This window comes from Coturnix japonica, chromosome W (genome assembly GCF_054131305.1).
Source record: "Coturnix japonica strain WE chromosome W, WE-NBRP24, whole genome shotgun sequence".
Taxonomy (NCBI): Eukaryota; Metazoa; Chordata; class Aves; order Galliformes; family Phasianidae; genus Coturnix; species Coturnix japonica.
In genome coordinates, this window is record NC_140701.1 from 4010131 (window position 1) to 4082219 (window position 72089).

The following is a 72089-nucleotide window of genomic DNA, read 5'->3' on the forward strand; positions in this document are numbered from 1 at the left end:
TTGGTGACAATATGGAAGACGGTTCTGATTAGCTGCAGTTTGCAAATTACTTGCAAATATTTCATATCCAGAAGACTGCAATTTATCAGCCATGCGATATTGGAGGCAAAGTCATTGCAGGGGATGGGAGTGATCTACTTGTTCCAGAAGCTGTTAATAGAGCTCTCGTTGCTACTGGGTAAATCATGATATACACTTAATTACACTACTTTTCAAATGGTATTTTTATTATGAGAACAGCCTCATTGCTGCCTGCTGCTGCATGGGAAAAGCAGTTGCACACTTGGTATAATTATATGTGGTTCTCTGCTGCAAAACTGACCTGTTACAAAACGTCACATGTGGTGTTTGGTGAGTCTCAGGCTTGCCTAATTTCTGTGCATTTTCGTAAGGCACAGCAAGTGCAGAAAACAGGTTGCTTTGTTTAGGGAAAAGAAAAACCAACCACAAATGTTTAGCTGACTTGCGGAATCAAACTCTATAATGCAGAGATGGGTTGTAAAGCAGGTATGTTTATTCCAGCGTTGCGCAGCTCCGGGTGCAAGGGGGATAGCTCCTCCAAACCTGCACACCGACTTGTAAAGCCGTGATACAGAAAGCAGGCAGAAGAAACATCCTTCAAATCCAGAAGGTAAACTCCACCTATTCATTCCTTAACTGGGTTAATAAAGTGCATGGATTTGCCACTACTGAGTGTATGCATTCAACAATTCTATTACTTGCCTTCAAGTGTTGTACCAAACTACAGCACTTGCTATCAAAAATTTTTGCAAAATTGGAGTCCAAACTCCAGAAAGTCTTCTATCCTTCTACAGTTATGTATCCTTATAGGGTACCACTTTACCCTGACTGGGCAATCTCTTGCTTTTAACTTCTATTCAGGGCTTCATGTTTGGCCCTGATGCCCACACCCCTAAGTGCATCATGTTTGATATTGCTGTGACTCCTGGGGTACAACATTGTTTTTCCCCATTTGTGCTAATGTCAGACTTACAGTTTTTAAACAGTCAATATTGTTGGACCCTTAGCTCCAGTTTTATTAAATTTCTTGCCAGAGCAACCTGGCAGGTACAAGAATTTCTGTATTCCTACTTAGTTTATATTTAATTAATCCAAAAAAAACGTAAACCTTTTCTTGTTGGGCAGTAGCTTCTATTACTGTTACAAAACCATCTATGAGTAGTAAGAAGCACCCATATCCACCAGAAAATAAATCTCTTTATCCTGCTTCCCTAGATGCAATTTCCCGTTGCAGTTTGCACACTGCTTTCCTTTCAGTGGGGCGGAGCCCTCCCTGGGCACTTCAAGCCCCCACTCCCCCCACCTCTCCCTGAGGGGATCTCTGGGTCCTACGGCCCTATTCTGGCACCACAACAGTAACAGCTGTTATTATCACCAATTCCCTTACTATCTGTTTGTCAATCAGTTTTGTTTTGTTTTCATATCGTTCACCTCTTTTCAGTCCTGACATCCCTGTTATACCTTGCCAGTCCTTACTCCTCCAGCCTGTGTCTGTCCCAAACTCTCTCACTTTCCAAACTCTCATCATTACAAAAACTACTAACATCCTATTTCAGTTTCACCTCCTTCTCTCCAGGTGTCCAGTGCTAACACTGGGATTTCAGGTTTCCTACATCTCTGCACATGAAGGCTATTCTCACTTCCATTGCCCCCTCCTCCCCACCTCCCCCCTTTGCTGCTTACAGCAACAGTCTCCGTACCCGGCTCTCTCTCACTCCAAGAGTTCTTGCAAGGGGGGGGAAACAATACAGGGAGTTGCTCTCATACCAGCACACATAAACTCACTTTCTCTTTAACTCTTTTTCCTTTCTACACGATTTCACTATTTGTACCTTCAGTTACACTTCCACACACCCTCAATTATACTTCTGTATACCAATAGCAATTACACTTCCTTATACCATCAAAGCAGTTTGTCCCATTCCCTTCAAAACCCATGTATCAAACAGTACAATTTTTCAGTTTCCACAAACTAAAATTCCACAATCTTCCACAAACTAAACAATTACCCTTCAGGTACTGAAAGGCTGCAATGAGGTCACCCCGCAACCTTCTCTTCTCCAGGCTGAACAAACCCAACTCCCTCAGCCTGTCCTCATAGGGGAGGTGCTCCAGCCCCCTGATCATCTTTGTGGCCCTCCTCTGGACCCTTTCCAAAATCTCCATGTCTTTCTTGTACTGAGGGCTCCACACCTGGACACAGTACTCCAGATGGGGCCTCACAAGAGCAGAGTAGAGAGGGACGATCACCTCCCTATCCCTGCTGACCACCCCTCTCCTGATGGAGCCCAGGATCCCATTTGCTTTCCGAGCTGCCAGAGCGCACTGCTGGCTCATGTTAAGTTTCTCATCTATCAGGACCCCCAGGTCCTTCTCTGCCGAGCTGCTCTCAAGGACAACTCCTCCCAGCCTGTACAGGTGCCTGGGGTTCTTCCGGCCCAAGTGCAAAACCTTGCACTTTGCCGTGTTGAACCTCATTAGGTTCACCCGAGCCCAGCTTTCCAGCTTGTCAAGGTCCCTTTGAATGGCATCCCTTCCTTCCACCGTATCGACCGCACCACTCAGCTTGGTGTCATCAGCAAACTTGCTGAGGGTGCACTCCATTCCCTCATCGATGTCATTAATAAAGATGTTAAAGAGCACCAGTCCCAAGACAGACCCTTGAGGGACGCCGCTCGTTACCGGCCTCCACCTGGACATAGAGCCATTGACCACCACCCTCTGTCTGCGGCCTTTCAACCAATTGCTTATCCATCGAGTTGTCCAACCATCAAATCCACCTCCCTCCAATTTGGAGATGAGGATGTGGTGGGAGACCATGTCAAAGGCCTTGCTCAGGTCAGGTAACTGACATCAGTCACCTTCCCTTTGTCCACCAACATTGTCACTCTTTCATAGAAGGCCACAATATTAGGTAAGTATGACCTTCCCCCACTGAAGCCGTGCTGGCTGTCTCGGATCATATGCTCATTCTTTATGTGAATTTTATGTGAATCCATGCATGTTGTCCAGCAGGATCTGTTTCATGATCTTCCCAGGCACAGAGGTGAGACTCACCAGCCTGTAGTTCCTTGGGTCCTCCCTGCTCCCCTTCTTATATATGGGAGTGACGTGACCCATCCAGCTGCAGCTCAGCACAATGCTGCCATGCCATGTGCAGGGTGCCTTCCATCCAGCTGCAGCTCAGCCCAGTGCTGCCATGACTAGTGCAGGGTGCCTTCATTCTGCAGATCAACCCAATGCTGCCTTGCCATTTGCCACGTTCCCACCCTCTACAGCCCAGCCAATGCTGCCATGCCATGTGCAGGGTGCCCCCCATTCAGCTGCATCTAGACCGAATGCAGCCATAACTTGTGCAAGGTGACTTCGGTCTGCAGCTCAGACAAATGCTGCCATACCATATTCAATGTACCATCCAGATGCAGCTGAACCCAATGCTGCCATGACTTGTGCAGGATGCCCTCCATCCATCTGCATCTCAGTCCGATGCTGTCAAACCATGCGTAGGGCACACTCCAGATGCAGCTCAACTCAATGCTGCCATGCCATGTGCAAGGTGCATTGCAGCTGCAGCTCAACAAAAATGTGCCATGTCATGTGAAGGGTACCCTCCAGATACAGGTCAACCCAATGCTGCCATGCCATGTGTAGGGTGCACTCCAGCTGCAGCTCAAACCAATGCTGCCATGCCATTGGCATGGTGCCCTCCTTCCAGCTGCAGATCAACCCAATAGTGCCATGTCATGTGCAGGGTGATCTCCATCCAGATGCAGCAAAACCCAATGCTGCCATGCCATATGCCGGGTGCCCTCCAGATGCTGCTCAACCCAATATTGTCATGCCATGGACATTGTGAACTCCATCCAGATGCAGCTCAAACTAAGGCTGCCATGACATGTGCAAGGTGCCTTCCATCAAACTGCAGGTCAGTCCAATGCTGCCATGCCATTTGCAGGATGCTCTCCAGATGCAGATCGACCCAATGCTGTCTTGCCTTGTTCAGGGTGTCATCCAGATGCAGCTCAACCCAATGCTGCCATGCCATGTTCAGGGTGCCCTCCAGATTCAGGTCAACACAGTGCTGCCATAAATAGTGCAGGGTGCCATGCACATGCAGCTCAATCCAATGCTGCCATGCCATGCGCAGGGTGCCCTCCATCCAGCTGCAGCTCGGCGTAATGCTACCATGCTGTGTGCAGGGTACCCACCCTTTGCAGCTCAACCCAGTGCTGCCGTGCCATGTGTATGGTGCCATCAAGCTGCAGCTCAATCCAATGCTGCTATGCCATGTGCAGGGTGCCCTCCGGATGTTGCTCAACCTACTGTTGCCATGCCATGGACATTATGAACTCCACCCAGATGCAGCTCAAACCAGGGCTTTTATGCCATGTGCAGGGTGCCTTCCATCAAGCTGCAGGTCAGTCCAATGCTGCCATGCCAAGCGAAGGGTGCCCTCCAGATACAGGTCAACACAATGCTGCCGTGACTAGAGCAGGGTGCCTCCCTTTGAAGCTCAATCCAATGCTGCCATAGCATGTGCAGCGTGCCCTACCTCTGCAGATTAACCCAATACTGCCATGGCATGTACAGGGTGCCCTCCATCCAGCTGCAGCTCAACCAAACGCTCCCATGCCATGTGCAGGGAGCCCTCCAGTGGCAGAACAACCCAATGCTGCCATGCCATGTGCAGGGTGCCTTCCATCCAGCTGCAGCTCAATCCAATGCTTCCATGCCACGTTCAGGGTACCCTCCCTCCTTCTACAGCTCAACCCAATGCTACCAGGCCATGTGCAGGGTGTCCTCCAGATGCAGCTCAATCAAATGCTGCCATGCCATGGGCAGGGAGCCCTCAATTCAGCTGCAGCTCAACCCAATGCTGCAATGACTTGTGCCAGGTGGCCTCCATCCAGCTGCAGCTCTACCCAATGCTGCCATGCCATGTGAAGTGTGCCCTCAAACCAGCTGATGCTCAACCCAATGCTGCTACGCCATGTGAAGGGTGCCCTCCCATTGTAGCTCAAACCAATGCTGCCATGCCTTGTGCCGGGTGACCTCCATCCAGCTGCAGCTCAGCCCAATGCTGCCATGCCATGTGCAGGGTGCTCTCCATCTGCAGCTCAACCCAATGCTTCCATGCCATGTGCAGGGTGTCCTCCAGATGCAGCTCAATCAAATGCTGCCATGCCATGTGCAGGGTGCCCTCCCTTTCCAGCTCAGACAAATTCTGCCATGCCATGTGCAGGGCACCCTCCATCCAACTGCAGCTCAATCCAATGCTGCCATGCCATGGGCAGGGAGCCCTCAATCCAGATGCAGTTCTAACCAATGTTGCCATGCCATGTGCCGAGTGCCCTCCATCCAGCTACAGCTCAACCCAATGATGGAATGCCATGTCTAGGGTGCCCTCCATCGAGATGCAGCTCAAACCAATGCTTGCCATGCCATGTGTAGGGTGCACTCCAGCTGCAGCTCAACCCAATGCTGCCATGCAATGGGCAGGTAGCCCTCAATTCAGGTTCAGCCCAACCCAATGCTGCCATGCCATGTGCAGTGTGCCCTCCAGGTGCAGCTCTTACCAGTGATGCCATTCCATGTGCAGGATGCCCTCCATCCAGCAGTTCTTCATAAAGCTGCCATGCCATGTTCAGGGTGCCATAGATCCAGCTGATGCTCAACCCAATGCTGTCATGCCATGTGCAGGGTGCCCTCCAGCTGCAGCTCCACCCAATGCTGCTTTGCCATATGCAGGGTGCCACACCCAGGTGCATCTCATCCCAATGCTGCCATGCCATGTGCGGGGTGCCCTCCATCCAGCTTCAGCTCAGCCTAAGGCTGCCATGCCATGTGCACTGTGCCCTCCAGTTGCAGCTCAACCCAATGCTGCCATTTCTTGTGTAGGATTCCATCCATCAACATGCAGCTCAACCCAATGCTGCCATGCCATGTGCAGGGTGACCTCCAGATGCAGCTCAACCCAATGCTGCCATGCCATGTGCAGGGTGACCTCCCTTTGGAGCTCAGCCCAATGCTACTATGCCATGTGCAGGGTGAACTCCATGCAGCTGCTGCTCAGCCTAATACTGCTATGCCATTTGCAGGGTGCCTTCCAGTTGCAGCTCTGCCCAATGATGCCATGCCATGTGCAGGGTGCCCTACCTCTGCACCTCAACCCAATGCTGCCGTGCCATGTGCAGGGTGCTCTCCAGATGCTGCTCAACCTACTGTTTCGATTCCATGGTCATTGTGAACTGCATCCAGATGCAGCTCAAACCAAGGCTATTATGCCATGTGCAAGTTGCCCTCCATCCAGCAGTTCTTCCTAAAGCTGCCGTGCCATGTTCAGGGTGCCATCGATGCAGCTCAAGCTCAACCCAATGCTGCCATGTGATGGGCAGGGAGCCCTCCAGGTGCAGCTCAATCCAATGCTGCTATGCCATGTGCAGGGTGCCCTCCATCCAGATGCAGCTCAACCCAATGCTGCCATGCCATGTGCATGGTAACCTCCATCAACATGCAGCTCAACCCAATGCTGCCATGCCATTTTCAGGGTGCCCTCCAGATGCAGGTCAACCCAATGTTGCCATAACTAGTGCAGGATGTCATGCACATGCAGCTCAATCCAATGCTGCCATGCCATTGGTAGGGTGCCATCCTTCAAGTGGCAACTCAGCCTAATACTGCCATGCCATGGGCAGGGTGCCCTCCCATTGCAGCTCAACCCAATGCTGCCATGCCATGTGCAGGGTACCCTCCATCCAGCTGCAGCTCGTCATAATGCTGCCATGCCGTGTGCAGGGTGCCTGCCTTCTGCACCTCAACCCAGTGCTGTCATGCCATGTGCAGGTTGCCGTCCATCAACATGCAGCTCAACCCAAAGCTGCCATGCCATGTGCAGGGTGCCCTCCAGATGCTTCTCAACCTACTGTTGCCATGCCATGGACATCATGAACTTCATCCAGATGCAGCTCAAACCAAGGCTTTTATGCCATGTGCAGGGTGCCTTCCATCAAGCTGCAGGTCAGTCTAATGCTGCCATACCATGTGCAGTGTGCCCTCCCTTCTGCAGCTCAACTCAATGTTGCCATGCCATATTCAGGGTGCTTTCCAGCTGCAGCTCAACTCAAAACTGCCATGCTGTGGGTAGGCTGCCCTCCTGAAGCTCAACAAAATGCTGCCATGCCATGTGCAGGGTGCCCTCCATCCAGCTACATCTCAGCCCCATGATGCTGTTACAGTGTGCTTTAAATAGTAGTAGCTATCTAGTACAAAGACTACTTTGGTCTCTTGTGTGTGTGATAAAAGCAGAGATGAGACAAACGTCCCATTTCTTCTGCAAAGGCTCAAGATAGAAAGGGATAAAAAAAAATTTGTATAAAAATATAACTGCAGATTTCCCCTTCTTAGAAGGACCTCCCACTGACTATATCATTATCCGTCTCATGTAGGATATTGGATTCAGGATCTATAGCAGTGAGCTGTGTTAGTATTGAATCTCATTTGATGTAATAAACCTTCCTTCTCCCTTACCCGCTTGGTCTTTCCAGTCCTTTTCATATGGTTGTAGCCCCCCCATAGTTCTGACCATAGAAGGATGCATAATTCACTGCCCTCTCTGTGGCAACATGGGGACCTACATGTGCTATAGGAAATGCAGATGTTTGTTTTGCAAATACAGCTCCTTCTTCCCCCCCATTATGCATGTATGTCATATGGCCCATTTTATATGTTTGCTATTTGCTTGCTGTTGTTCTCCATAGGTGGACCCATTTACAGTGAACTTTTTCATCAATAAATATTTCTATTGAGCAGACTTAAGATCTGGAATTATTTCAGGGTTTTTTTTAGTGTACGAAATACAGGTTTGGAAATAAGCTCTCTCAAAATGGGAGGGAAGAAAACGGGGGAAAGGATTTAATCTGTAGTGGAAAAGTGCATCACGAATGGTTGTCAGTGGACATTTTCAAGGCTGTAGGAAAAGGAGGACGTTAAAGCAGAGAGTAGAGTTTCAAATCTTGCAGAATTAACTGTGTAGCAAAATCAGTGCTTCAGGAAGAGGGAGCTTTCAGAACCTGTCTTTAATTTTCACATGGGAGCTTTTCTTGCAGGATGCGATGAGGGCTGGCGTGTCTCTTGGAATGTATACGGATAGCAAACTCGGTGTCTATGGGCTCCAATTTCCCCAAAAGAATTTAAATAAACCTTTCTCAAGCCAATCCGAGCTAACAGTACAGTAAGAAAATGTGCTCTGTGTCTATATGGAGCTTGGAAAAAATGGAATTTTTCTCTGATGTGTCAGGCAAAGCTGGCTTCAGTGAGTGTGCAGATGTGAGATTTTGCTTCAAGAACTGGAAAAGACTGAGGCTTGACTGCAGGCAGTAGGCAAACCAGCAACCCTTTTCAGTTTGTTTTAAGCATATGATGTGTGTAGGTCTGAAGGATATTAAGTTGATAAGAATTTTATGGCAATGGGGTGCCTGGTGAGTTCTGGGTTCTAGCTGCAGAAAGAGCTGTATTGTGAATGCAATCCCAGTTTTACAGCAGAGGCTCCATGAGATCAAGCCAAAAGGAATGTCCTCACCAGAAGCCAATTAAAGCCTGTTGTAACGAGGAGATCCAAAGATATTATATTAATCTGTAAAGTATGGTAACTAATGGAGCAACTTGAAGATAATATGCCGTGGCCATGGGAATTAGGGTAGCCAAATCCTCTACATCAATGCCATCAATATACACCAAGAGAGGTTCTAAAATTCACCTGCCTCTGCTGTAGGTTACCGACTCAGAGGAAGCAATGAAAACTTGGATCCCAGTAATTTCCAGCACAGTTTTTCAGACCATTGAAGTACTATTATTCCTACTCGAGGAGGTTTGTGGACAAAAGCACCAAATCCCATCCCCAAACACAGTAATTGTATTTTGAGTGCCTCCTTCAGTCTCTTATCAATCCCTTTGCCTTCATAAGGGGTGTGCATTTCTTGATCCTGAAAGATGCAGTGTCTCCTAAAGCACTGCCCAGCTGTGCCAGGCAGTGGGAAAGGTGAGAACTGTTGTTTTGAAATGTAAAATCACCCTATTCATAATGCATGAAAGGACCTGTGCCACCGCACAGTGTTTCAGTCCTCCTGCAGCTCTGGAAAATTGGACAACTTCATAGTCTTTTATGAAAATATAATGTATCTTTGCTGCCTTTTGAGTAGTAAATTATGAATTTGAAAGTGACAAATATTAGAAAGTGCCTTTATTGCTAACAAAACCAAAAGAGAAAAGGAGTCTGCAGAGCCTTTGGCAGAATGTTTAATAACTTTTGTGATTACTGTTTCCCAGAGGTGATGTGTATAATATGTACTTTTCCTCTTTCATTTTATCAAAACACTTATGCTGGAGACCACTGCTGTGTCTCTGCATTCCTGAACTTCTTTGTCAATTAGGGGTTATAGAGGTTTGAGCAAGCACAGTAAAAGCAAAGCTGTGAAGGCTTCAGCATCCTTTAAAAGAGAATTGCACTACTTCAGCTTGGCCCAAAATTATGTAAATAAGCAGTAAGGTGCTGAAAGTAGTAGAGCAGCTGTGACAGAAACATTTTGCAGATGGATGGTGAATAATAGTAGATCATGCCAAAACAGACTCCGTCTTCGGGGTATTCAGGTAGAAGAAAATTCATTTTTGCTGATGGCTTTGGTATCTTGACATAGAGACATTCATAGGATTTTATATACAAATTGATTGTTGAATAAAATTTCAAGAGATAGCATTCTTAACTTCAAGTATAAAAGCAATATTTTTGGACTTAGCACACAGAGTGCAGTTGTAGTTGATGTGAAGGAAGAACAGAGGATGGGCAGCAGCATGTGTGCTCCTGGGACAAGCACTCAAGGAGCTCGCCAAGGCTGTGGTTCTCAAGTCAGTGATAACAGGATGAGGTTGCAAGATACATTTAGGATGATATCATGCAAACAAGGAACATTTCTTTTGAATGAAAACACCAGAGCTGGAGCGAAAGCTGAGTTCCCACTGAACTAAGGAATGGGTCCCACAGCTTCTAGACTGAATTACATCTATTTCTTTGCATCTGTTTTTGTAAATGCAGAAAGAACTGCTCAGAATGGTTTAACATCAAGGAACCAATGCTGCAGACTGTTATCCATGCTTGGATGAATGCTGGTCAAGGATGCGGATCAAATCACCAGCAACCATCTACTCTGCAAGGCCAAAGCCAACCATAAAGAACAGCTGCGCTATGGAGAAAAGGAGGAGTTTTCATCCTTTCATCAAGCTATCAGTTACAGAACACAAATGCAATTAAAGTAAGTATTAAAAGAGTGATCCTAACTTTTGGCATTGGTAAATAGCTCAGCTAAAGCAGTGCACATTTGCTGTTATTACGTAGGTTTGCCGCGAGGTGGGTTCTAGACAGCATCTGGATCCAAAACTGGTTGGTTCCTTGTAACAAAGCTCAAGCTACAGTCAGACAAACGTATTGAAACCTAGTATGAGCTTTGCTGCCTGCAGTTTGGGGTGGGCTGTCTCCAGTTTCACTTCTCTTTAATATATGGAAAAGTATTCAAACTCTGAGTGTTGCTTTGAGGGTAATCTTCACCATTCCTAAAGACATCTCAAGTGCATTGAAGCACCTACACTTCCTGGTCTCCAGCTTGCTCCCTCTTTACTCTCATCCTGGCTTCTCTCCAGTCATGGCTTTGTACTGCACTTCATAGCACCTCCGAGTGAGAAAATGTATTCTAGCTTCCATCCTAAATCTGACTTCATCACCCTTTTTTTCCCCCTAAACTTCAGTTTTTTTCTGTTTTGGTTCTTGGGTTCCCTTAAACATATAGGAAGATAAGTGGAACATGTTGTCAGTCTAAACGTTTTCTGCTCTTGGGTAGTAAGGTGATACAGTTTTGCCCACTGACAACTTTTCTTATTGGTAACCTCATAGTTTGTGTAATCAGAAAGCATAGTATTAGCTTCACAGACTCAAAGCAGAGAACAGATGCCTGAGAAAGGGAGGTGGAAAGTCACTTGAACTGTTTTTATTACCGGCTGTAGAAAGCCCAGGAAGGTTCCAAATTTGGAGATGGGAAGTAAGACATGATGCTATTTTTATTTGCCTGCTGTCCTGAGAATAGAACAACCAGTGGAATGATGCCCCAAAGTCATTTCTGGTACAGATGTACTTATGTTGTTAAGATCTACTAAAAGCCTGGATTTTCAGTGCTTAAGTTCAATTGAAAATATGCCTAGGGACTCAAACTGCACAGACTAACTCAAAACAGAAGTTTGTTTTGAGGGAACTTCTTCGTGGGATGCTCTCTCATGGAGCAACCCCCAAAATATCTCATAATTTTAGGGCAAGGAATTGCTCTAAGTCATCACAGAAGTTCTTCGGCAGCACAGTTTGGTGCTGGTGATAAAATACATGTAGCTTTTTCATCTTGAAATATTTGGTATTTTAAAAAAGAAGACAGTGTTATTTACTTCCCCCTTTGTCCCCCCCAATGGATGATGTTGCTTATGTGCTGTTGGCAGATGGGATGTGGATCATTTTAATTAGATTTTATTGGACTGTTATACGGCCCATAATTGTGATCATTACTCATTTTCACTGTGGTTCAGACAGATCCTCTATTTAGACATGATGATATTTTGATGAGACAAGCCCCATGTAACTTGTTATGTTCGGGGCCAGTAGCCAAAGCAGTGGAATTGGGTGTTTTCACACCATAAAAATTAGAGTAGATTAATAAAGGACGTAATGGTCAATTTGTGTTTCTAATTGTGCTCAGACTGCGTATGCTATGAGCAGAGTGTCTCTTTGGGCTGCTGGGTTCTGCTGCAGGCTTTTGCAGCCAAAGGAAGGGAGATGTGGCAAGGGGACAGGGGTTAGAAGCAAGGTCTGAGCTGCGAATGGATCCATGATCCAACAGATGCTTTTGGGAGGCTGTGTCCTTTTCTCTGATAGGACTGTCTGCTTACCTCCACCCCATGGTCTCCTTATTGCTTGGTGATCAGAATCAGCTTTCGTCTCCTGGCTATCCAGAAGCACAACTGGCATTTTGGATGTAATACTTCTGGAGTATGGAGCTGCCTCTCCTTTTGTGCCCTAAGGAACGCTGGTCATACATTGGCAGGGATCATGGTTCAAGGATGTTGGAAGAAAGATGTAGGTTTTGACATCTTCTGACCTCAACTACACTGTGTTTGCAGATGTTTGTGTTGGAGAGTTGAAAGTATTGGGGACTGTGGGCTTTGGGGTGCAATATTAGCAGCTGCTGATGCACAGATGTTAACTGAACTGCAAATATCTCCATCCCAGTAACAAAATGGTGAATATAGTTCAGTAAAGCAATCAGCCACCTCCCTCCAGCTGCCTGGTTTGTGTGTAGAGCCTTTCTCTACTTTTACTTTATCTGTCTCCTCCTCCTTTTAAACAGGGGATGAAACAAAGCAGAATATTCCAACAAATGGATACAGCTGACTTAAAGATCACTTTATTAGCCATTATGCTCTTGTTTATGGTCAATGATTGTCTTACGCTTGAAAAATAAGTAGTGCTCCAAATAAAATGCTTCCTGTGAAGAATCAGTTAGAAACTCAGTCGCTTCGTTCTGCCTAGTGGTAAATATTCTAATTTATTAATAAAATGCCTTTTTTTTCCTTCTTGGAATTGGATGAGCTCACCCTAGAACACTGTTTTTCTCTTTCGTTTAGTTCTAATAGACTCCAAATCAATGTTACTGCATAGGATGAGAGAACCTTTCCTAACAAGAGAATAATAGTCACTAAATTCTGGTGTGAATTTTCACAGAATGAAAGCGTACTAAAATGGATGAAACATCATGTTTCATTTTCTCATGCTGATTTTTCAAGTGAATAATTGCGAGCCATGATTAATGTCACCCCAGAAATCTGGCATGCTTATTTGTGAACATATTAATGAGTCTAGTTTTATTATTATTCAACCAACTCTAATGCCTCAGTGTGAGCCTTACATTTCCCAGTGTTTCTATCCTTATCCTTACAGAACTTTTTTTCTTCTCATTGGTTTTGCAATCCAGATTTTAAAGGCAGTAACTTTTGGCTTTTCAGGACGTTTAACAGTCCCCTTTGTGCTGATGGTGCTATGGCAGAAACTGCTTTCCTTGTGCCATTTAATCTTAATGTAGATATGTGGGATAGGCAAAATAATTACACTAAGAGCGCTGGATGAATCTTTTATTTGGTTCTTAAATGCTCGGATAAAGAACATTACTCATTAAAACTGAATCTGTTGGGTGGAAAATTCATGCACATTTTCGCTGCAAACCAACCAGGAAGCCTTTCCGAGTTGAATGTTTTAGGGAGTGAAACATGCATTGGTTTTGCCCTTTGGTGTGTATACAGTTTGAATAGACAGTGATGTTTTTGTCCTCTTATCTCAAATACATGTTGGGAATCGGAAGGGTAGAGCAAAGGGGAACAAAGGTGATGTAAAAATACAAAATAATTAGTCACACTCTATGGAGATGCGAACTTTGGATTCTTCAGCTTGGAAAAGGAATCTCTGCTGTGATAGAAGTGAATAAAAGCCTGAGCTGCCAGGAGGAAACACGTAGGGAGAACCTGATCATTGCATTTCTCACAAGAGAAAATGAAAGACATCATAATGATTTATCAGGTTGCAAATTTAATATAAACAAAAGATGATACTTTTTCATATGACATATGGTTACATTAAGGAGCTGTTTGCCATGCAGTAATGGGAGATGGAAGTTTGCCTGGGTTCCGGTATGCTGATACATGGGAATAATGTTATCACTAGATACTGAATATGTTGTTACGTATCTTGCTAAGGCTGCTTGACTTGCTCCTACTTTTTGTTTTTCCCAGGCTGGCTGCTGGTTGGAGGAAGGTCACAGAATCAGATGGGCTTTTAGCTGCCCCATTTCTGTCATTAATTGTAATGATTTCAGGAGGGATGTGAAAAGGATCCCCCAAGGCCTGACATCTCATTGATTTCCCCATCAGTGTACCAAAGGGTCCAAGAAGCAGTTATCTTGGAGGTTAACACCTTCAGGACTGCACTTGCTGCCACCTGGATGAGTTTGTTCCAGCAAAGCCCCGCTGAGGTCTTTGAGAAATACTTGCATGCAAGTCGCTGCAAAATCTGAGTTCATTTCTGCATTGCCAAGGATGAAAAGGGGAGCATGTCTCAGAATGGCAGAGAGGAAGGTAAGGAAGAGGGGACTGTCAGCAGCAAGAAAAGTCCTGCTTTACCTACCGAGAACAAATCGGACTAGGAAATATCTGGCAGAGTTCACAATAATTCAGACATTGTCCCAGACCTTAATTGCTGGCACAGGCAACCGTGTCCCTGGTAGGAGGGAGGTGGATCATGTCTGTGTGCTCCATCTGCTGCCTGCAGAGACGGGAACATTCCAGGCCAGGTGTTGCTGAGCATTGCTCTTGTCTAGCAGCAAGATAAGTTTAATTAAAGGGCTAATTATTCCCATTCTGGAACGGACCTATTCGTTGTACTTCGTTCAAGGCTTGCATTGATTAACCACGAAAGGCATCTTCCATTCCTTTTCCTTTCTTTCTTTTCCCTGGAAGCAGTTTTTATCTTAATCATGGAGCCAGGAGAACCATCACTAGGATGGATAAGGATATACACACAGTGTCGGTAACCTGAATATAATCTCTGAATATTCCATGACTCTGTAATGTCTGTCATGCTGGGATTGAGCCCTGGTGCTGATGAACTGCCTGGGGCACTATGTTGCAAATGCATTCTTTCACAAGCTAAAGCAAAGCAGAGAAAACCATATAATGAATTCCAGTCATGTAACATTATGGACTAAGCAGAAGTGCCACTCCTTTACTAGGATAGTTGTAAGAAGACATTTTTGAAACCACATAGCTCAAATGATAGCAGCCACCAGCCAAAACCCCAAAATATTTCTGCATATGAAACAGGCGCATGTGGAATACATGGAAAAGCTACAGACTGGTTTATAAACTATATTTGTAGAAAGACCATGAAATTGGAAAGTGATAGCATTGCAAAATATACTGCGAATATAGTTTTGTCAGAAAAACTAGAGGGAGGATTTGGATCTGAGTGTTGATCAGAAGAGCCACAGTGTGGGCAATTCTGCACAGCAATCTCTTCTCATATTTAATGCCATGGAAGGGAACAAGGGACATTCAGTGTCCTTTGTGAACAGACAGGATCTGCTCATTGACTCCGCTGTTTGTCCTTTTCCCCTTACACAAGAGGAAAACTTGCAAGTACCCAAATTTTTTGCTAACTACTGAGGACAAAAGGGGATAAAAATAATCTGCAATCTCTTGAAACCTATGCAAGCTATCTAGGATATACAGCACTGTGACAGGGCATAACTAAGCTCTGAGATCTCCTATCTAAGTTTTCAATGTAAATACGTCTAACATGCATCCCATAAGTACAATTGAAGGCTGGAGAGAGATAAAACCCCAAACCACAATTAAACATTTTTGCACCACGGGAAGACTGGAAGATGTAAAATGGTGGCAGTGGGGCTCAGACTTGGCAGTATTTATGTGAGGAGACATTGATTTGTTTCAGCTTGTGTTTTGAAAATACGGTGTTTCAGCAGAGGTTTATTGTTGATGCATTTGTTGTGAAACCAAAGAAAACGTACATGAAGTTCTTGTCAAAACCATCATGGGAAGGAAAAGGGCAGCCAAAAGTGGAGGAATGGGCGTTCAGGGGCTTGTCAGAGAAGTCAGATGTATTTGAATGTATGGGTCCGAGAGAATCCACCCAAAGGTGAATTTCAGACCCATGGGTTTGAAGGAACAAGGTGAGAATCTGAAAAATCAGCATGGGTTTATGAAGGGCAAATCATGCTTGAGCAGCACAGCTGCCTTTGGTTAAGAAATAACTGTATGGGTATAGCACAGGACAAAGCGGCCCATCTTATTTATGGAACTAAAACCATAGCCTAATGCTGGCAACAGTATGGAGCAGCAGGTGGGATCAGAGGGCCCTTCCAACCATCATTTCCTAGATTTTGTGGGTTGCTGAGCTGAAGCAAACGAGGAGCTGTGAAAACATTTGTATGACTTGGTATGGTACTCAGCTATTCAGTGCCATGAGGAGCTATTAGTTTTGGGAAGAGTTCTAGTATATACATTTCTGTAAGAAGAGAGGTTTGTTCCAAACATTCATAGGAAAAACCAACCTTCTTTAATAGAATGCGGTCAGAGAAAGAGTTTATAATCAGGAAAGAAACCTGGCCTGTCATGGGTCAGCAAGGACCAAAAGCTAGGAACCCAGATTATTTATATTACCAGTGTCTTAAAATAATTTAAACTTCAGTCAGTTTTCAAAGCTTCCAAAAACATTAATCCACAACAATGTAGAACTCAGAGATTTCCAGCTTTCATTTCCACAGCCTGTGCCACTCAGGCTGAGCTGGGTGCAGAGAGGCCAGGGTGTGAGCAGGATGGATAAATGCTGCCCTTATCCACGCATCAGATCCTGCATGTAGAAATCCTTTGTATTCGTTATTCATGAATGCAATATGGCATGAGGATCCATGATCTTTATGGACAATGAATTCTGAACTCCCTGGGAGAGGAGAATATTTGCCTGTAGAAACCCGAGTCCAAGAACTGAACGTGCCCAGCTGGGGAAAGCACACACAGAAATAGTCTCTTGTTTCTGGCTGCTGCTCATACAGGCAGATCGCTTATTTACCTCATCTAAATAGTTGACCTTTATGCTTTTTGGAAATTGTATTTTTTTTTCTTTTTCTTCTTAATTATGTGGAAGGAGCACCTCCTTTCAGTGCTCTGATGGACTTCTCTATAAATAGCCCCTCACATCCCAGAACTTCACAATGAAACCTACAGCAAAGTCAGCATCCTGAGGACTTTTTAAGCCTGAGATGGGAACCACGTGGAGTTTAATCATTAATCACCAGCCTTTAATTAACAGCTCTGGGCTTTGAACAAAAGGTGCTTGCTGCAAGGCTGCTGAGGGGCCCTGAGCTCTTCTGTGCGCTTTCATTTGAGGGACCCAGTGGCATTCCTAAAGGAGGCTGTTGGAGTAACCTTCTCCTTGTGGGAAGGGGTCACGCTTCCCAAGAAGAGCAGATGTTTGTGGCCCAATCTCCATTTTCACAACTGCCCTGCTGGCAGGCTGGAGGTCTGAGATGGCTCAGTGCAGGGATGCTACCAGTTCCCTAAGCCCTACTTTGCTCTGGAAAGGACTTGAGCATCTCCAGAGCCTTGTTGCCTCCATCAGGTGAGGTGGGCTTTAACCAAAGGAAAGAGGAAAGTTGCTCCAGGCTTGGAAAATTTTATAGGGGTGTGTTCAAAATTGAGCACTTGGGAGAGAAAGAAAACATTGCTATAAAAGTTGACTCAGCCAATATTTTCTACATTCTTCCTGCTGTGATTGAAGATATTTGTTTTTAATATAGGTTTCTCCCATTTGTAGTCTGGCTTTCCTGTAGTAAAAACTAAAGGGCAGATCCTCAGCTGATATAAATTGGCTCCACTGAAGTTAATGGAGCCATGCTGGTTTGTACCAGCTGAGGGATCTGGCTTGTGCTGCAGTGCTCCATACCCCCATTATCCTGCCATGATTACGATACTAATTCAGTAAAATGGCTTCGCAGTGTAATAAAACCAACCCAGAGCATGGAAGATGAAAGGACTCCCTTCTCCATTTGACCTGGTATTTTTCAACAGAATGTTTTCCCTTATTTTCTCTTTTGTTAGGAAATGCTCTAAACTTTTTTCTTGCTTTCTTGCTTTTTGGCTTCAGCACGAAGGCTGTGTGTGTGCAGAAAGCATGTGGCACATGCAGTGGTGTGGTGGGTCAGGGCACAGTGAGCCTCGTGCAAGGGAACGAATTGGTTCTTCAAAGGGCAGGGCTGATCCTGCAGAGCAGCTGAAGCCCTGAGCTAACCATGACTCCTGAAAAATGGGAGTTATCATACTCCAGGGCAGAGCATTGATCATTTTATTCATTCTCTGCCCTGTGTAGTTTTTCTTGATCTGCCTGTGGTGGAAGACGCAGCCCAAGAAGCTCAATAAAGCTGCATCCACTTCTGTCACAGGGGAAAAAGACATGTTGGTGGCTTTCCTTCTTGTGATCAGCTCTTCAGCCATAGCAGAAAGGTGAGCAGTGGGGAGCAGGACGAGCTGTGCTATCTGGTTGCTTGGAGCTGTTGAAAACCGAAGGGAATAAAGAGACACAGAGATCTGAATAAAGGCAGACAGATGCATGGCTGGATCCCTAGGATGAAATGTTTTGTTTGCCACAGCGCAGCTGAACTGCACAGAGGTTTTGTTCTGAACCAGGAGGGAGTTTCACAGGGATGTTGCTAAATGGAGGCAGTAAATTTAACTTTAAAGGGCCGTGAATGGAGGCTTTTGGCTAAAAGCTGAAGTGCTGTTACTTTTTACTGGGCCTGTTTAACTCCACTTGGAACAGGACAGTGTGTTTGACTTATAAGGCTCCTGGAAGGCTTGGCCTGTGGGTCCTGCTCCTGGCAGAGTAGCAACGAGCCATAAAGGTGAGTGTGTGCCAGCCTGGCCCTTCTGTGCTAAAGGAAATACAAACAGATCTCACCTGTGGCTTAGGGAGAGCTGTGGGTGTAAGTGCTGGGAGCAGGGCTGTGCCATGGCAGCACAGTTTTAACTGTCAGAATAGCTAAAGGGTTCAAAGGCAGTCAAAATGTCCAATGTCCAGAATTGGCAGGTTTGCTTGAATCCTGCTCCCAGACCTGTGCTAATCCTCTAATATCATTGTAATAATCCTGATTCAAAGAAGGGTTTTCTTACCAGCTCATCATTTCGAAACAGTCTGAGCCTTCTTGTAGTATTATCCAATTTAAAACTGTTTAAACCTTCTGCTTCTTTTAGGGAAAAACATGCGTTTTGCACCAAAGTCTGCTCAGAAGCAGCAAAACCTCTCATGCTCATATCTACTAGTGTCTCGTTGCAAGCAATTTTATAACATGCCCTGTGTTTGGATTGTGTTTGAGACTCGGTTATTTGTTGTGGGTTTAGCAGACTGCAATCACCCACTTAAGGTGGAACTTGGCCACCTTCATTCCTTTCCTCCCAATGCTAAGGAAGCATCCAAAATTCTTGTATTTGGCACAGGTTGGCAGTGGATGCTGTCCCAGACTGAGAGGACCATTCCTCATGTTGTGTGGTTGTGGTCTGAGTGTCTTGGCAGTGGGAAGCTCTGTTTACCAAGAAAGATGGACCCAAGCTGCCTGGCTGAGGGGACAGGAGCATGCACACAGGCCTTACCTGTGGGGTAAGTGCACCCTTTTCTTGCATTAATTGGAGAAAAGAATTAATGATCTGGAAAGCTCTGCAGAACACAGGTGTCTGTGTCCTTAACCAAGCATTGGTGGCCAAGTGATAGCTGTGCAGAGCCCAAGGAGCCTCTGTGCCCCCAGTGATTGAGCACTGTTCCTGAGAAGGGGAGGCAGAGCTGGAGCAGTGGGTGCGGGCAGCCATCACTAGACCTAATCAGGCAAGGAAAAGCTTTGGAGCATATGGACCCCAATGTGTGGTCCAAGTGCAACAGCTTGGTGAGTGTCCTGCAGGGAGACTTTTACTAGCGCTGCAACAATAATTCATCACTGCCTGAAGGCTTGATAGGTCTGGTACTCCTTGTCTTAATTGACCTCGGCTGGAGACCTGCGTTTCAGTCCAGCTTAGTCACAAAGGACTTGGTCTGTACCTGGGCCTTAAAGAGGATATTTATCAGAAAAATCATATGATTAATGGAACTGAGTGATGTTCGCTTGAGAGTGGATGGGAATTTAATTAACAGAGTAGGGATTTTGGCAGGTGTGAAGTGCTGAGACCGATGATGTCTGGGGGACAGAGCACCCCAAGCCCCACTGTTGTGCAGCCATAGGCTGGGAGCTCAGGGTGGGGGGCTGAGAGAAACACAGTGCCAGAGTCTGGGCTTGTATGTGGGTAACACATGGTGTGCAGCTTGTTAAGCCCTCACACCACAGTGCCCAAATTGCCATTGCTGCCAGCCCTCTCAGAAAGGGCAAGGATAAAAAGGAAGCTGATACCCCCAAGTAAATGGTGATGGAGGGGGAAGAACAAGTGAAGAAATAATCAGAAAACTCCCAAAGCTTACTTTCTTGCCTGCTTCTTTTTCCCCACTCTTCTTTCTTTTTCCCTCCATGTCAACACCAAACAAGACAGGACTAAAATTAATGGGGAAAGCAGCAATTAGCAAATTAGGTTAGCGGTGTGTTGCAGTGTGCCATGGCTGCCAGGTGTGAGGGGCTCTGGCAGTATATTTATTAATGGCTGTCAGAAAAGTGACACTTTGATGAATGAAGCTGGGTAATCGGCACCCTCCAACAGCGAGGAGGGCCTCAACATGCTAAACTGCAAAATCAAACCTTTTTAACCCCCATACAAAAATACAACAACAGAAATTGCTGCAAGAGGAGTGTGTTTTTCCATCAGGGGCTGGAATTCATGTTCTCCCCTAAATACCTCCTTTCTGTAACTTGCTGGGAGGAGTTGTCAGCATGGAAGGTTTTCCCTTTCCTTCAAATATGGGCCTCAAGAGTTTATAAATGCAGGCAGCTTAAAAGTATGTTTTGTTTTGGGTATATATGGCAACCCTATTAAAGGCAAGGGTCCTGTGCTCGTGCTTTTTGGCCTTTGCCCTTTAAACATGATGGTATCAGTAATCTACAGACTGAGATGGTGTGTTAGGTATCGTTTTCTCTTGACTGGTGGTCAGCACTTCTCCTCATTAGTGCCACTGATGTGTGATGTCCAGGAGCCCACGCTGCCTACAGGAAGAGAGAAAATGCAACAATATGTAAGGTTAAATGTGTCAGATGAAACTTCACCTGCAGCACTGTTGCATACTGAAGTTTCCACTCTTGATAACCTCAGCTGTGGGCATCTCCCTTCTGATGATGTGTGTGTGCTGTGGGACATCAGCTGCCATGCTCCCAAGTGAGCATGGCTATATGGTATAATGGCAGGGTGCATTGCCGGTCACTTGGTGAATGGGAATTCAGAATTACTGGCCAACAAGATGTGAGTTTAGAAGTTCTCTTCAGGAAAAAAAGACCACAACAGAACTGTACTGAAGTTGTTGAGGAGATCAGCCCAGCTGCTGGGATAGCGTCTGGATTAAAGATTGCTCTGCAAAATGCTGCACTATGTGAAATATTTCTTCCAAGTTTTCAGGCTTTGCATTGCATGCCGGAGGTAAGTTCTGTGCACTGCTTTGATAGCTCAGCACGGGGTTGCTCAAATCCCCCAATTCCATAGAGAAATTGAATACCTTTCTATAAAATCTTGGTTCTGGGTTTGGCCAGCTAAAAGGACTGTGTAAGTTTTGATTAAAAACATGAGAATCAATGTAAGTCATATCCCAGGCATTCATCTGGTCTTCTAGTTTGAAATGAAGCTGAGTGATCTGTGTGGAGTTACTTGCCAGGATCTGTGGGCTTGTTAAGTTTGAATTGGCATTTGTAGCAGATCTGAAATTATTCTCTTATGCTTTAATAATTGTATTTAGTTTCCTAATTTGGCCGCTGAGTTTATCAGAAGATAATTGAACTTTTAAAAACATAATCTGATCGGGCTGTAGGAAATACTTTAAAATAAACTTCTTCTGAGACTTTGATCTGTTTTCACGCCCTCTCTCACGAAAGCAGCCTGTCTGCAGGGCTCCAACCTGCTGAGGTGCGTGTTCCTAAACCAGGCAGTTCTTGAGCAGAACCGGGTTGCTCCCTGTATGCAAAGGAAGCCAGCAGCTCCCTGCCAAGACAAACTCTGGCTGCGTGGACTGCTCCTGGGTGCAGCCACCTGCCTGCATGCTCTGCCTGGGTGCAAAAATCCCCTTGTAAATGATTCCAGGGAGCAAGAGAAATGGCTCTCAAGTCACTTCAGTTTTTTGATACAACTAAAATTGTTACTTAAAGGTCAGAGTATTGTTCTCTTGTGCACTGAGAAGGGGATCAGTTGCCTTGCATGGAGCTGTGGGCTCAGTTCTCCTGGGCAGTTTGGGTTCCTTGCAAGCTGTGGTTTCAAGTGATGTGAGCTTTCCTGCCTTCTGCTGTTGGCTTCCGTCGAACAGGCATGTTTTCCCTTTTTGGTGAGATTTAACCCAATTCCTGAAGTTCTTATAAGCAGTTCCTGAGTTTTGGGGGTAATGGAGTGTGGTTCTCCAGTTTCAGTGATAGCATGTAGAAGTTTATGGGCCCACTGCAGGCCTGTAAACTCAGGTTTTCCAGGTCCTACATTAGCACATTAACTACTGGGCTGTTTTTCCTGCTCACCTACCTGACTTCCTTCCTGTTTTAAAAAGGATTTGCTGCTTTTCATGTTCTCCATTTTATGAATTTGCAAAGACTTCTGTCATTGTATAAGCATGCACCAAACAGTTTATTTTCACTTACTTCAGTGCTTATGGTTTATATTTACTTCCCATTGACTTGCTCAGGACTCAGCCCAGGGAAGACCTCTGACTTTCCTCTTGGTCTGTGACATGGCTGGGAGGCTCCCAGCCCAGCAAGCAATCACTGCACCAAAGCTCAAGGAGTAAGCAAATATGAATGATTGTCCAGGCTGAGCTTGTCTTGGTTTTTAAAGGGGAAACTCTGCTTGAAGTTCCCTCTGTGAGTGCCAGGAGGGTGAAATCACCCACTGCTCACTGTGGCTCTGCTGCACAAATGGTCTCTGGGCACCTGCAGTGCTGCCCCTCACAGCTCTGTGCATCCCCTCCATATAGACACGAAGGTTTGTCCATGACTTGTTCCACCTGCACAAGCTATTTTCTGATTCCTTGTCACTGTCAGCTCAGTAGCGCTGTCATTTTCCAGATACGTGGTGTGTAATTAATGAGAATGTCATTTCCAGATTGTTTCAAAAACTAGATTGAGCATCTGAGAAATTATTTCACTCAGTGCCTTAAGATAGCTCGTTCATTCAGAAAGCTATCTTGGCTGCTTGATTTGAGGGGAGTTGTGGAGGGAAGCAGCTGTGCTTATATTATTAAGGACTGCCAGCCTTGAACTCTTCATGCAGATGCAAAGCATGGGTTCACGTGCTGCCAACCAGGCAGCTGGGTGACAGGGCAGGGGAGGGATGTGCCCAAATTGCATCAGCCCTGGCCATGACAGCCTCACGTCTGTGTGTTGTGAGGATGGTCTCCTTGTGGTGGTCTCTGGGGGCAGCAGTTGCATGCTGCAGGGCTGGAGGGATAGGAGGACACATTGTAAGTTGGCTTTGTCCACTCGCTGCCCCTGGGGCCTCACCAGACTGGGCAGAGATGTTGGCCGGGATATAAGTATTTTATTAGATCTATTATTTCTTTCATGGGGGCAATAAGTCTGCTTTACGTGAGACCTCGAGTGACTCTGTATGGAGCACAGAGATTGGTTTTAGCCACCTTTGCTCCCCAGGACATTGCTGTCCAAAGCACTGGAAGACTGTGCCCAGGTGCAGGCTCCAGTGATGCATGGCATATAGCCATGGCAAGGGCATCTCCCTTGGGTTCTTACTAAGAGCTGTGTTTGGGGCTCATTTAGGGTTATTCTCTGCCATTTTTCTCCTGAGCAAACATCTCCAACTGTCTCCACTGAGGCTTATATTGCTCTATACTTTAATTGTATTTTGCTGTTTGTAAAATGAGGGGTGAAGGGAAGGACTTTGTCAGCAAATGCTTCTTTGCCTCCTTCCTGCCTCAGTGGGTTAAAGCAGCATTCCCCCAGCTGATAATGCCTTCAGGCATTCCAGCAATGCTTTGCTATGAGCTCTGCAATGCCCCTCATGTCCTACAGGCTGGCCAAGGCTTTGCCTCCGTGTGCTGGGGTGGGTTTGTGTTTCTACGTTTTATATGTTTAATTTTTATATATTTGAAAGTAATTATTGGAAAACAATGAAGTGGTTGCTTCCATCAATTTTCTGTGGTTATTTTATTCCCAATAATCTTCAGGTGCCTCTTGAATGGGTGAGATTTGCACAGAGCTAAGCGTGTGCATGTGTCCGTGTCTTCTGTGATATACGGAGCTCTGGTGCTGCAGCTGCCATTAGTGTTAATGGGCTAAAAACCCCCCACATCAAGCTGAGAATACACTCCTGCTAATTGTGTACCAGCAGTCCCCTGAGACCTCTGTGAGAATGATGCATCCGAGGATAGGCGCTTCCAATGGTAGGTTGCTTTGGGATAAATAAATAAGGGGCTAAAGTTAGATACTGGGTCAGTGCCAGCATTATAACACAGGGAAATCGGCTAACGGCCATGCCAACCTTTATCCTCTTGGTCCTGGCCTGGTCCACTGCTGTACGGTACCATCTTCTGAGCCATACATCACTACTCAGCCTCACCTTGATGTATGATGCCCATAGATCCTTATAGCGGGAGTGCACTCTGATGTATTGCGCCAATACATCATGGACAGGGATCGCCCAGGTGATGTATTAGTGCCCTGAGAATGTATTACTCAAACGCTGGTATTGTTCAGGGATAAAGCCAAGCCAAGGAGTGGATTCAATTTAATTACAGCACAGATGATAGTCCAGAGCCAGCAGCACTTTGATGCTGAGATGCTGGCACCCTGTGGAAATATGAGTTGCGACTCTGGTGCTGTTGAGTCACATCGCAGTGTGCCATGAGAGGAGGTGCCGTATTTTAAGGGAATGGTCATTTTTCAGAGAAATATAGGAGGACCATTTCAAGAACTCCATGGAGAGCAATGTGGCTGTGTGTAAGAACTCCTGAGCAGCAGAGGAGGGACGTGGTGGTGCAGGTGAGACACGGGGACCTTTCTGGAAGGCTCTGAATCCAACCTGCTTGCAAATATTTCTGTTGTTTTTGGCAGAATGACATGATGAGAAATTTGGAGAGATGATTCTGTAGTTTCCTTGGATTGTCTTATATAGATGCCATAAAAAAAACACCAGGAGAAAAAACACTCAGGCCATTAAAAGCAGCCCTGATTATTAAGGGTGGGAAAATCACCTAATGATGCAGTCAAAAAAAGATGGAGAGCCAGGAGGAGCAAGATGGCAGCAGTATTTGGCTCATGTTCATCGTTCTATATCTATAAATGAGTGCATTTTCTAACAAAGGTAAATACAGTTTTGCAGATGAGACGCTTTCAGCACAAACAGATGAAGTGACTTGTGCAAGGTCACATAGTGAGCTGGTGGCAGGGCCTGGAAGAGAATCCAACTGATCTGACTCAGTTCTCCTCCGACATCCCTAATTTTGGATGCAGAATGGAGAAGGCTTAGTCTGCTGCACAGGAACAGTGGATGCTCCCAAGAAAGTGAGTTCCTTGCAGAGCTCCTCAGTTGTCCTTCCCTGCCATAGCCATACCTGCAGGTAAAGCAGCACAAATAGTTTTCTGTTAGTTGGCTGCTTAAAATACAAGAGAGAGGCAGTATTATTCAGGAATTCATACTCCTTCTTGCAGCTCCTGAGCTTTCTGAATTTGGAGAAGAGCATGTGGTGATTCTGAGTGTGTTCACAGAATCACAGAATGGGCTGGGGTTGAAAAGGCCCAAAATGCTCATCTAGTTTTAACCCCCCTGCTATGTGCAGGGTCGCCAAGCACCAGACCAGGCTGCCCAGAGCCACATCCAGCCTGGCCTTGATTGCCACAACCTCCTTGGGTTCCTTCAGGGCTCATCCTTATCGTGCTCCAGGACACACACCAATGTCCCCATCTATGTGTGACCTAGGAAGCTGTTGATTCCTTCTCTGTTGTGTGGCCTCCTCCTGTGACTGGTTCATCACCACTTGTCAGCAGAGCCCGTGGTTCACAGTCATCCCTATCGCCCTGTGATAACCATAGTAAACATTTCTATAAACAGAATTTTCTCCTGTCCAAGTCATCTTGCTTACTCAGCTGTTTTATTTTTAATAGAAAGGCAAGTTGATGCTAAGCAGATTTTTTTTTCTTTTTCTTCAAATCTCTATTAAACATAAAAAGATGCTGTGTCTGAATAAAAAGAAAAGGTGCCCCTTAGATATTTTTAAAGCTTCCAAAAATAGTCTCAAGTCTGCGACAAAGATTATTGAGTGGGAATATTGCAGACAGTGGTTCTGCAATGGAGACAGTCATGGCTCCATGCGCTTTTGGCTGGGAGCTACAAGGAGGGAGACTCGTAGGACAAAGACCTCAAAAGGAATGAGTTTACTGAGGGGCTGCTCTTTAGATGGTGAAACCACAGCACTGCACAAGTAGTTCTGCTGGTGATCTCATGTCTCTTTTCCCTTCTGGGTTTGCAACTGCCCTTTGAGGCTGGCATCTCATTGCTGGAATTCAGTCTTTGCTGGAGACCTGCTGCCCCACTGCGAGAAGCACCGCTGTGCAGTACAGGGGTGACAAGGGAAGGCAGTGAGTTCTCTGTCTGGAATTTCTGAGTATAAAGGCAGAAGGAAAATGGACTGCTGATTTTTGCCTTGTAAGCACAATTGATGTTTGACTTGAAAAAAAGTATAACTTGGGTTATTGTTTCTGCCGCTGCACCCTCGGGTCAGAGCACTGCCATATAAGCAGTTGGTTCAGAGCAAGAGGGGAGGCAGAAACTTGGAGGGGAAAGAAGCACATGGGAGTGGAGCTGTCCCAGCAGGGTTCCCAATGCTTTCTTTCTCTCCCATCGTGAAGGCTTTTGTTTCCTTACTTGTGGCAAATGCCAAATCTACCGCTTGTGCTTTAATGCCTGGTGAGAGGGGAGAGGTCTCCAGAGAAACCATGAAAATGGGGAAAGATAAACTGGTGATTATTGAAATGACAAAATATTGCATTGGTGAATGCTGAATGGCTTATATGGAGAAGAGAGCGTTGCAGAATGGAGGGAGCTCTTCTATTGTTTGCTCTTAGGAAAAAAAAATAAAGGGATGGTTAATATTCGCCTGCATTGATCACACAGTGAGTAGTTTGCTGTGCCAAAGCAGCCTGCATCAGTGCTCAGGGTTAGTGCTTATTGCAGGTGAACTGCCCATGCAAATGGTGGGTAGTTTGGAGGAGCACAGGTAGTTTTCATCCTGTATGGGCAGACACGAAGGTTGGTTCTGGTGGGCTTTGTTGGCCCTCAAAGCAGAAAAGGAACAAAATGGGACTGAGCAGTGGATAAGGATTTGAGGCTCAGTTCTTATTTCTCCTGTAAATACCCTGTATCCCCTCAATAAAACTGATTTATGGCTTTTAGCCATGGTTCCTCACCTGTAAAATTGGGAAAAATACTTCCTTTGTGCCCCATTTATTTACATGGTCATCTCTTCCTATCTAACATCGCGCTTGGTGCAGCAGGGCCTCCTTCCTTTCTCAGCACTCCATGCAGAATTTATATTGCAGCAATCCTTGTAACTATCAGCAAAAGAAAATTACTGCAGACAGGCCTGAGGTCCCAGTGCTTCAGCTCTGCTCTGATAGTGCTGCTGGCTGTGGTTTGGTGGCTGTCCCCTGCCCGTGGCTCTCAGCGTGTACCCACAGCTGTCAGTGTGAATGACAGATTAACAAATGCACAGTGGCTTTGTTCCTCACTGTGCTGCCCCAGTGCCACGCTGGGTCTGCAGTGCAGAGGGATGCATGGCATTGTCTCACCCACTAACACTCTGTCTGGTAACTGGCAAAAGCAATGCTTTTCACCCGTTGCAATGGGTGTGCTGTAGAAAATGAAGACCGTAGGGATGTGAGGGTCTTGTTTAATTTGTTTTATTTCTTAATCCAAGAGTAAGAGAATGCAAAACTTCCAAGCTGAAAGGCTTTGTACTCTGCTTGCTCCAGGAGATATTAGTGAGAGATCAGCTGGGTTCACCAGTCTCCACAAGGTACCTTTGTTTATGGATGAGGCCGTGCAGTTGGGGATCAGAGGTTGTGCATAGCTGCTGTAGAGCACGCTGGGCTGCAAAAAGTCGGGCACCAGAGATTAATTTCTTGGTTTCTTAGAGCCAAGGTTTAATAGCAGACCTGGGGAGGACAGTGATTGAGCTCACAACCAGCAGAATCTATAGTTCAGGTCAAGTGAAAGGAAGGAGCTAAGGGACTCAGCATGCTGCTTGCAGGAGGAATTCTAATGGCTTCATGGTATGGGGTCTGCACAAGGCATACAGGAGCTAGTGCCCGGGCTGCACCATGAAGCCTGCACAGCCCCGACCCCCTGCTCACTGCCCTGCTCACAGCTGGGCATGGAAAGAATAAATCTGGAAGGGAACAAGAGAAAACAGAAAACGCTGGCAGTTTTTCAGTAGGGAGAATGGTGTGTTTGAGCTGCAGTGGAGAGGGACAGCTTTTGGTTCTAACTTTTTGAGTTGCATACTTCAACAAACAGTGTAAATTTGGCAGGATGAAGGCTGGGTGACCTATTCTGGCTGGATCGAGGACTGATTCTGAAGCTGGGATTTAACTCAGCTCTGACATTTCATGCTGCTATTCCATTCCACTTCAGTTTCAAAGTTTTCAGACTTTTTTTTTTTTAAAGATGTGCCCTTTATGTAACTCATTTAATTGTGTCTAACTACACGGTGATTTTTTTCCCCTCCCTATCTTCACAAATGCGATTGGATATACATGTAGATCTTAACTTATAGCATATATTACAGTAGGGGCAAGAGAATCTGCCTTGAGCTTTCATATTTATCCTGAATAAGGCTGTACCAACTGGTTCTGCCTTAAATTCTCTACCTCAAAGTCTCCTGGTGTTCTGTTTTCTCAGGAAGGAAACAGGTTGCACTGAACGCAAACTGCGCGGCATGGATTTACTGGTTAGACACAGATGGGATTCCTCTATCAAAGTACTCTTGTGTTGTCTGCATTCATTACACTCACTAGAAAAGCTATTGACATGACAGCATTCTCCTGTTAGGTTTTTTCCTGCTCTTTTAGAAGTGCCTGTTGGGTTGCAGTGGCCTGGAAATGCAGTGACCAAGATTAGAGGTTTGGACCTTGAGAGCCACAGGAGAGGAGCTTTCAATGTCTTCTGTATTTGTTATGATCAATTCATAGTGACTTGAGTCTGCAAATGAAGACGTTCTTATGAAATGTTTTTGATTTTATGCATTTTGATTCTGGTATTAAGTAGTGTGAGAAAAGCAAATCAGTCTTTTTGTTTGGCTGCTGGTTTAACGTCCAGTTCACATTAGCAGGATGCAAGGAATCTGGATGCTTGTTTGGAAGCCACTTATGAGATGTTCGATTTCCTTCTATGGAAGGAAATACTGGAGAAGACTTCTAATCTTATGATTCAAAGCATGAATCAGTCCCCAGATTGGATCTGTGCCTGCAGCAGTAAAAGGGGCAGATTGTCACAGGGTTGCTGCTTTGTTCTTCTCTGGAGCACCCTGTACAGCTGCTATCAAAGGCAGAAGAGCAGCATCAGTGGAACCTGCTCTGCTCAATGCAAGCTCTGAGTCTGGTGATTTTCAGCAGCATGTCATCTTAAATATATATGTTTTTTCTTTTCTCTTTCTTTATTAGTTTCATGTTCCAGCTGACGTCCTCCAAGAGAGGAACATGCTTTCCCATCAGAACTACGTGAAACACCTGAGTTCATTGGGACTGGAAGAAAACTGTCTCAGAGACAAAGATACACAGCTTCCCTGGATTGCTGGCTACATGCCTGATCTGAGGTCTGTGGTCATTTACTTTGCAATGGATTTTTCACTTTTCATTTGCCTTGTATAGGTATCACCAAATGGTTTATGCTTTCTGCTTTGCACTGTCTTTTTTGGGGGGAAAAACTACACAACAGCTCTGCACACTCCTTGTGTTGATAATCCCTGATGTGGCTGAACTGAAACAACACCCAGCCTGTGCCACTTAGCTGCTGCTGGACAGGACAATGCAGTGATGGTGGTATTTGAGGGAATGATATTCTATCACAAAGGGAATTTGTTACAACCATAATTTTACCAACACAAACGCAGAGAACAGCACTGATCTGAAAAGCCAGAGCCCTGCCTGTGAGTGAGCACAATCTGCAGATGGAGAGAAGCAACTTTCTGATTTCACTGCTAAACTTCCCCTCCTCAAACCAAAACAGTTTAATCAGTCAGATTCCTGTTTAATGAGTTGCACTGCTGCCTCTAACCAGGACAGTATCTTAGATGATGGAAATAATGGTTTCAGTAAGACTTACTGTGATCTCATTACCCCATAGATGGCCTGTGTACATTCTTCCCCTGCCTCTACCACTCACCTTCACAAGCAGGACCCCAAGTTTGAGACTGAACCCCTCTGGCTGTGTGAGCTGCCACATGAAGGTGCTTTCCTGCACACTGTCCTCTAGTTGCTGCCATCGAGCAGTTGGTAAAGTCTGCAGCTTGCGGACAACTTTTCTTGCCAACCATACATTACAGAGGGCTAATTGTAAAAGTGGTGCACCTGCTGGCTCCCTTGGTGGCTGGAGCCAACAGGAAAAAAAAAAAAAAAAAAAAAAAAAAAAAGTAATAGTAATTTATTAATGATCAAGTCACAAATAGTAATGAAAACAATAGGAGCATCTGAAGGAAGCGCTGCCGGGGGCAGAGGTGCAGGTGCTCTGTGCCCTGAGCAGGCTTGTCGGCATTTTTATAAAGCTACTTTACAACCCTTATCAATTTCCTACTGCTTTCTGTGTACCCCCTGCCCCTTTGCAAATGTTTTGCCTGCACGACAGGCTCAGCATTTCTTGTTGTAGGTGATAAAATAGCTGTCACCCTGTGGAGGGAGAAAGGAGGCAAATAAAATAAAATCAAATAACAATGTTAGGTCCAGGGAAACAAAGCAGAGGAAGCAAAGCATTTCGGAGCAAACAAATGAGTTCTAAGGGAGACGCTGAGTCGGCACAGGGAGAGCGATGATGGGAGCTGAGCTGAGGAATGGGGAAAGATTGGGGATAGCAAGAGCTGGAGGGCGAGGGTGGCTCTGCTGAAAGTGAGGCAGGGCTTTGTGCATGGCCCTGGGCTTCAAAGGAGACTGTATGTACAGCCAGCACCATCCATGAGGAGTTTGGGATCTGAAAATCCCAGCCGTAGTCTGAATAACTGCACTGCATTGGCAAGGTGAGAATTTGTTTAAGTAAGGAGAACAGAAGGCATATGAGCAACACCAGTTCAGGTGACATCCCCATACCAGGGTGTCTTAAGTAGACATGGTAGAGATTAAGTAGACATTAAGTAAAGATGGTCGTGCTGTATCTCAAAATACAGTTTCTATATCCATATCAGAAGCCATGCTAGAGCTGATAGAAGGCAGATAGAGCAGACACCAACCAGCCCAGTGTTGTTCTTTGAGCCGTAGGTAGGGTCTGCAGTGCTCCTTAGGGGTACATCTGCTAATGTAATATAGCAGTTTAATTCAGCTTGCAACAAAATAAAGCTGAACTAAGTGGAAAACTCTAGAGCTGCGATGGCTTAATTGCTCATACATGAGTCTTTACTATGCAATTTGGAAACTTTAGGCCGTGGGAACTTGCTTCTGTGTTCTTGAGCCCATGAACTGCCTTAGTCTGTGGGTCTAACAACAATCAGCTCATAAAATGCTGTGAGTGCAGATTTCAGAGGTCAGCCTGAGTCCGTACCCAATCCATGTGGCTCCTGTGCCCTGCATTCGGCGCTCCAACGAGGTCAGTGAGCTGTCGAGCACACAGTCAGTGCTCTTTAAGCTACTGTGAATCTACCCCTGCTTTCTCTTTTCCCTTTTCTCATTCTCTTCTTGCTCTCACACACCCCCAAATCACAAACCCTCACACCAATGCCAGAAGCCTCTGAGGCTGTCGTAAGCCTGCAGTTATCTGCATTAGGAACAAAGCTGCCATTTTTAAAGCTTTTATACTTTTTATTCTTAACTCCACAGGACCCAGGAATCTTTTCCTGAAGTTAATGTGAATTCAGGGGGTGCGTGTTTTAAGAACTGAGCTGGGTCCTGTAAAAGAGGTAAGAACCAGCAGTTGGCAATGCTAATTATTGCCCGGTGATTTGAGGGGACCTGCACAACGTGCTAACGTGCCTATGATGACACGCAGCATGATACATGGGGAAAGGTGAAGGCAAGGCTCGTATATCCCCATAACACTGAAGGCATATTTCCCTCTCTAATAACTTACAAACAGTCACCATTTGCTGTCTGCAAAATTAAACTCTCATCTCCTCCAGCCTGCTGATCTGGTGCATAGATATAGGATTTTAAGCTTCTCTATTGAAAAATGTCCCTGCAAAGCTGTCCATCAGAACTCCCGCTGCTTTCCAGAGAGTATTATTAATAAGTTCTTCCTATCAGAAATGGGACCCTTTTAGAGCTCAGATAAGGTTTTTTTCCCTGTTAACCAGCTGGGCTGCTTGGCTGTGGACAAATGCCATGATGAATGAGGGGTCAAGGATGGAGCAGGCTGATTTCTCTCCGAGCCTGACCTTGTCTCTGGTGTGACATCTGAAATGACAGGTGCATTAAAAAGTTATTTATGTAGGGGAGCTGCGATGCATTGTACCCTTTGCAAGGTAGCACCCAGTTTTGCAAGAGTATTAGAATAAAGGCTGCCTCTGTGTCTGCTGCCTCTTGTACTGCTGGCTTTCTGTAAGCAGCTGCAGTGAAAGCAAGAGGAGAAGCACGGAGCGTTTTTTAGTGCACAGAGGATGCTCTGGAAACTGAAAGGCAAAAAAGGGAGCAGGGTCTGAGAGCAGCAGCAGCAGACAGCTTCCCAGCAAATCACCTGCGTGTCTGCAGATTACTTGCCTGGAACAGCAGTAATCAGCTCTGGAAATGCACCTGAAGGGTTCTGGGCTGTTGAAGGGCCAATGTTGTGGATAAAATGCAGCACTGAAGATTAAATGATTTCTACTGTTCAGCTCTTTATGGCCTCAGTGCACTTGTAAGACTTTCTCTGTTGAATCTCAGACTCTTTGTGAGTAGTTGTGCTGTGGCTCCCTTCTGTCTTTACTGTTGCTGAAATTAAAGGGACACTTCTGGCTTTGTCCTTCTTCCTGTAGGACACATAAGTGGAACTGTAACCATCCTGTGAACAGTCACTTCATTCTGGGAGATGAATAGTTGCTGAATGGCAAGAGATCGCAGCCTAAATCTCCAGAAAAATGCATGCAAACCCTATCAGGTTTCTATTGTCATCTGCCTGACATTGTGCTCCAAGTAGGAAATAGGAAAGGCAATAGGAAAGCTGCCTGTGTTTTGAAATCCAGAACTTTCTCTGGACAAATAACACACTTGCTGTTGCATGGCCAAATGAGGACACAACATCCCATGGCACAGATTAAGTTGTAGAGCAGGGTTCATGGAAGAGCCCATGTGCAGTGATTTCTGCATCCTTCTGAGTGCTGATCAGATTAATGAGGACCACAGAAACATTGGAAAACTGTCGTAGTGACACATCAGTATCCTGTTAGCTTCAACAGAATTACAGCATTTGATATCAGCTCTTCCTTCCTTGCTGTTTCTCCACCCCTCCAAAACACCCCCTGAAACACTTGCAGGAGAAATTGTAAAACACTTGTAACAGCTTATTTTGTATGATGGGACTGTTAGAAGAGCTGCATGTTGGTATGCGTCCAACTCACATTAACTTCAGTTTTGGGCTGCAGCCATACTCGAGTGACTTTGCAAGTCTTTTCTGACTGTCCAATTAAAGTTGATGCGTGCAGTAAATCTGCAGTATCCAAACAGTATTTGATCTCTCCATTTTGGATCAGTGGTTGGGTCTGGGAAGTGGATGAAGCTTGCCTGAAGGCAGCATCTGCAAGTTGTTTTTTTTCATCAGAAAAATGAATGGTCTGGTATAATGAATGATTTTGTATAATATCAAAGAAAGAGAGTATCAGCTGTGCACATCATATGCAGTATTGATTGCAAGTACGCTCATTAATTTGTGTGGTACAGGAAATTCCAGCCAAGGTTAGGAGAGCTTTGCTCTGTAGTGGAGCTGTGACTCCTATTGCCTTCAAAGAGGTTCGAATCAGGTTGCAAACAACCAAAATTCATACTTCAGTTATTTCGCTATAGAAGTGTGTTGTCACAGACGACTTTGTAGACTTCTGGTAGAACAGCAAGGAAAAATGGAAATGTCCTGTCCCTGTTTGAGCCTGCTTAAGGGTTTGATCTGTACAGTTTGGGTGCTCTGGGCAAATGTAGGATGCACGGTGGAACTCTGTTCTCATTGTAGCACAACAAAAGAGAGGAGCTGGGGAGGGGAGGGAGAAGGTATGTTTTCCACCATGGCCTGTTTAAAACATTATGAGCTACCTCTCTTCCATCATGAGTCGTGGTTTAAAGCTACTGCCCAGGGGCATAAAAATCAACTCCTAACAACTTCCAGTGGGACCACTATTCCATCAGTGCTCCCATCAAATGTTGACTCCATGATCAATATTCACCCTCTTTCTTCGTTAATCATCAGTCTTCATTCATTTCTTTGTAACTTCCTGCTGACAGGGGCACTGTTCATACAGCAGCTGGTAGGGAAAACAGAACGAGCTGAACTGCTGCACGCAAGCTGTGAAGGGAAAAAGCCACAACAGTGCATTGTGTCAGCTCAAAATGATTCCTACGGATGCAGCTTTTTCTTTTCTCCTTGCCCTATATGCTCAATTTTCAATAGACGTTGTGAGGCAGGACCTTCAAACAATCCGTGGTTACTATCGCACTGCTTTACCTTGAGTGCCATTGGCACTTGGTAATTTAGAGCAGGAACTCTGCTGATGAAGAGTGAACTGTCAGAATTTGGCTTGTCAAATAAAATCTGTGTACAATCCTAAAATAGACAGTTTTGCAATTAACGCTTGCACTGTGATTTGCCAACAGGAAGCCCACTCCCAGCTTTGCCACAGCCCTCCTGAAGACCTTGTGTGTGAGACCAAACCTCTTCCCCATTGCCCAGCCTATGAGCTGAGAAGAGCTGCTGATTTCTCTATCATTCTGACTCTTTGGGCAGCTAATATTGCCCTTCTGCAGCACAGGGATCCTGTCCAAGATGCTCAAGGGGTACAAGCTCTGCACCAAGGCAATACTATTCTGCACAGCCAAGGAAGTTACTTCTTCCTCCCACTAATTTATTCCCCAAAAAGCTGCAGTAGATGCTGCCACGTTTACAAGTACACAGATATTTGCTCTCAGTGCCAGTCAATGAATGCTGCAGCTATGCAGTGTAACTGGAACACCATTGAAGATAATTCCATTTACTTGTGTGAGGGGCCCAATAATTAAATTTGGACATTATTCCTTTAATTACTACAATTTCGGATCACAGTTAGTATTCTTCTAAACTGATGTGATTTCATGCTAAATGTAGGATGCAAGTCTGTCCTTGCTCAGACCCCTCAGCATTCTGGAGTAAGATCCTGCACTGTTGGTTTTTGCAGACCTACAATATGACGTAGCTCCTGGTGCAGGAAAAAAGCATTGGATGGTTCAAGCCTTGTGATACTTCACTGACAAGCTGTGCTGTTTTTTTAAGCCCTGTGCTATGCTTGTTCTTCATGCTAAATGGGGTTTTGATCATTTGTATTATAATAATTCATACTAATTAATTTGTAATTCCTAAATTAAGTGCACATGGGTTTCAAGCAGAGAGGTTACACTCAGGTTAACTATTGATTTTGGTCTTTGCTGTGAAGAAATTTAGATCTCGTGTCTGTCAGATTTAAGACAGCCATCTTGACATCTATTAAGAGAGAGATACAGTTAAGAATCAGATTTTGTGCCTGAAAATATGCTTGCCTGGTGACTTTTGGGATCTGTTCTGCACACAGTACTGCATTCCTTAAGGCACCAACTGCTATACGTGCTGCAATGCCACTCAGCAGTGAATTGGTGCTCTTGCAGATGCTGATATTATTAATGTCTTCTCAAAGAAACTGTGATTTTAAGAAAATCCAAGTTGAGTAGAGTCTCTATGAAATAAACAGCTGTTTTAAATACATATGATGCTTTTGCACCCTGCGGAGTAATGCTTTAAACAACCACTTCCAAACTGCAAAGGAAAATAAGATGTTTGATTTGTTTTCGCTTCTTTCCAGCACATTTTCTTTCAATGAATAGATAGAGATTTTAACAACTTAATCATTCTGGTGGACTTGGAAGGAATTTGGCTGGATGCTACTGGCAAACTCCTCAAACCTGAGGCTGGAGGTGCCACAGTCCGTGTGTTCTGGATCGAAGGGACAGAAGGCAGCTGCTCATGGTTATGGATAGCTGGACGTATAGAGTGCTCTGAGCATCAGGAACAGTTTCCAACCATGTAGAAAGAAGAGTTTCCTTGAACATGGTCACAATCTCATGTTGCTCTTGTGCCTATAGGAGTATGAATTCTGGAGTGGGGGGAAAGATAAGACTTTGCCGGGGAAGTAAATGTTCCCATTTGCAATAAGCACGATAGATTTTGCTTATTTCCTTTTCCCTCTATTCGATGGAGAGGAGTTCGATTACTTTTGGATACATTTTCTTTTGCATAAGCTTTTCATGCGCTGTTTTGAGTGATGTGACCACTAGAGAGCAGACTTAGCCTAGTAACAGGAGTTAATTAGTTCTTGGCCTCTTCATTTCCTCCTGTCCCCTTTCCCCTCCCCCTGAATACACAGGCAGAGGGGGTTTGGGTGGCTCTGAGCTTGCCTCCAATGCTGTGCAATCTTAGGCCTAATTAAAATGCCGCAGACGGCCTGAACCCCGCATTAAAATTTGATGAGGAATTGATCAGCCAAGCAAACAGGAAATTTAGCTGTGTGAGTGAAGGTAATGTTTGCTCAAATGTGTAATGAGGTCCATGGGGAATATTTATGGGGACCTCAGTGACAGTTTCAGCAGTTCCTTCTCCTTGAAGTCATCTTCCCTACCTGCCCTCTCTGTTATGAGGCTGTAGGCAGAAGGGAATCCAACACCGCGTCAGCCGGGCGGTGGAAAATGGTCTGTGTGTGGCTGCGATGGTGCCATGGAAAGGTCTGCAAGAGGAGCTGTGAAACTGCAACCTGACTTCTTTAAAAGCATCAGTGGCTCCATAATGTGAGGAGTTGTGTAGCACAATTGCTGATGGAACTCCTTGCAGCGTGTTAGAAAGCAAACCGGCCTCCTAAAAGGGTCAGGTGTTGTGTTACAGCAGATGCTACCTTTATCTCCATGGACTGCAGGATAAGCTATACATGCTGTCAGCACAGGTATTTGGAGGCAAGGCGGTACGTTCACAGGGTAGGGAGCAATGCCCTCCTCAGCACATCTTATCTATTTCTAATAATCAGTAAAAGTGTAAATGCCTTCTACTTGCAGCAAACAGATAAATTTACATGCTTCTTATTTATCACTACTCTGTCAAACATAAATCAGCATGAGAGAGTCTTAACCTAAGCTGTTACTGACGGGTAAGATCACCCTCACACCTGTATCTGCAAGTCACTGCTGTTGCCCTCAGCTCCTGGCAGAGGCTTTGCAAAGATGTAGGGCTCTGCATTCAGGGCTCACACAGGCCCCGAGCTGCAGATGTGCTCATCCCAGCCGTAGGACTTCCTGTGGTTCCTTCTTGTACCACTCGTGGCTACTTTTGACTGGTTGCAATTAAAGTTGAAGCTGACACTGTAAGGACTTGGAGCGAAAAGCAGAAGGATGGGCAGCCAACAGTCTGTGCCCAGTGGAACAAAGTAGGAAGGAGATATGATGGGTGTCTTGGTGTGAGCCCTGCAGATGGGTGAACATGGTGGTTGCAAGCCAGTGCTTTGCTTTCTAATGCAGCTGAGCTGTTCAACCTTGTGGCTTATCTGGTCTGCACTGTGTGAAGATGAATTGTCATGGGCCACAATGAAGAGCCGAAAGGACCCCATAATAAATGAAAAGGGAACACTTTGCTACTGAAAGGGAAAGGGGGCCTCATAGAAACCAAAGCAAAGGGTACTTACAGATAGATTATTTTGAGGGGGCAGAGGGGGAACAAATCATCATATACAACATTATATATGGTTTATATAAGTAATACAATTTATTTAGTGTATTGTTTTAAATAAAAACTGGGAAAGATACAAGATCATAAAACTGTTGGGATACCAGACCTTGTATTTCTGAAAGAAATGCATTGGTCTGGTTTGGTGACAGTGGCTGCCATTCCCAGTAAGGCCATGTTTGGTTGTTGTGAGTGACGGGTGTGCACTGGGGCCAAACTGAGATTCACTGCCATGATGGCAGGGGATGGCTGCAGGATGGGGTGGGTTGTTTGCAGGTTGGGATAGGAAAGGGAAGCTGCTTACAGTGACGGTGGGAATTTCCGTCACTGAATGCAGCATGAGAAGTTGGCAGAGCTGTAGGATTTCTTCTGCCAATAAAATCCAGGTAGGTTTGCTTAGTCCAAAGCATGTGTGTGGTGGCTTTCGCTGTATACATCTTCTAGGTGTTGCAGCAACAGCAGGGATGGATTAGTGCAAGAGAGGGTGATTTTTCTTCCATTCTGGTGGCAAAAATCGAGGGGAGCTGTATGTCCCATTTCAGGTGCACTCTAATTTCTTGACAGTGCCCAGCACCCTGTGCACCCTGTGTGTGGCAGGAGGGCGATCCCAGCCCTGTGCTCGTGGTGGTGATGTTCAGCTCTTCGATCTCTCAGCCGCTGTTGGCTGTGCTCTGTGCAGTGTGCGGCTCTGTGGTACCGGCAGCCCTGTCCTGGGCACTGTGTGCTGAGCAAGGCTGATGAGCGGGGAGCGGAAGGATGAGCTGGAGCTGCCGGTATGTTGTCCAGCGCGGTGCAGGGCAGTGATGCTGAGCGAGAGCTGAGGCCAAGAGCTGTGCAGCGCCTCAGCCTCTGTCCCGGCCGCGCTTTCCGTCCCCGTTGCCGTTCCCGGCTGAGGTTGGGCCGCCCGCTCACACCTGGGGCCCGTCGTGGCGCCGCGCGTGGTCTCCGGCGGCCATCCGCCGCTCCTGGGCCACCCGCCTCAGCCATTCCCCGTCCTCTTCTTCGCGGGGTGGCTCCTCGAAGCGGCTGCGCTGGTTGGGGTCCCCGTGCCAGGAGTTGCTGCGCACCAGCGGGCGGGGGGGCCTGGAGGGGCTGCGCTGCGTGCGCCGTGCTGGGACGCTGCGGGAGCGATGGGCAGATCTTGATCTTGTCTGCCGCCGCTCCCTGGTGCGCTGCAGCCTTCCCCGGGGCCGGCGGGTCGGGGGGCGACCCGAGGGGCGCCAGCTGAGGCGCAGCATGCCGGTGATTAACCCCCGGCACAGGGGGCAGTTGGGCGTGTTGGCCGTCCAGTGCTGGATGCACTCCCTGCAGAAGATGTGCCTGCAGGGCAGAGCGCGGACGGCATCCTCCATGGGGCCCAGGCAGATGGGGCACGGCTCCTCGTGGGCCTCCGCCGGCCACGTCCATGTCTCCCTCCTCCTCCGGTTGGAAGCCGCCTCCCGGCTCATGGCTGCGGCTGCCCTGGCGCTGTGTGGCTCCAAGGATGGATTTGGGTGAAGCTGCCTCTTGTAGAGCAGTCAGCAGCCTCCGGGCCTCAGCGCCTGTCAGGCGTCCTACCTGTGGCAGACAGCTCGTGTGCCACCGGCAGGAGCTCTGAGCTCTGGGGATCCTCCAATGGGATCCTCAGTGACTCGCAGTCCTCTCGCAGGACTCTGATGTCTCTCGCACTGGCAAGGTCTCAGTGTCTCGTGCTCCCACAGGAGACGTTCACACCTCGAGAGTCGCCAGCAAGACTCAATGCGGGCTGGGCCCGCTGGCTATGGGTAGGCACCCGGCCCACTGTGAGGTCACGGGGCCACTGTGACCCTGCGCTGCCATCACAGACTGCACAGATAGGTGGAGGTTTGCTGTCCGGTGGTTGTGGTGTTGATATTTGTGGCGTTTTCCAGCCAGAGTCCACCCTAGGGCTTTCACTGGGACATTTTCACTAACAGTGAGAATAAATCATCTATTGAAGCTAGAAATGTAACAGATTTGTGGATGTTGTTGCTCAGTGCTGTAGCTGTGATCGTGCTGGTATTTGGTAGCAGTGCTAGCAAAGCAAATGCTATCATGGGTGTTTTTCAGCAGGAAGTGAAGGGGCAGTGCTTACCAAGAAGGGATCCCTGTCTTGGTGGGGAAAGAGCAGTCCAGCTTCTCTGTTTCTCTTGTCTCCTTAATCTCTCATCCCGCCCCTCCTCTGCACCTTCCAGGACTTTCACTCACATCCCAACCTTCTCTCTTCCCTTTTTGGATGGCTTTTAACATGACTTGGGTGGAGGGTTGTGAACATCAGACTCATGTTTATAGCTTGTTCTTATTGGAGTGTGTCGTACTACTTGGGAATATGAACTTTTATATTAAACTTCTGCCTCCTGCATATCAGTTGTTAACCATCAGTTCTCCTGTCTTGTTTGTTGGTGGGTTGTGGGGGGAATATTTTCTTTCCTCTCCCTTTTGTGTCCAGTGTACTTTGGAAGCATCTCTTAGTCTGCAAGGCCCTTGCCAACGTTGCTTCCATGGGGCTTTTCTGCAGGGCTGCTTTCCTGCTGGTCATTCTTCACGTGCCCTGGTGCCTCAGGTTGTTCCTCTCCAAGGGCAGGACTTTGCCCTTCCCCTTGGTACAATCTTGAGATTCCCCTCAAGCCATTTCTGCAGCCCGTCCGGCTCCCTCTGGATGGCTGCATGGCCTTCTGCTGCATCAGCTGCTCCTCCCAGTTTGGGATCCTGCGTTGCCCTGTGAGGGTACGCTGTGTTCCGTCACCCAGAGCATCCTTGGGGCTCTTCTATGGGACTGGACCAACTTTTGTCCCCTGTGAAGATGCCAACAGGGTGGCTGCAGTTCTCCCACATTCAGGCAGAGCAGCAGAGGTATAGAGATGTGAGGAGGAACTGATGAATCTGCTTTGCATTGGCTGCATGTTGCCTTGAGTCATTTTCCAGGTGCAGGTGAAGTTGCTTCATGGCACAGGTACTACTGTCCCCCAAACACCTACAGTTGTTGATGGCCCTGCTAGCGTGTAAACATCTCATGCTGCCGTCTGAGTGTGGTCACTCAGCTTGCAGCCCTGTCTCTGAGCTTCGTTTCCCTTCCTCAGGATCTGGCCTCATGTCAGGAACTCGTGTTTCACTCCTCTATCTTGTACATGTGAATTGCTACGTATTAACAGCCTGAGGCTTCAATATTCCAATCCCAACAGACTTCCCTGGTAACAATTCTAAGCAGAACTGCTTCTCTCTGTATTCTTGGGCTCATGTCATGGCTTAGGTTGGAAAGGACCTTAAAGCCCACTCACTTCCAGCCCTTTGCCATGGCCAGGGTTTCTGTGCAGCTGCTCAGGCATCACGGGCTCCATCCAACTTGGCCTTGGAAGCCTTTGGGGTTGGGGCACCCACACTTCTCTGGGCAGCAGTGCCAGGGCCTCACCGCCCTCTGAGTAAAGAAATTTCCCTTTGTGTGAAACCTGATTGTCCCTTGTTTTGCTTAAAAACCTTTCCACTTGTCCTGTCTCTGTCTGACAGTGGTAAATGTTGCTCTCCATCCTGTTAAGCTCCCTTTAAATACTGGTAGACTTAGAATCCAGAACCAAGAGGTGTGACATTTGCTTGTAAGCATATCTGTGTGCAGGCTGACTGCCTGCATGGGCAGGTGAGCCTTACAGGCAGTAATGAGCTGCTTGTTGGAGCAGAGTCACTGCCATGATGGCAGGGGATGGCTGCAGGATGGGCTGGGCTGTGTGGCTGTGGGTTGCAATGCAAAGGGGAAGCTGTTTACAGCAATGGTGCGAATTACTGTCACTGAATTGTCTGTGTGCTGCTGCACAAAGCCATGTGCACACCAAACCCGCTCTGTCTTCAGCATGGTGCTACACTGTGCCATTTCAGTGTGTGTATTTAATTCAAGAGCAGCTGTATTTACTTCCTGTCTGCAGCAGATTAGAAAAGTTGAGGCCTGGCAAACCAATCCCACTGCAGCCTGCCTCTGGTGGGAGCTCCAGCCACCCGGCCTCGTTTGTTTGCACAGGGGAAGTGTTGTAGAAACCAAAAAGTGTGCTTGAAGTTGAATCTGATCATTTGTGTTGTAGCTGGGGGTCACATGTTGTCATCCAGCTTAATGTCCGTTACCAAACGTGCTGCTTCCAGCCTCGCTGACACTTTGGCTTATGAGATGTGGCATTGAACAAAACACTGGAATTGCTGGGAGCTGCCGACTGACTTGGGTTGGAAGGGACCCTGGGATGCCTGTTGTCTGTGGTGCCCCGTAGACTCGTGCACGTTCAGTCTTATCAGGTACCTGTGGCAGCCTCTGCTATGGCCGTGCCAAGTCCACCTCCCTGGCAGCCCCACACTGCCCTGCTTGCAGCAGCAGCCCCAACAGGGCAACTGCAGGCAGAGAGCTGGCACCCAACACGGGGGCTCTGGGCATAGGGGAGAGATGGGCACCAGGGAAGGGTTCCTACTGGAGGAGTTGAGTCTGATGGTCTGATGGTGTTGAGATTAACCAACTCTAAGCAGGCCATTTTACATAGAGTGCTGGCACCCAGTTCGGTGTTATCCATCTGAGGGTTTGGAGTCTCAGTGTTCTGGGAGTAAAGTGCTGAAAAGCTGTGGCACCTGGGTGTCTAAATCGTTTTCTTTTTGACAGTCTTAGGCTGTTCTGTTCCTAGCCGTCAAAGTCACGGTGGTGGATCTGACTGGATGGAGTTGCATCACAAAGCAGGCGTCAGCCTAAGCGGCATTAGAGACCTGTTCAATATGTTCGTTTATCATTTGCAATGAAATGTCTTTGTACCTCACAGCAGTGGCAAGTCGTCAAAGTAGGGAGGAGAGATGATGGGTGTCTTGGTGTGAGCCCTGCAGATGGGTGAACATGGTGGTTGCAAGCCAGTGCTTTGCTTTCTAGTGCAACAGAGCTGTTCAACCTTATGGCATATCTGGTTTGCACTGTGTGAAGATGAATTGTCATGGGCCACAATGAAGAGCTGAAAGGACCCCATAATAAATGTAAAGGGAGCACTTTGCTACTGAAAGGGAAAGGGAGCCTCATAGAAACCAAAGCAAAGGGTAGTTACAGGTAGTTTATGTTGAGGGGGCAGAGGGGGAACAAATCATCATATACAACATTATATATGGTTTATATGAGTAATACAATTTATTTAGTTGTTTTTTTAAATAAAAACTGGGAAAGATATAAGATCATAAAACTGTTGGGATACCAGACCTTGTATTTCTGAAAGAAATGCATTGGTCTGGTTTGGTGACAGTGGTTGCCATTCTCAGTAAGGCTATTTTTGGTTGTTGTGAGTGACAGGTGTGCACTGGGGCCAAACTGAGATTCACTGCCATGATGGCAGGGGATGGCTGCAAATTTCACTTCTGCTCCATCATTGTTCTTAGTGACGTTCTTTATGATTAGGCTGTGAGTACTTTGGGTTCTCTTGATGATGCAGGTCTCGCTTTCCTGTAAGACTTTACTATTGGGTAGTATTGGGTTTAATACTGGGTGATAAGGAGGTTATCAGGAGTACCCAGCATGGGTTCACCAAGGGGAGGTCGTGCTCGACCAACCTGGTGGCCTTTTATGAAGATGTCACTAGCTGGGTGGACAGGGGGAGGGCGGTAGATGTAGTCTACCTTGATTTCAGTAAGGCTTTGGATACTGTCCCCCATGACATCCTTATACCAAAGTTGAGGAAGTATGGGATAGATGAGCGGACAGTGAAGTGGGTCGAGAACTGGCTGACTGGCAGAGTGCAGAGGGTTGTCGTTGGCGGTGCGGTGTCTGGACAGAGGGCTGTAACTAGCGGCGTCCCCCAGGGGTCTGTGCTGGGTCCGGTCTTGTTCAACATCTTCATCAACGACCACCCTCAGCAAGTTTGCTGATGACACGAAGTTGGGAGGATTGGCTGACACACCTGAAGGCTGTGCTGCCATTCAGCGAGACCTGGACAGGCTGGAGAGCTGGGCAGTAAGAAACCGGATGAGGTTTAACAAAAGCAAGTGTAGAGTCTTGCACCTGGGTAGAAATAATTGCATGCACCAGTACAGGCTGGGGGAAGAGCTGCTGGAGAGGAGCTCTGCTGAGAGGGAACTGGGCGTCCTGGTGGATGACAGATTGACCATGAGCCAGCAGTGTGCCCTTGTGGCCAAAAAAGCCAATGGCATACTGGGGTGTATTAAAAACAGCATGTCCAGCAGGTCGAGGGAGGTGATCCTCCCCCTCTACTCTGCCCTGGTGAGGCCTCATCTGGAATATTGTTTCCAGTTCTGGGCTCCCCAGTACAAAAAAGACAGGGATCTCTTAGAAAGAGTCCAGTGGAGGGCCACTAAGATGGTGAAGGGCCTGGAGCATCTCCCCTGTGAGGAGAGACTAAGCAAACTGGGTCTGTTTAGCCTTGAGAAAAGTAGGCTGAGAGGGGACCTGATCCAGGTCTATAAATATTTGAGGTGTGGGGGCCATAGTGGTGAGGCCAGACTCTTTTCAGCATTGTGTGGAGGAGGGACAAGGGGAAACAGACAGAAACTGGACCATAGGAAGTTCTGCACTAATGTGTGCAATAACTTCTTTATGGTGAGAGTGACAGAGCACTGGAACAGGCTGCCCAGGGTGGTTGTGGAATCTCCTTCCCTGGAGATATTCAAGACCTGCCTGGATGCCGAGCTGTGCGACGTGGTGTAGGGAACCTGCTTTGGCAGGGGGACTGGACTCAGTGGTCTCTGGAGGTCCCTTCCAACCCCTACAATTCTGTGATTCTGTGAATATCATGGGGTGGTTTGGATGGGGAAAGACTACCCCTTTGAATGACCTTTTGTCAGGGTATGTCCTGAGATTCCTAGGATCCTCAAAATGCAGCATTGCTTCTGTCACTGAAAAATGGGGCCCTGTGTGGCACGGAGGGAGGGTCCATGAGTCCCTGGCCCACCTGACTGAGTATTTCCATGGTCTTAGCAAAGACATACTTACAACTTGAGAATGACAGTTAGCTGCGTTCATGGTGGCATGGCCACTGTTGATGGCCTTGAACTGTCTGAACATAACAGAAGAGGCTCAGGCTGATGCAAATCAGCTATTGAATGATAGTGTTGAAAAACTGGAAAGACAGGTGGCAGTTTTGATGGGGAAAAAACCTAATTCAATCATTCTCCTATGGAAGATCAGTAACATCTCTCTGGAAGACCATGAGGACCCTGTACAAGGAAATCTGTATAAAATGGACTCTGAAAATGAAGGCACTAAAAGGTCAGATTTTGAGGTTTCATTTGGACTAGATCTATTTGAGATCTGACTGATTGTAACCCAAAAATGAAAAAAAAAATGCAGGATAGGCTGGTGGGAGTGCCCTGACCAGTGTCCAACCCCCCAAACCCTGCTGCCCATAATACAGCAGCTGAACTGATGGATATAGTACAGTGGTTTAGACAGAAACCAAGAGAGCATGCCAGCATAGCTGCTCTGGTTATGGGACATGGAGGCAGAAAGCGCTGTGGTGAATGGACTGGAAATTTCAAAACTGACATCCATTACTACTCACCCTGCCCTCAGGCAAAGACTGTATGCTCTGTCCAACATAATGAGGATAGCCATTTGATCAGTGAATGATTTATGGCTGTGTGTCATATAACATGGCCAAATAAGAATGACATACCATTAAATATGAGCCTGTGGTCCTCTATGGAGGACTAACAAAATTATATTAGAGAATTAGGCATGAAAGAGGCAATCTATGAAGATGATTTTGAGAGCCCAGTCAATAAATTTTTCATCAGGAACGAGGGATCTCATCCTACAGCCATCACCTTTACATCAGTATGGGTCTATGTTATCCATACTGAACCCCCCAGTGGCCCTCAGGTGCTGTAATACAACAGGCTGCCCAATTGATGAGGAGACAAGAGTGCCTATGGCCAGATGCAGGCTCTGAATGGTGGTGGAAAGGTCAGAGAACCATCTGCTGCCATGACTTAGGCGTCCAGCCCCTAAGGTAATCCAGTCTGGACCCATTAGGGTCTTGAGACAACAAATGTTTAAAGACCAGATTAGAGCAGGAGTTCAGTTTAAAAAGATCGATGGACAGCATAATCAGGAAAAAATATCCGTTAAACAGGCCCAAGCACTGAGTATTTATAGTCCAACCTTTTCAGCCAAACTAGATGTGAATGTAACTCAAGAAGGGTCTGGATGGGGGCTCTGGCAGAGCCAGAGTTCTTTGTGAACCCCCATGAGGTTTTGGTCACAGGTTTGGCATGGAGCAGAATAAAGATACATCACAGTTGAAAAGCATTTATTGGCTACCTATTATACACTACAGGTGGTAGAACCAGTAACTCAGATTTCAGAGGTTATCGTTAAACAACAAGGCCAGTCCAGGGGTGGGTAAAAGATCTAACACACATCTCTATGATGGGGGTGGCCCAATCACAAGCAGTGCTGCGCTCAGTTGTTCTGCTTGCCTGCTCCTCAAGGAGTTAAGAGAAATCTATGCCTGCTGCGTGTTCGAGTGCATGCGCAATGCCATGTGGAGGGCTTATCACAATAAAGATTGGCGGATTTGCTGCGTAGACCTGTCAGAACTCAGATCTGCGTTGTGCTTCCTGCGGCACCAAACGCCCAACAGTGGCAGTTCCGTGTATTGGCCAGCAGGTGGCAGCAGAGACCACGGAAAGAACGTCTGCGGGACAGACCCTGGGGATCCGTTCTCTTTTGATTATAGGGGAAGAACACAAAGATGGAAGAGGAGGGAAGGGGGAAAAAAAAAAAGAAAAAAAGAAAAAATCAAACCACAGCAAATAAATAAAAACTTCTCCAAACGTAGCAAACGTGAATCTCTGTCAATAAATAAATGAGTAATTGAATTGATGTCCCTTTCCCACCCCCTCACCCCCCCACACTCCCCCCAACTTCTGAGATGAAAAAAAAACACCTGGTATCAATTGGACAGATGTACACAGTGAAGCCAGGGATGGTCTGAAACGCAAAGCAGCTGAGCAGCTTTTAGAAGAAAACAGAGTAGTAACAACTTCTGTACCTACATTCACCACTCTGAGATCCTGTCTGGGTCACCCAAGGCTTGTAAATAACCACTGGGTCGGTTCTGATGTCGAGTGATTTGTTGTCAGTTCTCTCATGGTTCTCCGGTCAGTTCTCCGGTGCCAGGATCTGCCACAGGGCATTCTGACCACGGGCATCATGTTTCTACGCTGCCGCCTGCATTTAACAGGCAATGGGACTGCCCAGCATGTGCAAGGCAGCACCTCTTTCACACCACCAGAATGTTTAAGGCTGTTGGGATTGTTGTTAGCGTCCCATTAACACTGAGGCTAGAGATACCCTTAGGATTGACATTACTATTAGCATTACTTTGATGGTGCCCTATCTGGGTCATTTCCAGGGGATGTCAGGAGTAAGGCATAGTGTCAGGAGAAAAAGAACAGACTCTGTTACTTTATAAAAGTGATAATAGAGAGAGTTCATTGGAAAAAATACAACTCTTAAATAATACAAAACATGCTTCTGATTGGATGCAGGCATCATCTGGGCTCTGATTAATATTACTCTTAAGGTAAAGATTATTGTTACCATAATGATTGTTTTTTGGATTATGATCAGGGTTAAGGTTCCTTTTGCTACAAACTTCTAGCATCATTTTTGTTGTTACATTTGGAGTTAGAGATGATTTTAGAATCAGGGTAAGGGTTAGGATTAGAGTTACATTGCAGGTTAATGCTGTTATCTTTACAGCTCCTATGAGGGGTGGGGTCTGGGTCAGGTGTTTAAAAATGAAATGAAAAAAGCATAAAAAAAATATATTGAAAGCTTCAGATTTCCTTAATCTTTGTGGGAATCATATAATGTGCAACTCAGATCTACCTCTTCGTGCAGTGACTGCCTGTAAATTTGCTAGAGCCCAATATAATATGGCCTTGTGCTTTCCGCTAACTCACCTTCATTTCATTTTCATTACATTTGCTTGGTAGTCAGATTTTGGTGTGTAGATATTTTAAAACAATCTGACATTGGCAAAAAAATTAAAAATAAATAAATAAATGCACGACAGCATCAATTGTATCAATTTTTATAGATAAGATACAGAAGAGCAGTTTCCCTTAGTTTTCTTTGCCTCTTTACTTTCTTACTCTCTCTCCTTGTGTGAGAAACTCTCAAAGTCAAAGATTTCTAGTTAGGCAAAGCTGGCAGCGATAGCAGCAGTGCTTATTCATTATTGCAATACTGCGCGCACATCCCCTGTTGGCAAGGGAGAAACTGCACACCAGTCAGTGAAATCAATTCTGTTCTATGCCCTAAACCCAATGCAGGTGATGCTCTCATGGCTCTCATTGGTTGAGCATCTCAGGCTCACAGTCTCCTCGAGACTGTTGCTAGGATTCATTTCCATAGAAGGTCAATTACCAACCTCTTGTTTTTAGGTCTGCCTTGTACTTTTCTGCGGACAGAGAAGGGCAATGTTTCCAACAGTCAGTACATTCATTCTGTGCTGTGCTGGGCTCTACCCACCCTGCGTATTTATCTTGTGCTTGTCTCAATTCTACCCATGTCAGAATGCCCCCAGTCTGAACTTAACTCTGTTCAGCAACTTTCTTGGTGGAAAAACTACTTATACAGCTGTTTTACAAGAGGGTTATACATTCAGTTAGGGCCTACACTATGTACTGAAAACACTGGAAACCTCCACTGCAAAAACACAATCTACCTCTCCCATCTGTGCAGCCTTGCAGACCCAGAGCATGCCAGGTTATTTCTGCTTTCATAGCATTTTCATGCTGTAGGGTGAGCAAAAGGTTCTGCTGCTTGATTCTTCTGCAAGAGCTGCCTACCGGCAAATTGTTGCAGGGATGGAGGATGTGACAGAAAGCATTTGTCTCCACAAGAGCAGAGTTACATTCAGTGCAGAGTGTGAGAGTCAGGTTGGTGTGGAAAAGCACTGACACGCTGGGGATGATGCAGTGCTCACATGTCTAACACTCACAGACATTACTGTCAGAAGGATGGTGCTGTGTTGTGCTTCTACCTTTGGCAGCCCCTGCAGAAATGCTGTGGCACACAGAACACCTTTGTATTGCACTGACTGCTGCCATGCAGCATGGATTTAACACACCAAATCCAGAGGAGCATGACTGCATCTAACTGCCCTGAGAAAAACTACTGTAGCTGAAGAGATGAGGAGGCAGCTGCTCATCTGCAGAACAAGCAGCACTGCCAGACACTGGGCCAGGTGAGCACCTCCTGCTGCAGCGTGATGATGACAGGGCTGGAGATGATCTGCAAAGCCAGCTTCAAAGTGGGAGACATGAGTCAACATGGCAGGAGGACAGAGGTGTTAGGGAGCAGCCAAGGCATCAAAGAGTATCAAAAGGCTTTGAAAGGTATCACAAAGTGACAGCCAGGAAGACTGGGATTATCATGAGCAGCAACCTGGATGCTAGAGATTATTTGCTGCCATACAAAATGGTAGAGATCTTGCTGCTGACATCCCAAAGCCATGCAAAATGGGAACCCAGAGCTCTGCCTGCACGAACCCCACAGCCATAGCATTGCAAGCTGAGCTGCCTTGCTGTTTGTTGCATTCATCCCAATCCCTGTGAATGAAGACTCGGAATGCAGCCAAGGCGATGATTGAGCATGAGAGTGACTTTATTCAATAAAAGACAGGAGGGCTTGAGAGGTCACGGGTGAAGATAGGACTCCTCTTGTCAAGATGAGAGTGGCTCAGAGCTGGTGCTGCTGCCTGGTGCCTGGGACTGGCAGCCTGACTCTAAGTCCCCATCTAAGATGCTCAGCTTCACCTCACTGATGCTGCCCTGCTCCTGCATGGTGGTGCTGCTGTTGGGGCACTCGGGCTGTACTTGGGATGGGCAGCACTGCAAAGGCGCTGGGTCACAATCCAGGCAGGTGACTGTGGTGTCTGGCAGGCTCAGGTCAGGAGCTTCAGCAGAGCCAGGAGATATGAGAGCATGAACGTGGATGAGCCCCTTGTGTCCATCACTGTTACCATGTGGAAGGCTGTCATCCGAATTGCAGCGATTTGTGCTTAATAAGAACTCTCCATTGATGGAAACACACTGCACATCAGTACTTGGTTTGGATCTTTGGGGTTGACAAGGGCTCGAATTATCTAGGAAGGCACAGAAACACAAGGGTTAGTGTCAAACGTTTGCAAGTTGAATCATGCAAGAGGTTGCTGATACTTGGTAATAGAGTGGCGGCAGGACGAAGCAAATAAGCTTGAAGCAACAGAGCCACTGTCTTGAAAGTGATCCTCGTGCAGGTCCATAAGTTTTGACTCTGCCTGGACTTCATATGGGGCAGTATGACATCACAAAGTGGTGAAATGATGTCACAAATGGGCATTATGACGTCACAAATAAGCATTATGATGTCACAAAGGGGCACTATAATGTCAAAAAGGGGCATTATGACATCACAAATAAGCATTATGACGTCACAAAGGGCATTATGACATCACAAAGGGGCATTGTGAATTCACAAAGGATCATTATGACGTCACAAAGAGGCATTATGACATCACAATCGGGCATCGTGACGTCAGAAAGGGGCATCGTGATGTCAGAAAGGAGCATTATGACATCACAAAGGGCATTATGACATCACAAAGAAGCATTATGACGTCACAAAGGGGCATTATGACATCACAAAGGGGTGTTACCATCACCCTGCGCCCAACTCCTCTCTCCCTCCTATTGGCTCCCTCTCCCACCAATCCCCGATCTCCCCTCAGGCATTGAATTCTCTTCTCACTACCTCCTCCCAGTCCTCCCCTAGGAACAGAAACCATTCAGATTCTACAGCAAACTACAGCATCTGCACTGCAAGAGCTCACTGAACCACCTGCAACAATGAAACACGGTTTTGGAGAGTGGGTTTGAAAACACACCTTTAGACAGCTGTCTCCCTGTAGCCAAAAGGAAACCAAGCAGCAAAAGAAGAGTCCTGCCTGAAACATGCCCATGCTACTAGCCCAGGTTTTTCACAGTCAATGCAGAATCCATCCTGTTCATGAGGTGACAAATGACCAGTGGGTCTCCCCTTGCTCCACCCCTTCTCCTTCAAAGCCAGAAAAAGAAAGAAAAAACAAGCTTCTGTACAGCTGCCGTTATTTCTGACAGCGAGTGTAATCACAGAATCATAGAATGGCCCGGGCTGGAAGGGACCTCAAGGATCATGAAGATCAATCGCCTCCCTGTCCCTGCTGGCCATCCCCTCTTCTGATGGAGCACAGGGGACCATTTGCTCTCTGAGCGGCAAGAGCACGCTGATGGCTCACGTTCTGTTTTTCATCCACCAGGACCCCCAGGTCCTTCTCTGCGGGGCTTCTCTTAAGGACTGCTCCTCCCAGGCTGTAGAAATGCCTGGGATTCCTCCAGCCCAAGTGCAAAACCTTGCACTTTGCTGTCGTGAACCTCATTAGATTCACCTAGGCCAACCTCTCGGTTGAGCTCCCTCTGAATGGCATCCCTTCCTTCCACTGCATCAGCCCCACCACTCAGCAAACAGCAGAGGGTGCACTCCATTGCATCATTGGTGTCACTGATAACCATGTAAAAAAGCACTGGTCCCAAGACAGACTCCTGGATGACACCACTTGTTATTGGCCTCCACCTGGACACAGAACCATGAATCACCACCCTCTGTCTGTGGCCTTTCAACCAATCCCTTATCCACCAGGTGGTCCACCTGTCAAATCCACATCCGTCCAGTTTAGAGATAAGGATGTGGTGGAGGGCCATGTCAAAGATCTTGCTCAAGTCCAGGTCAATGACATCAGTTTCCTTCCTTTTGTCCACAAATGCAGTCACTCCATCATAGAAGACCACCTGATTAGTTAGGCATGGCCTTCCCCTGCTAAAGCCACACTGACTGTCTTGGATCACATGCTCATTCCTTATGTGATCAAGCATGTCTTTGAGGTGTATCTGTTCTTCACCATCTTCATCACTGTTCCACATTTGAATCAAATAATCGGTGTTGCTGTCACGAAGAAAACCTCTTTGTCTTCTACTCCTGCTGCACTACTGTGCTTTCACCAGAAGCAAAGGGAGAGGCCACCTCCTAGATCCAAATTTTAAGAAACCAACACCCAATAGGTGTCATCTGAAGTAAAATAGGAGAGAAATTAAGATGACTCTTCTGCATCCAGCTTGGATCACTCCCTCACTCAGGCACACCACCATCAGATCAAGGAGATGCTGCCTTCAGCTTAGAGACTGTATGGGAAATCACAGCTTGAACCTCTGATTAATCAGCTGAGGCAAGTGTTGGGCCAGCTGTGGGAGCACAGGTGAGAGTAATCTAGCTGTGCTCCCAGAAGGGGTGGACCTCGACTGCACCTCTTCTGAGACCTCACCTCATTTAAAGGCTGACCACCACTAAGGCAGAATCTCTTGGAGACTGCTCCCCAGTTGAGACTGCCTCAGCTTTCTGGTCAAGGCATCAACATTGGTCAGTTTTCCTTTGCTAATAATCTTTGACTATTTACCACCATCTTGGTTAACATCTTTTTACTAGCCACCCTTACAGAGACCATAAGGGCTTGGGCTTCCAAACTCTCAGCAAGCATTTGGATCAGACAGCTTCCTGCTGGGGAGCCCCCTGCATCACTGCTGCCTCCTCGTGTTCCGTACCCGCAGATGCTACAGAGCTCATTAGCATGGACTTCCTTCCTCCCCTCAGCAGCTGCTCCTGCACTCACCTTCATTCCTACTCAGATACCGGCCGCTTCCAGCACCAGCTGACCTGCAAGACACAGAAAGGAAAGGTGGGAGTCATGCAAATCCCCAAGAAGCCCAAGGCTGCGTCACCACCACGTATGGCAGCCTCGGGAAGTCAGCTGCAACTACAGCCTTTGTCAGAATGGAAACAGGCACCGTCAATTAAGTGTGACCTCTGAACTCATTGCCACCATCAGAAATAGGCACTGAAATTGCTCACTTCACTGCAGCTGGTTACCTCCTGATTTGGGGTAAATGCGGACACTGTCTTGAGGGCTACCAGAAAAACGACATCAACTTCATTGTAGGTGGTTAAGCTTGGAAGCTGGACTTGAGCAAGAAAAGTTTCTCAGCTCAGAATCACAGAATTATCAAGGTTGGAGAAGACCTACAAAATCATCTGGTCCAACCATTACCAATACTTCCCGGATAAATCATACCTCTCAACACAACATCCAAACGTTTCTTGAGCACTCCCATGGTCGGTGACTCCACCACCTCCCTGGGCAGTGCTATCCAATGCCTGAATACCCTTTAGGGGAAGTAATATTTCCTAATGTCCAGCCTGAATCTTTCCTGGCACAGCTTAAAACCATTCCCTCTAGATCTATAACTGATCACACGAGAGAAGAGGCCAAACCCCAGCTCACTACAACCTCCCTTCAGGACGTTATAGAGAGTTATAAGGTCTCCCCTGAGCCTGCTCTTTTCCAAGCTGAACAATCCTAGTTCCCTCAGCAGCTCCTCGTAAGGTTTGTGCTCCAGACCCCTCACTACCTTCGTAGCTGAAGACGTTCCAGAACCGCAAGGTTTTCTTGCAGGGAGGGGCCCAAAACTGAATAGGTCAAACATCCTTCTCTCCATCATTGCTGTCACGTGGAAGGCTGTCCTTGGAACTGCAGTGACTCATGCATCCTAACTGCACTCCATTGATGGAAGCACAACGTGCATCATTGCAACTTGCTGGTGGGTTCCTGTATTGGCAAGGGATGGATTCACCTGGAAAGAGTAGATACACAGCATTTAGCGTCAAACTTTCACTGTCCAAGGAAGCAAAGGCTTGGTGCTGCCTGTCAAGCAGGTTTCAAGCAGCTTGTGAGACTCATCTGGGAAAGACAGGAGTCAACCAAAGATGTCAGGCACAGGCTTGAATGCCAGAAGGAGGTACAAGCCCACTGAAAGCATGAATTCTACCTGTGTTGCTGACAAGCAGTGTTTTGAAAGCTGGATTTGCACCCTTACCTGCCAGGACCAAGACTTCTACTTCAGAGGGCTCCCTGGCACTGCTCTGCAGTTGGTGTTTGGCCACAGGGGATGGTTTGCCCAGGCAGAAGCAGGAACGCCAACTGCCAGCTGGTGACTCTGCCCTCTTACTGGGAGAACTCAGTCTGGAGAGAAAACAGAGCATGCTGTCAGTCGTGGTGCAGGGTGAGGGAAGAGCTGCACTGAGCCCTTGCCAATAGTTGCCTGTTCCCGCCACTGCCTGCTTTCTGCTGAAACACAGCCTAGAAACACCCTCTGTTTCAAACAGCAGAGGATGTTTCCATTCCTACAGCTCAGCCATCAAGTCCTGCTGGCTACATTCCTCTCAATGATTTCAAGCAAGATTCGGAGCATGTGAGCAAAGGCTCCACAGCCGGACAGGAAAGGAGCTGGCAGGCGTAACTGCTTTCTGAGGAACCATACAGTTATAAGGGAAGCTCAAAAGCATCCCTGACTCTTACGTTAACACCTCCTCGGCCTCAGCTCACTGCCACCTTTAATTTCTAGTGCCAGCAAGTCTGACCAACAGCTCTGCTTACAGGAGAAGCACAATTGGTTTCAGGCACATGGCCCTGAATTCTGGAAAACCCCAACATTTCCATGTACAGCTAGCACAGAACAGGATAGACGCCAGCATGGCTTTCTGCATCTTGTGACTGCCTGCCCAACCAGGAAGGAGAGGCACCTTGCGTGGCTCCACTGAGGCCATAGGGCAACTGTGTGTTAGTTGAATCCTCAAAGATATAATGGACAAAAAATAAACCAATAAAAATCATCCGAACAATGATGGTAGGGGCTGGAAAGGGAATTCCTCTTTCTTTATCTTTCAGATGGAAAATCAATGATTGCGTTGAAGTTCCTCAGTACAGCTGCAGGCCCTTCCTCCACTTGTATCTTGCTGCTCCGTGTTGCAACAGGAGAGCTGCTCTGGCCTCTCCTCTCAGCCTGTGCCGCCTGCACGGTGAGCAGCTTTGTGGATGGAGAGACCCACACAGACTTGGGCCCAGGCAGAGAACTGTGCCCTGCAAGGGAAAACCACAGCTAAGACAGAAAAGGAAGCAGCAGCACAGCCATCCCAGTTCTGCATATCTCTCAGAATTGCTCATCCAAGCCACTGGAAGAAGAGGAGCTCAAAATAACTGTGTGCTCAGAGGTATGCTCGTGGCAAAGGACACAGCCACAATTAAGAGCAGCTCACTGTATCTTAAGAGGCAAACAAAAAGCCTAGAAAAACTAGGGGCCAGAGATCTCAGAAAGCATCACTGCCACACTTCAATCAAGTTTTACCTGCTTGCAAAACATCTTAAGAGCAGTGATGGTTTTCTCTATGTAAGGCTTGGACACTCTCAGGACCCATCAACAGGGCACCATATTCTAACCTAAGCCCAGAAGCCTGCTGTCTCCTCAACAGTAACAGAATTTTCAAAGGTCTTGGAGAAGCCCTGGATTGGATGAAGCTGTCAGATCAACATCAAGCTAATGGAGGAAGATGCTCACCTACTCCCTCTCCCATGGCTGGTGTGGATTTGGAGCAGAAAAGGACGTCTGTGTAAATAGTACTGTTGAAATATCAACTGGTAGAGCAGTGTTGCACATTGTACAAATCACAGTTGGACATCCATGGACAGCTGATGATAAAAGTAATTGTAGGGGAAGAGCTGGATGAAATATTGTTAAAAACAAATAATCATTTTAGCTGCACGTTTGTAAGCATTTCTTTTCATCCTTCTCAAAACAGTTTCATGGCAGAATAAAGAGGACACGTTCACACAGACATTTCCACAGCCAGACTAGGGAATAATCAAAGAATATCAACCAAAACGTGTTTCCTACCAGTTACATGAATCTTGAAGGTGAGTTTCTAGCCAGCAGCCTCGCAGCTGTACTCCCCTTTGTTGCAGTAATTCATTCCTGGATGTAAATCACATGTAGAAAAGTGTTGCTATGATACTAGATGACCAAGAAAGTCCTATAGCCAAAATGTTTTGCACCAGAGAGGCTGTCAGTTGATCCTCCAAATGCAAGACACACAAAATGAAGCGTTCCTTTATCTCTGGGATTCCAAGCATTTTCTCACCTCTGACTTTCACTTGGAATGTTGCTTTGTCATCTTTTGTTTCACAGCTGTAGCTCCCTTGGTCTTTCAGGGTCACATTTTTGACCATGAGGTTGCGGTGCGTCCCCTTGGAGATGATGGTTGTCCTCTGGTCCTGCTTCACCTCTGTTTGATCTTTCTTCCATACGACAGCTCCGCTTGCAGCTGACACCTCACACACCAGCTCCAGGTCTTCAGAAGGACTGACTGATATTTCTGGAGTTGTTTTGGGCTTGCTGACAACATTAATGGCTTCATCTGAAGAAAAAAAGAGAAAGTGGTTTACATCCTGACTCAGGCTTATTCAGCACAGCATGAAGATACAGTTAGAACTGATTGTAATGTCTCTGCTCATTACATTTGGGTGATTGAGTTTCACCTCTGGAGGTACTCACATACAAACGTGTGCTTGATTCTCCTGTGTAAGGAAAGAGTAAGTTCTATGCAGACAGTTCTTATTTCTTTTAATCAATTCTGTATTCTGCACACGTTCTTCTGAAGCTAAAATGAAGGCAGATAAGTAACGTGTTTGCAATGCATGAACAAACCTATTCAACACTTTGTCTCTAAGCTAACAAGCAGCGTTTGAAGAGCACATAAGTATTTCATGCCCTTCATTCCATCCAGGCAGAACCTGCCTGAGGAGCAAGCTGATGGCTGTCAGCTACAGGCAGACCTAGCTTAGCATTGCATTTCTTAGAGCAACAACTGTTGCTTTCAGTCACTGAATATACCAAGGCCAATTGCTATGCCAGGCACATTTATGGCATCAGTGAACAAATAATGAGTTAAAAATTGTAATAGACAGGAGTCATCTATTCTTGTAAAACTAGGTGACCAAAGAAGAACAGTCCCTCTAGAGTCAAGCTGTTTAGAACTAATAGCATCAATCAATGTCACGTAGATAGATTACTTCCCTGCCCTAAGACCATCTTGTGACCATTTGGTGCTCCTAATTAAGCCCTCTTGATGGCTTTTTTGTCTGAGCCATGTGACATTTTGTGATAGGAGTTACTGCTAGTGTTCCCTTCACCCTACACCAAAGTAGGAGGTATCCATTCTCAGGGAATCATGCAGGCTTCCTCTGGATTTGATGCTCAGAGACAGCCCCAGAACTTTTTAAATCTTAGCTTAACTCTCATCCAATAATGTTCATCAAACAGTGCAACTTGTCCTTTGGGGATGCCTTTGTTCTGCATCAACCAGTTCCAACGGAGTCTTCTTGGCTTGTTTTAGATCAGTTTTTTAACAGATAAAGAAAGGGGCTTTGAATTACAAAGTGAAATTGCAGAATGCATGATTCTCAACCAAACAGAACGGGAGGTGGGATGCAGGGTGAATACCTGAGCCAACACCACCTGCAAGCAATCCTTCAATATCTTAGGAATCTCTAGCCATCCCAAATCCAGTGTTGGGCTTGATCTATCATCTCTGCTGAGTTTTTAGCTAGCTGATGGTGAGCATCTTGGTGGAGATGGGTGAGCAGTCAGACTAGAGGATATTAATCAACCTTAAGGATCCTGTGATCAGAGGAACTTGAATGTGCTGTTAAAGGTCACAAGAGCTGCACTGCAGCATGAGCATACACAGCGAAAGGTTTTCAGTAGAGCTTCGGTTCATAAATGAGGACTGGGTTATGGAAAATAGGCTCAAGAAATAAACCAGAAAACAGATCTTAACGCCAGGTTCTGTGAATGCAGCCAGCTGAATTTCACAGATATTGAATTTCAATGACAATTTCTTGTGTTATTTTACCCTCCAGCTCCACCCTGAACAGGAACAGGTCAGTGACAAGCATTACTCCTCCAGGCTTGACCTGACAGTGCTTTACTTGTACTATGAGCTAATGCCAGGAAGAGCAGGAAAAGAGTTTCATCCACGTGCCTTCTCCTTCCTTAGTAAAACCAGTGTGAAACTGCAGCCACGTCAGGCTGAAGGAGACGTCTCAGATGTCCTGCCTGGATGCAGGAGCTCACGTGTCAGAGGATGTCTGGCACGTCAAGTCTCATGGCAGTGCAGTGCATGACAAACTGCAACAACACTTTCCTGTGGGCTCCTTTGGGCACGAGGCCCAGCGGGTGACACACCTCTGGCTGCAGCTCTTCAGAGCCTCCCAGCAGCCACGTGATGCCCATGGGAGAGACACAGCTGACCCGCACAGCAGATGATTTACCAGCTCGCTCTGATTTACAGCAAGAGAAGATACAAGTGGTGATGCTGAATGGTGAAATACTGCGAGTGTGTGGCATAGGTATAAGATTTGTGAGCCTGAGGATGTTCAAAGTCAGGATGGACAGGGCTCAGAGCACCTGATGGAGCTGCGGTGCCCCTGTTCATTGCGGGGGGAGTCCAACTAGCTGACCCTTAAGGGTCTCTTCCCTATCTATGAGATACACAAAAGCTGATTCTGCAGTAACCAAGCTACCAACAGCAGCTGTTTGTCTTACAGCTTGCCAACACAGATTTTAAAATAACAGCATTGATTACTCATTTGATAGTCACATTACAGTGCAAAGCACATGGAAACGTCCATCAGCTAATTCATTTAATTCTTTGGGCAGACCTGCCAGTATGAAATATTATGCTAACATGACAGAGAGAAGAAAAGCAAAATTAAGACTAGCTGACAAGCCGTGGCAGGAAGTTCTGCTCTCCATCAATTTAGTCCCATTATTCAATTCTGTTTGGAGATGTCTCCATGACTCTCTGGAGTTTGTTCTTTGAGAAGAAGCAATTAAGTAAGCTCTCCAATGCCAAAGTGCATACACTACTCTAGGCCTTTCTTGTTTCTCCATGGATCAACAAGGGTGACAAGCCAGCAGAAGATGATGAAGAGCCTCATCATGCAAACTCATGCATTTTATCCCCCTCACAGATGCACTGACAACTTACAGCATCATCCATTGAGACGTTGTGAATTTTCAGGGTGTGTTTCTTCCCCACAATGTGCAGTTCCTATTTTTCACTGGCCTTGAGCTCCTTCCCATCCTTCATCCACTCCACAGTAGCGCCTGTGTCTGAAAGCTCAGCCTGCAGTTTGGCTTCCTCACGCAGCCGAGCGGAGATCTTTTCTACATCTTTGCTCTTATTGGTAAATCTCACTGCAGCACCTGTCAGGAGCAAAGGCCTCGTTATTTCAATTGATATCAGGCTAACGTGGTCAATGTTTGCTGCAACATCTCTGAAAAAGTATCACCTTCTGTTCCTGCACTCATCATTGTGTCAGTGCTGAGCAATTCAAGATATTTCATTTGGTCTTCTTGCCGGATTTACTAAGTAAAAATGAACCAAACATCTCCTTCTACTGATTAAGAATGCTCTAAACATGCTTCTGCAGAGGTTTCCACCCAATGACAAACAGGTCCTCCCATCATGAATGTTTATTTGTTCTATTTTGTCATGCAAAGCTGATTGATAGAGATATTATTGGAATGATTGCTCCCCTACTTCTAAACTATTCCAGTGCAATCAGAAAGGCTGTCTGAACCTGGAGCTGAAAGTACTGCTCTATGGTGATGCAGTGGTAAACATGGTGACTGAATGCACTGGCCAAGAGCTGTGAACTGCAGACATTCATCAGCTGGCATGAAGCAATCTGGTTCAGATACCAAGCAGCTGGGTAGACTGGCTTACCCTACACTCAGTGCTATCATGTTTAGGTCATTACCAGGACTCACGTCAGTCCATGGGATGCAATTTCAGGTATTTGGTACAGTCAGTGAATGCCTGCAGCCCCAGTTCTAATCATCAGATCACAGCAACTATGCCTTGACTGTAAGAGGAAAGGAGAAGGATCAAAGAAAATACCTCTCACTCTCATCTTGCTGCTGACATCAACATTTTCGGCAACAAATTTCACTTCTGCTCCACCATCATTCTTGGTGATGTTCTTTATGATTAGGCTGTGAGTAGTTTGGGTTCTCTTGATGATGCAGGTCTCGCTTTCCTGTAAGACTTTACCACTGAGGTACCAAGTGCTGCAACACATTGTTGTAAGATCAGTAGTAAACATGGCATCCCCTCCAGGTACAGCTTCACCAGCTGTTAGGGGGGATTTCACAGCCAGGACTGGTTCTGAGGAAGAACAACATGGATGTCTTAATGCTCTTTAGATGCAAGTCTGGTATCTCATTTAGAGATGAAAGATTAAATCATAGGTACATTTCTACTTCTCCCTTTGCATGAATGCTGGAAGAAGCACTTCTATGCTTAAGATCTGTTACAGAAAGTTCTGCCTCTTGCACATGTGTGATATCAAAAGATAAGGATATTCATGTCTCTGTCACAGAAACAGAACTTGTATCACTTTAGTGGTAGCTGGAGGTTGACAGGAGAACTAGTAATAAAGGAAAGCCTTTGGTGTGTTAATGCACTACTATCCTTAAAGTCAAAGGAAACATCTTTAGGGAACCAACACAGCTGCTCAGCTCACTCTGACCCATTTCCATTGGGGTTTTTGTGCTTACCAAGGTGCACGCTCCCTGGGAATTCCAGAGACGGGATCTGTCCATGTGCATTGACTGCAGACACTCGGAACTGATCATCAGCCTCTTCAGACAGATTGCTCACCGTGAACTCTGGGACGGGGACATGAGACTCGTGGCACCTCACCCACGTGAAGCCAGTTAGTTTATTGCCTTCCACAATGTAGCCATTGATTGGAATGGGGCGTTGCATCTTCGGAGGGGACCATGCCAGCGTCACTGAGGTTTCTGTTTTATTTTTCACCATGGGGTCAGCTGGGGGCTGGGTGGGAGGTTTTCTGGGAGCTGAACAGAAATAAATACAGAAATATTAGCATAAGGTCATTTAGGCTGGAAAAGACCTTCAAGATCAGCAGACTCAACTTTCAGCATGACCTACTGAGTCCCACCATTAACTACTGTGCTACCTGAGGACATACATGACAAGCTTATTCCTGCAGGTATTTGCATAGTGAATATATTCACCCTCTGGTTGCTTTGGAACATTTTAGAGGTTAAAATCCCATCAGACTTTTTCACCGTGTGCAGCCACTGATACAGGCAGGAGGCTGGGAATTACCTGATGGGCTCTAGTTACAGACTACTGACACAGTAAAGGATTGATTTCATTTCATTTTGGCCATCAAAAAGTTTGGAGTCTGGTTTAAGTCATCCATCTAGACTCCAATTATAATCATATGGAGAAAAGCGCATTTAGGAGAACTCATCTCATCTTAATAAACCTGAATGAAATCACAGAATCATAGGATCACGGGAGGGCTTGGGTTGGAAGAAACCTTCAAGATCATTAAGTTCTAAACACCCTGCCATGGGCTGGCTGCCCACTAACCAGCTCAGGCTGCCCATCACCCATCCAACCTCGCCTTCAACACCAAGGACAGGCACCCACAGCTTCTCTGGGCAGCCTGAAATGGAAGCAATGAGCCACACGTTGAAGATACTCAAATATTCATGACTGTAGAGAGAGCCAAATACTCCATACATATTGCCTGCCTGGTCAATGGTATTAAAATGCCAACAACAGACTCATCCAGCTCATTGAAAATGGTGTGAACAAGGCGTACAGGATTCTTCCAGCAGCGAGTTATATCTGCAAAGTGTAAAAATAGGAAATCTCAATGCAATGCAATTTTCCCTCATAACATAAATAGACACATAACTGTTTTGGGGTGCACTGTTACCAGCCTGTCAGTTGCTGTTGGTCAGTGCTAGATTCCAAAGGTCCCACTAACATAGCATGAAGCTGAAAGCTAGACGCTGGAATCAGATCTCCTGACCTTACCATCAGAAACGGAGATGTCATATTTTGCTCAGAGGTGCCTGCTTGTAGGAGGGACAGCTTCCGAGCTTTTTCTGCTCCGGGAACCAGCTCCAGCTTCAGGATTTAAACAGCAGTCAGAAATTAAACTGAGCTTTGTCACCTCCATCAAACAGAAGGAGTGGTTGGGTGGTACAGCCTTCCAAATCACTTAGAAACTGGCACAACAATCAGATGCCTACCTTTTCTTTTTGAACTTGTTAATACATAGAGCTTAATAGCATCAGAATGCCCCAAGCACTTCAGATAACACGACAGCTGTAACCCCTTCTTTAAGGATTCCTTTGTTTAACCACTGAGTAACTGTAATTCAGTGGTGCTGGTGGGAGAAGGGAAGTCCTAATCTTCCCAGATGGTGAATAGAGCTGATGTTCACATGCAGACTGGTGCTGCAGCACAGCCAGAAACCACTCATTTGGGAAACACAGCACCAAGAAAATAATGGGAATAGCTTCATAAAATCAGGCAGCTTCACCCAAATTTCATGTCAGGTCCATTATTCTTCCTATTTTCAGGAAGAAAGGTTTTCCCTTTTTCTTGTAGTTTTATTTTCTTTTCCTTTCATGCAAGCAGCTTTGTAGCTTAAAAAATTGTTTTCTAATCACCTCCTGGTGTGGACAAATCACACAGGTTTGACTCCATGTTTTACATAGTTAGCATTTTATATTTGTTCCAGTATGGAACTGTACAGCCATAGAATGGCCTGGGTTGAAAAGGATCTCAAAGATCACCCAGTTCCAACCCTATGTGCAGGGTCGCCAACCACCAGACCAGGCTGCCCAGAGCCACAATCCAGCCTTTCCTCATAGGAGAGCTGCTCCAACCCTCTGATCATCACAGTGGCCCCTCCTCTGGACCCACCCCAACAGCACCACAACCTTATTGTCCACAGAAAGCATATAACCCTCATTCAATTGCCCTTCCACTCAGCTTAGAGCACTACTAAAACCAGCATCTTCACCTTAGCTCATCACACTGCTGCAGTTCCTTTTACAAGGATTTCACTGGCAAAAATTAAATCAAAGCCATCACAAGGGATTTAGCACAGTTACGTGTTACTGGCTACGAGAGCTGTCAGCACAGTCACCTGTCAGGCTTTGCTGCTGTTCTCTTTATGTAGAGGCACAACAAGGTTCAGACACCTCACAGTGCAATTCTCACTTGGACTGTAAAGAAAAAGGAGGCTTGAAAAGCAGCGTGTGGAAAACAAAGAAACAAGAATTAGAACAACAGTGGGGCCATGGCACTTGTAGGAATTGTTCTGCCTTTAACAGCAGAGCTTTTCAAGAAGTATGAGGGCATTGCAAACCAGACCAGTTTGGACAGATTAACAACTGCAAGTAGTGGGTTCCAAAATTCCAGACATGAAATCAAAGATAGAAAAACTCTTCACATTTTCATCTCTCAATTTTTCGTACATTGTGCATTACAGTGCAAACAAGTCTTCACATACAACTTGGAAGCTAAAGACAAGTCTGACAAAACAGACTGCACAAAAATGATGGATAATTAACAGAGCAAATTGCTCTTTCAAAAACAGAGTTTATGTCTTCTGGTCATAACACTTCAGAAGCCTCAGAGGCTTCTTCTCCTTTGTATATTTTCATTAATCTTAGATTTTGTTTTCATTCAATGTGACCTCACTAAACAAATATTGTCTAAGACCATGAGTATCACATAAATGTGCAGATCTCAAGCTGCTCACTTATCTAGTACCCTTGGCATGATGCTTTATTTTCCTCAGCTGATCATCTAGATTGTGCCTGTTGATTGTGCAACAACAGCCTGTTGGTCTCGATTACCTGTGAGAGGCTCTAACTTTGGCCAGGAAAAATCATTTGAGGACAAGTAATTCTCTTGGAATCAGTAAGGCAGTCTTCCCATTCTTTCTTACCAGCACCCATCTTACATGTTAATAAAGGCTTCTGGAAATCAGTTTGAAGATCAAGAAACAATTCAGTTCAAGCATATGCAATCACAGGATTTGTACGTCACCTGCAAAAGTCATTTTATTCTATCCACAATCTCATCCTACATGCAGTTCCTTAGAGGGTTCCTTAGGCACACCAACCCCATGCTCCTATTACAGACCCTTGCATAAGACAGGTGATATACCTACAAGATTATCTACAGCTTAGACTATGAAAACAGGGAGTCTAGCTAGAGAAAATTATCTACCTGTGCTTCTGAGCAATCTGTTAACCACTCTCATACAGTTCAGGCCAATCCAAACAAGATGCAATGACATGTCAGCCACAGAAACAGCTTGATTTTAAGGAGTTTGTTTGGACAAGCCCCTGTTGCATACGGTGGTCAAACATGCATTACTTGGGGGCACATTGTATTTGATTTAACAGATACTCTTACCTTTGGCTTTGCACAGAGTCCAAAGTCTATCAGCTTCAAATTGTCAATCAGCAGATTTTCCCGGTGGATGACAAAGCAGTCAGGAATGATTTCCACCCAAGTGCCCAAGGAAACATCTTTTCTCTTATTTCCTGCTGTGGACAGTGGTTCCCAGTCTACTCAAAGCTCGCTCGCTCTCGCTGTCTCAGAGATCTTCACTGACTGCTGGCAAGTTCCCATCTTCCAATATCCCAGGTGGGAAATACTAGCTTGTATCTGTTGGAAAGGACCTGGGGACTAGGAGGACAAGTGGTGAGAGACCACAGGCTGAATGCAAGCCAGCAGTGTGCTCTGACAGAAAAGAAGTACAACAAGATCATCAGCTGCATTAAAAAGCAGCACAACCAGACCAGGACAAGTCATTCCTGCTTCAACACTCATTGCACCACATCTACAATACTGTATCTGGTTTTTGGCCAGGAAGGATAACAACCTGAAACAAACTCTGAAGCAAGTTCTATGGATGACCTCCAGCCTGTGCAGGGGGCTGAAGCTCCCACTCAGAGAAGAGAAGCTGGGGAGAATGATCTTTGTGACAGAAAATCCATTGGATGGGGCCAGAGGAATGCATCTCACCCCATACCCTCTGTACAGCCACCATTTGTTTAAAGGATCACTCTTCCTTGAGGCACAAAACTAGAGCAGGTTACACAACAGACTGACACCACAAGGGCTTCTCTCGAGATACAAACTGCAGCAAAGAGCATCACAAAAATGTGAAACCAACACTCAGATCAGATCTGTGTCTCTGCTCCGCTCATTAGGAGCATCATGTTTTACTCCCCTTTCAGAGGAAGATACTTCTTCAAGGATAACAAAATCCAGCTCAGCTACAGAACACAGTACCACATAGCAATAAATATCTAACATTTCCTGTAGGGAAAGAATCCTAAGCACAAGTTATTGTCTGAGTTTCAGCTGGGACTGAATTATCTTCTTCAGTGTCTGATATAATACTACATTTTCATTCTAGAGAAACAATGGAGATAGCGCAGTGATGCTTACAGTTGCTGCCAGGCAGCGTTGTACAGAGCCACAGTCAATCTCAGCTGAGAGCCCAAGGAAGTGAGAAGGAACAGAACTAGGACAGCTGACTTAAACTGGCCAAAGGATATTCCATACTATATGACATATTGTGGAAGGAGTTTTGAAGGGGGTATAACTTCATGTAAATCTCTTCCACTACTAGGAGGCTAACTGGACACTGATTGGTAGGTGGTGAGCAATTGCTTTTGCATTCATCATAACTATTATCCTTTTCTCTATCTCAGTACATAATTCTATCTCAACCCATGAGTTCTACTTTGTGTTACTTCTCCCCCCTTCAGTTCTCTCCTGCAATCCACTGGAATGGAGTGGAGTACTGTAACTCTCTCTGCCAACAGAAAAATAAAAACACATTCATTATTATTTATGGAAGACTGACTGCAGTTCAGGCTCACTGGTTTGAGGTCTCTGGGCATAACCCTGACCGTGAACAGAAGCAATTGCTGAAACAGTCTGTCAAAAAAAGACTGGAGCTTCCTCTTCCAAAAGGCGGTCCCTAGAAACAATGCAATCAAACAGCTTCCCTGTAAGATAAGGTTATCTGAAAATGCATTTAGAGAGTATCAGAGAAAGATAAGTAAGAAAGACAGCACAGAAAGCAGAAACTATTTCTTACCTCTATGACTATAAATATTTCTTTGATGTCTCTCTTACGTGATCCAATGGGCAAACATGTTGATGACTTCAGTTCTTCATGGCATCAATTTCTGTTTTAGCATGAGGCAAGTCATCCTTAAGAGACCATAAAAGCAAGCGATGAAATCGCTAACTACTGTGACATACCAGGTACCACATCTGACTGCTGTGGAACAGAACAAGCACATATGGGACAGTACACAATTCAACATCAACTCAGCAATGACTGACATCACTCCCATAGAAATTCTGAAACAGAGCTGTGAAAAATGAAAAGTAAAACATTCAGCATTTTCATTGGCATTTTGGTAAAGTTGCTGTAATAATGTAACAATAATGTAATGTAATGTAATGATGTAATAACTTCCTCCATTTTAAAGCCAGAGAATACTGCCCTCTGAACAACCAGCAACAAGATTTGTGGTGCTCTGTTAAACTTTTTCCAGCTCTACAGCATCTTTCAAAAGGCAATGGGACCAGTAGGCTGCATTCGTATGTACCATCCCACCTGCCCCCGTGTTCTTGAGAACTCCACAACTCCAACAGAAGATATTATCATATTTAAATGCCTTTTGGCTTACCCCTACAGTAACTTTCTCCATGATTTTTAGTGCAACTTTTTCACCAGACAGAAGATGCCGCCCGAGTTTTACCTTGGCAAAACCACCTACAAATCAAAACACAGATGCTTAAAGTTGAGTGTGAATTCTTCTCTAATATAACATTACAATTTCCAACTGGTTTAAAAAACGAATTTCAAATTTATACAAATGAAACCTGACTTAGAGAACTGACAAGAGCTGTTAATCTATTCTCAGATTAATTCTAGAGTGGTGAGACAGACTGTTAGGCGTGCTGTTTCTGTACAAAGATGACACTTACCCGTTCCAACTGTTTCATGGAATTCCTAGTACTTGAGAATTTCCTCGTAGTCACTGTCAGACATCCTGAATGTGCAAGAACTGAAGATCCTCCAAGCACGTGCAATGAGGAAGTGCCAGCAGTGTTCACATCCTACTTAGGACATATTCTTAGAGGCAGAAGGGACACTCGTGGCAGATCCAGCAATGCTCATCTTCTCACCAACGTGCATCCCCCTCTCACCCAGCAACAACAAAACACAGTGCATGAAGCTGGCTTCACTTAGGTTAACAACATGGAACATCCCTCAGGGCTTTGTGCCACAGAGCAGTAGCAGGGCTGGACTACAGCTTGAGGAAGCAGTGGAAGCCTTTCCCTGTATGGTTACAGTGTCCCTGCACGCACCCCACAGCCAGAGCGTTGCAAGCTGAGCTGTCTTGCTGTTTCTTGTACTCATCCCAATCTCTGCGAATGAAAACTCAGAATTCAGTCAAGGCGTTGATTGAGCACGAGCGTGCCTTTATTCAATAGGAAAAAGGAGGGGGTGTGAGGTCTGGAGGAAAGATGGGACTCATTCTCTGTTGTCTGACGAGAGTGTCTCAGAAGTCGTGCTGTTGCCCGGAGCCTGGGACTCTTGGCCTGATTCTACCTCCCCCTCCAAGATGTTTGGCTTCTCCTCTGTAATGCTGACCTGAGCCTGCATGGTTGTGCTGCTGTCGGGGCACTCGTGCTGTGCTTGGGCTGGGCTGTCCTCGAAAGGCACTCGGTTCAGGCTGGTGCCTGAGGAGTCTGGCAGGCTCAGGTCAGCAGCTTCAACAGGTATGGGATGAACGAGAGCTTCAACGATGATGGCATTCTTCTCTTTATAACTGATGTTATACGGAAGGCTTTCATCTGAACTGCAGCATCCTGTGCTTAGTAACAGTTCTTCATTGATGGAATCACAGGATGCTGCATCGTAACATGCCTGGCGTCTTGGAGATATACAAGGGCTCGGGTCACCTAGGAAGGAGTAGACGCACAGCAGTTAGTGTCAAAGTTTCACAAGATGAATCATGAAACAGGTTCTTGACATTTGGCTATGCAGTGATGGTGGGCAGAAGCAAATAGGCTTCTAGCAACAGTGTCACTGTCTTGAAAGTGATCCTCGTGCAGGTCCAGCTCTTGTGTTGACAAGAGACTCATTTGGGAAAGACAGGGGTCAACTGAAGATGTCAGGCACAGGCTTGAATGCCAGAAGGATGTACAAGCCCACTGAAAGCATGAATTCTACCTGTGTTGCTGACAAGCAGTGATTTGAAAGCTGGATTTGCATGCTTACCTGCCAGGACCAAGACTTCAGCTTCAGAGGGCTCCCTGGCACTGCTCTGCAGTTGGCGTTTGGCCACAGGGGATGGTTTGCCCAGGCAGAAGCAGGAACGCCAACTGCAAGCTGCTGACTCTGCCCTCTTACTGGGAGAACTCATTCTGCAGAGAAAACAGAGCATGCTGTCAGTCGTGGTGCAGGGTGAGGGAAGAGCTGCACCGAGCCCTTGCCAATAGTTGCCTGTTCCTGGCAATGCCTGGTTTCTGCTGAAACACAGCTTAGAAAAGCGCTCTGTTTCAAACAGCAGAGGATGCTTCCATTCCTACAGCTCAGCCCTCAAGTCCTGTTGGCTAAATACCTCTCAACGATGTCAAGCAGGGACATGGATCCCGAGAATGTTGGAGGCTCAGGCTGCTTCGCTCTCCTGGGGCAGGCCTTCAACAGGGAACGAAGGCAGGAGATGAACTTGCCCCGTTTCTTTGGCTCTGCGCAACAAAAGAAAAAAACAAGTTCATTTCAGCCCTGGCTCGGTTGGACAAGGCCGAGTGCAACACATTCAACAGAACACGTAACAACAGAAAGCATGTTCCCAACAAAGACACGCAAGAACGGATTTTCCCCATCCCTGGAGGTGCCCAAGGAGCTTAATGCAGTTCTCTTTCTAAGCTTGCTCAACTCGGGCATTAATGAACCCCCTGAATGCCACGTTCAGACCCCATTTTACTAACCCGCATTGTCAAATGTAAAATACGCACCTGGCTTTGGCAACGAATGTAGGATGGACTCGGGCAGTTTTCCCCTGATGAGTTCCACGCACTCACCAGGGAAAAAACCAACCTGTAATAAGAACAAAAAGACAGGTGGGCATTAGCCCAAGCCCAGAGCCAAAGGGAAGGTCCTCTGACACCGACACAGGGCAACTGTTTGCATCCAGAAGCCATCCTGTGCAGGCAGAGCAGCTCCAACCGGAGATTCCCGACTCTACTGAAGCTGTGCTCTCTAGTCAAAAATGTGTGCCTACCTCAAAGCCACGCTTGCCTCTCCACCAGGGGCTCATCTCCTTTGGTGGCATATCAACAATGCACACGATGTCTCCAACCTGCAAAAGATTGAAACATCAATCCCAGCTTCAGCACAGCTAAAACAAAAGCCTTCTTCTACGACACAAAATATGAGAGTATTCCCAAGGCGTTCACACTCTATACTAATTCTGTGCACAACAACAAGGAACGCCTGGAACTGCTTACCTCCAGAGAGAGCTCATCCGGCCCCTGGGCGACGTGGCTCCTAATAACATGGGCTGCCGCAATCGCTGGTACGTTTAAAGATGACATAGCACGCACCAGCTGCGGCTCCCGCATGTTATCAGCCTGCAAAACAGAGCACAGGCCATGGTCAGGAGATGAGGACAAACCAGGAGGATTTCAAGGTGAGGAGCACATCTGCAAAGAAAGCTGCAGCAAATGCGCTCCGTCCTTATCAGGAGCACTTCAGAAGGAGCTGCACGTCTCATCACAGGTATTTCCCTTTCTGGCGTGCACTGCCAGGCCATGCAAAGATGCATCTCTCTCTACCCAGACTAATCAGCAATGGCACTGGCACAGACAGGTGGCCAGGCCCTTTTTGGCCCATTCTTTCCTGCAGGAGAGTACACCTGCAGCTCCTTCTAATGGCTCAACACAGGGAAAAAAGACCGGCCAGAGCTTCATACTGTACCTCCGTCGCCGCCAACTCAGGCTCACGGCTGATCCCACTGCACGCAGCACCCATCACAGCAAGTGTGAACAGCTGGAACAGAGCAGAAACACACTTCTGTTTTCTCTATTCACACAGCACAGTATGGACAGACTTCTTCAGAGCTACCCGCGCATACCCTGCGGCAAAACCATGCGGGGGGACAAAACATGGCACGTACCTGGCAGTGAGATCACCTCAAGCTATCTGCAGCAGTTCCTTGTCGCTTTGCTCGGATGAAATGAGAGCAAAAGCTGCACCGAGGCAGTGGGCGGAGGGTGAGGAGAGGAGAGAGAAAGAGCAGGTCAGTGAGCAGGGCTAAGACATCCATGGAATAACACACACAGCACAGCCATCCCATCCACTTCCTGCAAGACATGCTGAGTCTCAGGCTACATGATGCCTGTCCGCCCAGCAACTTTACGATGCTTCCAAAATTGAGCAAAGAAGACAATGGAAGAAGCACGGGACAGGTGCCACCTTTACAGATACCCCCTTTGGAACGTGTGTACTGAGGGAAAATTACGTCTGATGGTCAAGAGTAAGCAATACGGTGCTGTGAGCTCCGACAGCCAGCAGTTCTCAACACCTCACTGCCCACCCATCCATCCCATGCTGGTTCAGCTTACCTACAAGCTGCTGCGCACGACGTTGTGAAGAAAAAGGCACAAAAGTCACTAACTAAAGTCACTAACTAACTAAAATCACTAACTAACTAAAGTCACTAACTAACTAAAATCACTAAGTAACTAAAGTCACTAACTAACTAAAATCACTAACTAACTAAAGTCACTAACTAAAGTCACTAACTAACTAAAGTCACTAACTAACTAACGACTCTAAGTAACGACACTAACTAACGGCACTAACTAAAAGCACTAACTAACAGCACTAAAGGCACAAGAACAAGAAGACAACCAACCACTCCGACCACTAGCTCACCCACAAAGGAACACAGAACGCACCGCTCCTCCCCTCATTCCAGCCGCTTATGACATCACCAACGGCCAACAGCCTGGTCCACCATGACCCCCCACAAGGCGGGGAGCCAAGACCACGTGGTCACATCTGATTCCAACACGGCACCACAACATTCCAGGACTCAGTGTGGGCTTGGAATTATATCCTGGTGTGGCAGCGCAATGGGAGGTGTTAGGGCACAGCTGAAGAGCTGACAGACAACGGACGTTTCCAAAGGAGGGTGCCAGATTAACTCTCAGCATTCTCTTGCGGGGCTCTTAGGAATGCTTCAAACCCATTTTCACTGCCTAGCTCATTTCTAGAAAGTCCAGTTGAGAAATGCTCACTTTGTCTGGGGAACGCCTCTATGCATCATGAATGAAAAAAAAAATAAAATGGGCACGCGACCCTATGAAACTTACCTCTCTGCTCTTGCTGTCAGCCAGACACCTCAGATGAGCATGACGTGTCCCTGCTCCTGAATGAAGATTCACCCAAGTCTGTGTTCCTCTCTGCTCCATCTCTGGCTCTAAAAGAAACACAGACAGAGATGATTACAAGATCCTTTGTGCAGATGAAAGACAAGGGTGCACACGAATTCTGTTTAGCAAGAAATACTACATTCCCAATGGTAGTACTTGAATCCTCCTTTGGGGCTGGAGCTCAACAGGTCAACACATCAGAAATAACACAAAGTGCATCTGGAAGACGTGTCTCAAAGCCCAGAAAATCCAACACGGGAGGGGGCTGGACAGTGGACCACAAGTGTCCATTTCCATTGCAGCTCCCTGTAGAGAACAGCACCAATCAGCAGGCGTGAATCAATTCATTCACAAGCTGCCCAATGACTCTGTTCTTTACGTGATAAAGAAACACACAGAGATTCCTGACCAAAAAGTTGGGAGTTAATAACGACCAAAGAGGTTCCTGTTCCTACACCTCATCCTCTCACCCCAACTCCTGGGTGATGCCCACAGGCTTCAAGTCAGCTCTCAAATCCATTGAACTCCAGTCACAGAACTCCATCAAAAAGGATGTCACACATGTGACACTTACATACATTTTGCATCAGAAACAGTGACGCCAGCAGGAGCAGAGAGGTGACTGTCCCCCTGTACTCAGCACTGGTGAGGCCACAACTCTAATTCTGTGTCCAGTTTGTGGCCCCTCACTGAGAAAAAGAAACTGAGGCATTGGAACGTGTTCAAAGAAGGGCAACAAAGCTGGTGAGGGGTCTGGAGCACAATGGGGCCATATGAGGAGAGGCTGCAGGAGATGGGAATGTCCAGCCTGGAGAAGAGGTGGCTCAGGGGAAACCTCATTGCTCTCTAT

At 46.3% G+C, this 72089-nt stretch overlaps 3 long non-coding RNA genes across 4 annotated transcripts; 2 read left to right on the forward strand and 1 right to left on the reverse strand.

The window, feature by feature from the left end:
• The first annotated feature begins 17586 nt into the window (after positions 1-17586).
• LOC146754285 (uncharacterized) lies at positions 17587-19318 on the forward strand. Its single transcript, XR_014939051.1, has 3 exons — positions 17587-17728; positions 18041-18174; positions 19165-19318. It is a non-coding gene; the product is annotated as an uncharacterized LOC146754285 (long non-coding RNA).
• A 10184-nt stretch (positions 19319-29502) lies between these two features.
• Positions 29503-35477, forward strand: LOC146754286 (uncharacterized). Of its 2 annotated transcripts, none has more exons than XR_014938970.1 (3): positions 29503-29647; positions 31854-31933; positions 34806-35477. It is a non-coding gene; the product is annotated as an uncharacterized LOC146754286 (long non-coding RNA). The 2 variants fall into 2 exon arrangements; XR_014938971.1 differs by lacking the exon at positions 34806-35477 and adding an exon at positions 32984-33235.
• Positions 35478-53338: 17861 nt separating this feature from the next.
• Positions 53339-54924, reverse strand: LOC146754287 (uncharacterized). Its single transcript, XR_014938879.1, has 3 exons — positions 54596-54924; positions 53890-54035; positions 53339-53646 (listed from the first exon to the last, which is right to left on the reverse strand). It is a non-coding gene; the product is annotated as an uncharacterized LOC146754287 (long non-coding RNA).
• Between the last annotated feature and the right edge of the window lie 17165 nt (positions 54925-72089).